The 72,089-nt window shown below is 35.6% G+C and overlaps 1 protein-coding gene across 1 annotated transcript; it reads left to right on the forward strand.

Annotated features, from left to right (window-relative positions):
* Window positions 1-421: 421 nt before the first annotated feature.
* Window positions 422-27,475, forward strand: LOC150093432 (uncharacterized). Its single transcript, XM_090413764.1, has 3 exons — window positions 422-492; window positions 3,335-3,449; window positions 24,267-27,475. The coding sequence occupies exon 3, from the start codon at window positions 25,648-25,650 to the stop codon at window positions 26,593-26,595; it is 948 nt and encodes a 315-aa protein (XP_090269890.1). The 5' UTR covers window positions 422-492; window positions 3,335-3,449; window positions 24,267-25,647; the 3' UTR covers window positions 26,596-27,475.
* The last annotated feature ends 44,614 nt before the right edge of the window (window positions 27,476-72,089 follow it).

The following is a 72,089-nucleotide window of genomic DNA, read 5'->3' on the forward strand; positions in this document are numbered from 1 at the left end:
TCATTATGTAAGAGTTATTTATGTAAAGAATTTGCATAATCAACTCACAATTGGGGGATTTTGGTTCAGTGAGTTTTGACGAATTTTGATTGTTAGTTCCGCTATGGTTCGCATAATGTTGGAAACTCATTCTTGTTCTGTCGCCTACCCACTGGTAAATCACGGAGTTTCAGACCATCCTGAGACACTGAAAATGAAAGTGCAATTATTATTTTCGTCACCAGTTTCTTCAAGTGCTTCCACTTCGAATATCAAACTTCGAAGACCGAGAAATTAATCACTTCATTATACATAAAACGTATATTATATATGACATTTCTGTTCTAGTTCCGATTGAATTTAACTCCGATAGGTGTCGCGCATAGCACAGGAATACACAGGACGAAGTCATTTTTTGCTGTAGAACAATAAATGCCAAATGGCGAAGTATTTGAAAGAAGCTGCGAGATTGGTTCCCGATTTAAACATTTTAAGGTGGTTAATTGGGAATTAGTAAGTAAATTTTAATTGTTTCATTTACCTTATCAACTAACTTACAAGGTGATATAAGTGATAATTGCGTGCCTCTTACAGTATCCTTTCAGTGTATAACAAATATCTTGAGGAGTACCAACAGTTGCCATAACTTTCTGACCTACGTACATGGCGAGTAATAGCACAAGGAGCTAAAGTATTAACGTACTACTAATCTTAGGAAATGGCGATACCCTGCAAAATCTGCGAGGAAATAGCTGTTGATAACAAGACTATTATAAGGTGCGTAAACTTTCATTTTTACCTCACAGGACTGAGTGAAATTCAGCTCAAAAAAAAAAAAAAATCAAACCACAGAAAGCGGACCTGTCAATGTATTACATGAAAATTTAGAGTAACAAGCACATCAGTCAAGTCCTTTGGTCGAAAACGGGATGCATTCCACTGCTGAACAGCGGGCGCAGGCATGTCGCTTAGCCCCGACACCAGTGCAGCTACGGAGTCGTATTAACTTGAAAATTTGCATTTCACGCAGTGTTTTAACTCTTAGTTATGATAGTGCAACCAAAGAAGGTTAGGACTCAGCAGTACGTTTTGAATTATTCCATTTCAAAAATCAGACTCTTTCCCTTCAAACGGTCATTTCGTTAACATGGACGTTTACTTCAAATCACAGCGGACGCATAACTACTTGAGTGGCCACGACGCTCCCTTCTAAACCGGATGTGATGTTCCGGAGGTGGTGGCGGGGGGGAACGAATGGAAGTTTCGCATTCAGGGACCATGTGACACAAAATTCTGCCAGAGGAGTAGGAGGATAACGGCTTGCTATTAAATAATGCTGCCGTTCAAACAGTTAACTGTTTTTCCATTGAGGAATTATATTACCTGTTTCTTGATTATTTCAGTTGTTTGATTATGATTATAAGTTGTGAAGGCAATAATTAATCAAGCTGAAGTGGAGAGCTTGCAGGAGGATATAAATAAGCTGGCAATATATATTAAAATGATAAAGGATTTCAGTTCAATGCGGATAAGTGTCAAGTTATGTAATTTGGGATTAAAAGATTACAAGATCTCTACCACATTGAAAGTGTACTCCAAGAGATTGATGAGACCAGGGACTTTTTTTATTATTATTATTACTGGCAACTCCAAGGAGTCCTTAAACTCATCAAGGGAGGCCCTAAACATCATATCCATCACAACTATTTGACATTCATACAGTATCTGTCATACTTTGCCTTGAACTCATTCATTGTCATAGCACCACAACACACTCTGGCAGCTTATTCCACTCATTCACCACTCTAAAAGTAAAAAACCTAGCTCTAACACTCTTACTAACCACACTCTTGCCCAGCTTCTATGGATGTCCCCTAGTCCTCTCACCACTAGTCTTGTTCTCGAAAATATCCTCTGAATTAATCCTATAGAAACCTTTCAGTAATTCGAATGTCTCAATCATATCACCCCTTTCCTGCCTATCAACCAATTTCTGCAACCCACAAATCTTCAACCTGTTCTCATAAGGTTCATTCCATAGACCTGCTATCATCTTGGTCACTCACCTCTGGATCCTCTCAACCTCCTCCTCAAGAAGAAACCTAGGTGACCAAATCAGCACAGTAGTTGAGATGGGGTCTTATCAAGGCTCGATACAGAGGAACAATAACTTGCTTGTCTCTGCTCGTCAAAGTATTCTTCAGCATCCAAGTGATTTGATGAGCTGATTTAGCCGCTTTTGCAATGTGCCCCTTAAACTTCAACTCCCTATCCACCAATACTCCCAAGTTCCTGGCCTTATCAATCTCCTGGAGTACATTTCCACCACTGTGAAATACTGCTGCTAATCTTTTCATCCCAAAATGCATAGCCTTACATTTTGCCACATTAAATTGACATCCATTCTCCCTAGTGCAGACTTCCAATCTATCCGAATTATCCTGCAAACGTTTGACATCTTCTGCATGCTGCTTTGGGGGTGATAGTGGATAAAGTTGAAGTTCAGAGGGTGTATTGATAAGGTGTCCAAGCTAGCTCATAGCATTACTTTGTTATTGAAGAACACACTAACATGCAACGATAAAGAAGTTATTATTCCCCATTATAATGAGTTGATAACTCCACATTAGGATTACTGTGTTCTGGTAAGGTGGCCTGAATTACTTGGAGAGAGAAAGGGAAAGAAAAGATTCAGTGCAGAGTGAACAATTTGGTGAGTGGTATAAGGGATGCTATCTACATTGATAGATTAAGAGTTTGTGAAGTACAGAGGTTAGTTCTATATGTGGCGAAGAGGGGATATGATAGAAACATATCTCCTTAACATATATTATCTTCATCAATCCTATAAAAGTTTTTTATAAGACTCTGTTTCATCTCTGAATGAGTTCAAGAAGTATGATAGATGATGAGTGGATAGTTTGGGTGTCTCGCGATGAGTTTTCTTACTTCATGGAGATGCCCATAATAATCATATATTTTTTTATTGATCTCAAAAATATTTACATATATACAGTTATCATCTTAAGTGACATTCCAACATGTTATTTTACAAGGATCCACATTAGATTTTTATGAAAACAATCAATTTTTAGTAATAAAATTATGAGGATATGTTATGCGTTTAATATATAAAACATTTTGATTTTTTTTTACAATGATATTCATACAAGTTTTCCTTTTTTTGTTCAATATATTAATAATAGTTACCGTACTTCTTAATTTATAGTTGGATCATTACATTTTTACAGTATTATTGTAATAAATACTGAGACTTTTAATAACAATTAGCAAAAACTTCAAGTTCTTTTTCGTTATGGTTCTTACACTACTGAATTTCTTTTTATACATGCAGCTTGCCTTTGCTAGTTCGGACGTGAGGTGTGCACGTGGATCCAGCTCTATGTTTTTAAATAATCAAATTGTTGACTACTAAATACACCATGAATGTGTAGTTCTTTCTTATGGAGGTAAGAAATTTAACCCATGATTTCACAAATCAAAGAAAAATGTTTGAATTTTTTAAAGTCATTATTTTTTTATTTATATTTAATTTTTATATCTTACCAAATTTTTGGTTTAATAATTTTTTTATTTTATAATGTTACTCCTGGAAATTAATTATAAATAACTACTCTATCTAATTTTTTAATGGTTTGAATGTTTTCACAAACAGTATTCAATATCCATTACTTCATTTTAACGTTTGATAAAAGAAGTTAGTCAGTAATATTGTACCCGTCGAAGCAGATATTTCTAATTCCTGACTTTTTTTTTCTCACTCTACAATCATTTGTTCAGCTGTTTGTTGACATTATTCTAAGTTTTAGAAATTCTATTCTATATTTTCACCATTTAAAAACCATTTACATGTCGCCTCCGTAGCGCAATTGGAAGAACGACGGTACATTGCGCCCTTCGATTGGAATAGGCCTAAGTTCGATTCTCGTCGCGACGGGAGGAATCTTTATCTGGTCGATTTCAATCGAAGGCGAGTTAGCCGATCTCATACGGAGGTAGCAGGGTTTTTTCTCCCGGAAACTCGGGTTTTTCATCCGGCATACATACAAATCGGCCCTTCAGAACACACGCAATTTACAGACAAAAATTACTAGTTGTGGTGGTGTTGGAGGTGGTCGGCAGATGCCGTTGATAGAGATGATTCGTAGTAGAGGTTAGGTGCAGAGATAGTTGTAGATGTCCTCCCACGATGAGTCTTCGGACTCCTTGGAGGTATCAGGAATAATAATAATAATCTATGCAACAAAAAGAAAAATTCAGTAGTGTTAGTTTTTTTTTTTCCCCATTAATAATTTCCAAATATGATGATTTTTACTGCTGCTGGAAATAACTTTTGTGTTAACAATATTCTCCTCAGCTGGAGGTAAAGGCTAAAAGCTACTGCGAAAGAAAGACCACTTCTTTAGCAATGACACTAAAAAAGCCTCAAGCAGTGTTGCATAATACATCAGCAATCTTGTTTTGTTTTCAATTATATTCTAAATAGAAATTGCGAGATTTCTTTTACTGTCTGATACAATATTTTTTTAAATCTTCTGCAGTTTTTCCCACTTAAGTTATGTCACTGTTTGTGATGAGGCTCCTCCATAACCTCCTGTCTTGAGCTGTAGCTACATCCAAGTCCTTCATCCTCAAGTCCTCCACCATCTCCCTCCAGCTCTTCTTTTGCCGTCTGCACTTCCTCCTCCCCTGCACATCCATCTGCATGACCTTTCTTCCTACATACTATTCCTCTCTCCTCATCACATGACCAAACCATATCAACCTTGTCTCCTGTATCTTTGCTCCTAAGTTCGTAATTTTCACTGTTCCCCTTAGATAGGTTCATTTCTCAGATGATCCTTTCTGGTCACACTGCACATCCACCTAAGCATTCTCATCTCCATCCTGCTGATGTTATTTTTTCTCAGGGCTACAGTTTCCATAGCATATGTCATAGCTGGTGTCCTGTGGATTTTTCCTTTTAGATTGACAGGCACCATCTTATCGCATAGCTGCCATCCATTTTGCAACACATATACTCTGTCTTACTTCTGCTCAGTCTCATACCCCTCTTCCAGTACTTTTCTCCAACTTTCCAGTTTAGCTGCCACTTCTTGATTCTGCACACAGCACAATATCATCTGCATACAACATAATCCATGGCACGTCTTCTCTCACCACCTCCTTCACAATATTAAACAGGAACAGATTTAATGCCGACCCTTGATGCATGCCAAATGTCACTGGAAAACTTTGTCTCTCCCAGGCAGGGTCGAACTCTTCTCTTCACATTTCTGTACATCTTCTGCACCAACTTGACACATTTCTCCGGTACCTTCTTCTCCCTCAGACACCTCCAGACTTCTTGCCTTGGCACTCTATCATATGCTTTCTCCAATAAATACTAGATGTAGGTCCTGTTGCCTCTCTAAAAGGTTTCCATCTGTCATAACTCAAAGATAGCATCTGTCGTCGATTGACCAGGCATTAAGCCAAATTGTTCCTTTGCAATCTCCACCTCCTTCCTCAGTCTTCCATCAAGAACACTCTCTAGGATTTTCATTGTGTGGGACATCAACTTTATTCCTCTGTATTTCTTACAGTCGTGCATCCCCTTTACTTTAGATGGGGACAAGAGTACTTTCCCTCAATTCCTCAGGTATATTTTCCTGTTGACAAACTTTTATTAACAGGTTCCACAGTAGGTCAATTTCCCTCTTTTCCCTGTGCCTTCCATGCCTCCACTGGAATCCTGTCAGGGCTCACCGATTTTCCATTCTTCATCCTCTTTATGGCTTCCTTCAATTCCACTTTACTAATGTTCTGCACCATCCTCTCATAAGGCTCCCCATCTTCTTTGTGAGTCCTTGCATTTTCTTCATTCAAAAGCCCTTCAAAGTATATTCTCCATCTGTTTCTTATATCCATATCCCTCCTTAATACCCTTCCTCCAGAATCTTTGATCTGCCTCACATGTATGATGTCCTTTGATGACTTATTTCTACATTTTGCCAATCGATAAATCTTTCTCTGTCCTTCCTTTATTTCTAATTGATCATAAAGATCTTGATACGCCAAGGCCTGTGGAACAACTCTCTTGGTTTCTCGCTTTTTCTATCTGTACTCTTCTCTGTCCTCTTCCACTCTTGACTCGTCCCACTTCTGCTTTGCCTTCCTCTTAGCCATCTTCTTCTTGAAGGCAAGAAGAAGAAGACGGCTTAATTTCTTTTTGGTAATAATCACAATTTAAGTTTTGTTATTGAAAACTTATAAATTACTTGATGCAGTTGTTTAAGAAAGAAAGAAATATTTGAATTAAAAATGCAAACAAACATTGCATGTGTTGCAGAAGCATGCAGATTTCCTTTTTGCTTGTAGGGGGAGGACCTGCCCTATTCCGTGCTTGCGTTAAACAATTATTTTAAAATATTCTGAAAAAAAATCAAAAAACAATCCTATGAAGCAAAATTTATTGCAATAAATCAGGATTGAACATTACTTTTTATTTTACCTTGCACTACTAGGATGCATGGAAATATGCATGCCACTCTGTTAACCTTTCGTGGGTGGAAGCAACATAAATAAATATATATTATTATTATTATTATTAAACAAGACCTCATGGAGTCAAAGACTCATCTAGGAGGTCCTTTTATCTCACACACATCTCATCATACAGGGTCTTAAACACATTCAAACTCCCTGCAGACACCACACTCTCAGGCAAGGCATTCCAATCATTCACAACTCTGCACGAAAAAAACCTGCCTCTCACTCCCCTACTCACACCCTCTTTATACAGTTTCCAGGGATGACCTCTGGTTCTCCCCTGTTCTCCCATTATTCTCTGTAGAACTTCTCCACCATTGATCCTATAACAACCCCTTACCAACTTGTAGGTCTCTATCATATCTCCCCTCTTCCTTCTCTCCACTAGACTCTGCAAATTACATCTTTTCAATCTTTCCTCATACTCGACATTCCAGAGGTCAGAAACTACCTTAGTCAGTCGCCTTTGGACCCTTTCCAACATCTCTTCATCCTTCTGAAAACCAGGTGACCAAATCTGGGCACAATAGTCCATGTGTGGCCTAATCAAAGCCTTATACAATGGAACAAGAATCTCCCTACTTCTACACATCAGTGTCCTCCTCATCATTCCCAGAAGTCTTTGTGTTGTCTTCACAATTTTGGCGATGTGTCCCCTAAATTTTAGATCCTTATCCACTATCACTCCCAGATCTCTTATTTCCTCTACTTCCAACAATATATTCTCACCAAGCATAAATTCTGCATCCCATCTTTGTTTTCCAAATTTTAAAACCTTACATTTTGCAACATTGAACTCACATTCCCATTTGCTTGCCCAATCACTCAATTTATTCAAGTCTTCTTGCAAGGCCACAACATCTTCACTACTCTTTATGGTTCGTCCCAACTTTGCATCATCTGCAAACAACTGAATATCTCCATCCAAATCTTCGCCAATATCATTAATATACAAGTTAAATAGTAATGGCCCTAAAACAGATCCCTGAGGCACTCCACTAGTGACTTTCCTTTTCCTGGATATTGCACCCCCATACACAACTTGTTGATACCTATCAGATAGCCAGTCTCCAATCCAATGCACTAATCTAATATCCAACCCCATCTGCTCTAGTTTGACTGTCAACTTATCATGAGGTACTCTATATATATATATATATATATATATATATATATATATATATATATATATATATATAAAATAAAAATTGGAAGTATTCTAACCACCACCTCTACTGCTGCCAGCACTTATAGTAATCTGGATTATAAATATCTACTTTTTTCTAATTTCACACTTTTCACGGAATGTACACTTCACATTTGAAATGATTAAAGATTTTCATATTATTATCTATAAAGCAAGGTTGTCAAAGCGCTTTCTTCAATCTGTGAAGTATTCTACGAAATTTGATTTTGAACAAAAATAAAAATAACAATCTGGGACATCAACTGTCTACTTTTTTTTCCCTTCAAAATATTTTGAATAATTTTCTTGAATTAAGTTCCTCGAGAATAAATAAAATGTATTGTCGTGAAGTAATTAGACAAAATTAGAAGAAATACCGGTAATTAAAAATGACATTGGTTCTCCAAGGTGGTGCAGTATTTTAGTGAAAGTATGCAAGATTTTTGTTCTGGCTTTAAAAATTGTACAATAAAAGGAGAAAACAAAAATAAAAATTTCTATATTTTTAGTCTATACACTAATGGCCAAAATTGTGGAAACCTTTTGGAAAAAGTGTATTTCTGAGGTTTGATGGCTCATAACACCACTTTTTTTTTTGAGTAAGACCATAAAATTATATATCGATGGAAAGATAATTTTAATCAAGAATGTAATGCAATAACTTTTATGAAGGATTTTTTATTAGAACAGCAATTATAAAGAAGAAAAGTCCTTCACAGAAAAAATGAGATATACAAAAATTCTCACAATGTGAGTTAATACTTAGTAGGTTAACCTTTAGCATTAATTACAGCCTTACAACTCCTTACCATGGAGTGAACTAAGTTTTTTAGTTTTATAGCTGTTATAATGTGAAACCCAGATTTAATTATTGCTTCTATTAATTGGGTTTTATTGGTGGGGTGCTTCTGACTAACAAGTTTCTCTAGTCGGCTCCATAGATTTTTGATTGGGTTAAGGTCTGTGCTATTCCCAGGCCATTCCAGCAGTGGAATATGATTATCCTGAAATCACTTTTTGCACACAGCAGCAGCATGACATGGAGCTGAATCCTGTTGAAATATAAATGCTTCATTATATTGGAAAAGATCATGTGGGGAAGGCTTCAGTTTGGGATCAGGTACTTAATTTGTGTATTTTTGGGCATTTATATTCCCATTAATCATGCCAATTCTTCCCACACCTTTTTATGTCATATAACCCCAGGTCATAACACTAAGTGGGTGTTTCACGGTAGGTGTAATGCAATCAGGATGCAAGTCTTCTCCGATTCTTCTTACTATTTTATGCCATCACTACCAAACAGGGAGATTTTGGTCTCATCACTTCAAATAACACTGTCCCATTGTTCGCGGAACAATGGGACAGTGTTATTTGTCCAGTTAACATGGGTTTTAGTCCAGTTTAATCTTTTCAACCTTTGTTTGAGAGATAAAAATGGCTTTTTTCATGGAATTCTAGCATTTAGACCAAATTCCTGCAGTCTGCGCCAAACAGTCGTTGTACACAACTTCACATTGTATTGCGCCATTTCATCTTGTATATCCCCAGATGATTTTCTTCTGTCACGTAGGCACAGTCTCTCAATTCTTTTATCATCACTTGCTGTTGTGCACCTTTTCCTGCCTTTACCAGTCTGGTTTTGTAGTGACTGAGTCTCCTTATACCTCTCCAAAAATTTAGAAATGCCACCTTTGGTTAAGTTTCCAGCAATTTTTCTTCTAATTTCTTTGTAACTGTAGCCTTGTTCACTTAATACTACTGTTTTACATCGCTTTCTGGGTGACCAGTCAACTCTTTGCACCATTTCTTTAATTTTATTACGTTTTACAAGCTCACTAAATGAAAGAACACAAAAAAAAAAACCAACCAACTTGATAGCAATCACATAACACACTGACAAATGTCCTCCTGTCAGCTCCAATACATGACATCAATAGCTGAATCATACTGTGACTTTATTGGCTCATTGCTAAAACAAGATGACACCTGATTGGCTCTCTAAACACTCATTCTCATTGGCTACATTCAAATGAAGGAAAGCTACTTCATATCAACCTAAGCAAGTTATGCTGCTTTTTTCTGGTTATTTGGCTATAACTTTTCATAGAATACAGATAATTAAAAAACTTTGTTGCATTACATTCTTGATTAAATTATCTTTCCATTGATATATAATTTTATGGTGTTACACCAAAAAAAGTGGTGTTATGAGCCATCAAACCTCAAAACTACACTTTTTCCAAAAGGGTTTCACAATTTTGGCCACTAGTGTAACAAAGCCCAGTTACCCAGCATGGAACAAAGAACTGCGTTTCTTGTTATAGGCAACTGAGATGCAGCTATGATCATGAGATAATCTGGTTTAGTGTTCTCTTCAGTGTGAAGGATTATCTCACCTTCTAATGCAGCGCTTCCCAAACTTGGGCAGTGGCCCCCTTGGGGGCCGTAGGTTTTGTTGAGGGGGACCGTGAAATAATGAAAACAAATTTAAAATGCTTTAAGACTGAGATTTTTTTTTATTTTAAAAGAAACGTATTTAACTTTTATTATTTCTTTTTTTTATTTTTTATATTTGAATGGAAAAATTCACACATTGGTGTTGGTTCACAAACTTTGCTTCCTGCGTATTTCGTCGCTTAATGAATATTAGTAAATATTGATTATTCATATGTTTCATTTCAAAGCAGTGGTTAATTGTATTTATTTCGAATGCTCTCCAGAGAAGCTCCAAATCTTCCGGTCCCTTTCATCACGCGTTCGTAATTAGGGACTGTTCATATTGACTTTATATACATATCAAAACTCGTTTTATATTATTACTGTCATCCGGGCTAGTTTTCTGTTACCAATAAAAGTTTCACATATACTTCACACATGAAAAAAGCTTAAACAAGTTCATGTGGGGAGATAGTAACTTGCTTGCAGTGGTAAACAACATCCTCCCTAACAGCCACTATACTGCAGAGGCAATAAAAACAAGTACTTTTATTATGCCAGTGAATAAGGTATGAGGAGTCTGTGTAATATATTTCTCAACAAATAGTACAATTAGAGACAAGTGGGATAAAAACACTAATTAATGAATCACATGTCCCCTCATAGAAACTATGCTGTATAGACTGAAACAAATCCATATGTTGCATGGGCAAACACAGTATCTAACTAAAAACTATTGTTATTAATTAGATGCGTGTGAGTTTGATTTCCCAAGGCAGCAATAAAATTCAATTTCAATTCAATAAAATTCGTAAAAGTGTTAAAACTAAGTAATATATATATATATATATATAATGAATGTTATGGCAGTTTCACATATGGAATTCGGTTGAAGAGAGTTAGCATTTCAACTCAATTGTCAGCTATGCTTTTATCTTTCGGTTGCGCGATCTTTTGTTAATACCGCACCAATCATATGGAGTTTTAATAACCTGCCTTTGCTGTCTGTTTCGCGTTAGGCTTATTTACCGTAAAGGGAGAAAAGCCACAAAAGGGAAAAATGTTCCTCGTCCGGGGATCCCTTATTCAGGTAATATTCACTAATTTCATGTTATCAGTCTGTGGTGTGCCAGTATTAGTAAGTGGTGATATTATTTGATCTATTCTACGTTAAAAAATTTAACCCTGAGATGGATAAGTGGCTGATAAAAATATAAAAAAAATCCCCACGAACAATCAGAAGAAAGGACAGTATTTCATATTTTACCAGAACAGCCCGCATCGTCTTCAGAACCAAACGGTAAGAAGCAAAAAATGTAATATATGCATTTGATTTTTGCAATATTCGCTGTGTATGCTTTGTATTGATAAATACAATAAATATTATTATAACATATCTCTCTATTACGATTTTTTTTCGAGGGGGACCGTGAAATATTTTAATTTTTGCAAAGGGGGCCCTGACATCCAGAAGTTTGGGAAGCACTGTTCTAATGGACACAAAGGCCAAATTTTACCATGTTCTTTCAAAAAATAGCAAGCTTGGAGTCTAAATTTTGCTTTACCTATATAGACATCCTAGCCAGGTTAATATATGTTTTTCAAAGTACACAATTTAAACAAAATATACGTCTGGATTTTTTAACCGTTAAATTTCAGTACATTAAAAAATCATAATGGGTGCACAACTTAAAATTACATCGGGGCACCAGAAACCCTAGCCCAGAAATGACGACATTGAAAGATTCTAATAGAGTAGGGTTTTCTTGACCTTTTTTGGAGGTGTTCTCCAGATAGTCGACCTTCATCTCAGGCAAGTAGGATTTTTTTCCTTCGAGGAAATTCTGGAAGAAAAATTGACCATACAACTTGCACTATTTCAGATAACACTACAAATGTTTACAATGACCTCTGAACTTCAATTTCCTCTCCACCAACACCCTCAATTCCCTAGCCTCATCAACCTCTCGGGGTACAGTTCCGTCAGTTACATTGCTTGTAATTTTTTAATTCCAAAATGCATAACTTTACACTTTTCCACGTCGAACTGCCACCCATTATCTTTCGCCCTTATTGCCAGCTTATTTAACTCATCCTCTCGAGCTGTCTACATCAGCTTGGTTAATTATTGAGCTACTCAACTTTGCGTCATCAGCAAGCAACTAATATCTTTCTTCTAGTCAATTCCTATGTCATTTATGTACAAATGAAACAATAATGGTCCATGCACGGACCTTTGAGACACACCACTGTTCACCTGCTTTATCTTGGATTCTGCTTCTACATACACTACTTTTTTGGTATCTGCCCATGATCCATTCTCTTATCCACATCACCAGATTAATGCCTATCCCATTTGTTCTAATTTGCATAACAGTATTCTATGGTGTATCCTGTCAAAACTGTTAGCAAAATCTAGCAGTGTCACGATGTAGAAATAATAAGGTGACTGCCAAATATTACTACATGGTGTTATTGCTTTGGGTATTTTCTCTGTTCATCCACTTCACACTGAGTCTTGTTTTATAGATATCTTTTGCTGTCGCAATCAAATATTCACCACTATCTTTTGATCTCTACTATTCAAGTTTTTTTTTTAATCATAATACTCCAAGTTGATTTTCAAGTATTTTATAGCCTTCTGTCTGAAGGATGGACACATTTCCTCTTTTCTTAGATGTTTTTCCTGCAATCAGAAAGCTGGTATATTTTCTACCCTCTCATCCAACATGGTTACCAAATTTACGATCCTTTCCACAGCATTACCTACATCACTAACTGCATTAAACGGTTATATCTCGAGAAATGCTGTTGATTCATTCTATCCTGCTGTATCCTCCTTCCATTTCTTGATTTCCTGCTTTTAAAATATTCACAATTTTTTTTTTATACATCTTCCACTGCATGAAAGGTTTTGCAAACCTGCAGTAGTTAAGTACCTTGCGTTGATTAATTACATTTTCCTATTGTTTATTAATATTATAATTCTGTTGTGTTTTGATTGATTTCTATAGTCCTGAAACAGTGTTCTAGATAGCGGAGATGGAAATTTTTGAAACTACATCAGGCCACCCCAGTTAGCTTTCCCGAGGTCTTGTATCGGCAACTGAAATTCATCTCCCAAATGTTTGTGTTAAACATATGTTCTCTTTCCCTTTCCCCATAGGACTGCCACTAATCTAATGAAAGATTCTAGCATAATGCAACATCTGAAAAATACGAGGGTAAAGATCTGAATTCCATACTGTGAGAAAAGACTGAGAATTTATTAATCACTACCATCTGAAATGGTCAAATGAATGTTGTGTACGTTTCCATTTAAGATGGCTAATGGATTGGAGAGGTATTTCTGAGGAACTTGATGAATTTTCTTTCTTTCACCAATATCTGACTCATTTGAAAGAAGTAGGCATTTAAGTGCGATTGAATTCTCCGAATAGTACATCACAGCAGATGAGGGATGGGAAGTTTCAAATAGTTGTATACGCTGATAAATGATGATTGAACTATGCTATTGCTGAGTAAAACGGATGTCATATGGGCATGATTAGATGAATTGCATTCATTTGGATATTCCTACTTCAAATTTCTTTTTATCAACAACTATAACACTAGCAGTTTGAAAAAATGACAGAGAGAGGTGAAATGTTTTAAAATTCATTATGAACAAGAACTTTATACAAAGGAAATATTTGCATATACAATTTCTCAACATTGCTTCATTTTTGCTCCATAATTTTTAAAGAATTTTCCTCCTCTGTATCACAATGGATGGTGAAATGTGATCAAAACTTTCTTGTGCTGCCATCTGCTGTTTATTTCATGGAGTGACTAGCAGGGCTGATTTGCTCCTGAAGAGAGTAAAACTGGAAGTGCAACTATTTTTGCCATCAGTGTCTTCCAGATCATCTACTTGAAATGACAAAAATTTCGAATATCGAGGACATTTAATCATTTCATTCATTTACTTGAGCAGTGATTCTTGATTCTTTGAGAAATGAATAGTTTTAGGAAAAGTTGAATACTCAAAAACAAGCAGAACTAAAGAGAAAAACAAAGTGACACATGTATTGGCATTGAACGAATCTGCAGTATGTTTGAAAGCAGAGAAATGCTTTTCTTTCATTTACACAACAGGAATGGAGCATCATAACAGAACACAAGTCAAGAATAACAATTAGCAGAATAATTTAAAGCAATTCTATGAAAAGTACAAATGGTTTTAAATGATGCTATTTAAAATGGTTCCTAATCCTTTTTGATGATATTTGACCTGTTTCCCTTAATATTATATGACACCTCCTTTTTTTAAAAATATCATGAAAATAACATCTATTTTTGCATTTTAAAATATGAGTAAGGTTTACTGTACTGAATTTATTATTCAATAGTAAATGTTTCCCCATTCTTGCGATTTAATATAACAGTAGCCCTTCAAACTCACTGGAAAGTCATTGTTTGGAGGAACTCATCTGTCTCCAAATCCTTGTTCAGGAAAGCCTCTGCAGCGAAGCTGATGGACAAATCACTGGTAGTAGCTGTTCTCCACTCATGAGTAGAGTGCCTGCGTATCATCTGATTGGATAATGCAGTACTTATCTGTATATTTCCAAACAAAAACAAAAAAAGAAAAAAAAATCCGAAAAGCATTGTTTTTTCTTTAAATGTCTGTTTTGATGAAAAATTCAGTTCTCAGAGGAACAAAAGATCAGACATTATTATTATAAATAAGAAATATATCCTGTATACCCCTTGAGGGTACATGTCAGGAATTTGACGATGAAGAAATTGTTCTTATTATTATACACTAATATCGAATAACAGCGCTACCATATTCTTAAATCAACAGATAAATCAGTATCTGGTTTAGGTCCCTATTAAACAAGAACTGAACATTTTCATTGGAAATATCAAATTGCTTTTTATAATATGAAGTAATATATTCATTTCTAGGGAGATTTTCTTGGAAGGGAGCATAAAGTATTGATTTTAAACCATTGCATAAACTCCATTTTGCCTAAAGAATGGGTGTAGTTGGGTATACCAATCTAAGAACGCAATGATTGCTGGCAGAGGGCACGCAGAAAGTAAAAGTGAAGGTGGGTAATAGAGCAGTTAGGATGTCATCATCTGCGTGAATAAATTTATTAATTGTTTCCTTTTTAATTATGCCGCTCTTCTATTAATGATTGGATCTGTGTTTGGAAAATTTTTGTCATACCTTTGGGTCTGAACGACTTTTTCAGCGATTCTTATTTCTCTGGGTATTCTTATGTCTGTGGTTTTATATTATATGCATTTTATTTAGCAATTGTTTTTAGACATTTAGAGGTGTGTTTGCATTTTTGGTTCACACCAGGGGTGAATTTATTACTTTCTAATATATCAAGAGGAAATAACCATTTGGATACTGTATTTTTCAGGAGCACTGGGATTTAAAAATGCCATGGGAAAGGCTCAGCTCCTCAAAGTATCTATTCTACATCATACTCAGATAAGGTGAACACGAACGTGTTCAGTAATATCAGACTGGAACAACATAAATCACAGCAATGCAAAGGAAAATTGCCTAACTAGTACAGCAATCCCTTGATTAGTGCACTTAATGCGTTCCTTAAAATAGGCGCATTAATCGAAAATGCACTAATAGACTACAATAACCTATGGGAAAATGTATAATTCGTTCCGGAGATTTTTTTTTTTTTGACCTTTAATTTTTTTAATAAAATAATTAAGGTATATCTCAAGGTCTAGTTAAAGGAAAACCATGAAGCTAAAAGACAATAAAACATGTTCAGAATATAACTATTATTCTACTTCTTAACAAAGAATTGAGCTAATGTAGGTTTGGCAGGCATTTTGTTTCTTTTTTCATACAACCGACAGTATGGCCCTATTGTCTGTTATGCAAATTTTTGCTGCTTCTCTCTTCATCAGGGTCAGCCCTTAAGTATTGCTTCTTAAAAACTTCAATTGTATGAAAAATATTTTCTGTGAAATCTCTTTTGGCTGATTATAATCAGCCAAAAGAGATTTCACAGAAAATATTTTAAAAATTTAAAAAATAATATTTTTAAATATTTGTAAAATTTTTCACAGAAAATTTAACCAGTGATAATTATCACTGGTTAAATTTTCTTCGGGAAACTTCCTGCTGTACATCTAAATTTAGCAGGTTGGAATCACTCAATTCTTCAGAATGAGATTTAATTAACTCTTGGACGTTATCATTGAAGGGGAAAAAGAAATGAACGACATACGAATTGGTCGCCAACACGCGAAAGCACGTGCTTTATAGATAAAATTTCCCAACAGTTATACAAGCAAAATAGTTACCACTTTAAAAACTACAATGATCAAAAGAGAAGTTAATTTTGAGATGTGTAATAATAAACAACTCATCCCAGAAGACGGATTGATTACCCTATCATTGGAATGGATCATCCTTTTTGTGACATGCACAGAAGTGTCGAAGGGTTTCGAATCAGTGGGCAAACTATAGCAGATGACATAAATTTTGTCAGTAAAAATTTGTAACATGGTATACATGAAAGTAGTGTAGTATGTCATTAAAAATAATTTTGTAAAATGTTTTAAATCAGTAACTAAATTATTTCATCTGTTGAGTGATTTTTTAAAATAGTTAGCCTTAAAAATGTATAGATAGAAAATTTTTAAAATCTGTAACATTTATTTTTAAGATGTATGTAGGTTAAAAAACTTTCTAATCAAGTTTTAGAGGCACACTAACCAAATTTCGGTATCAATAAAAAATGATGCACTAATCGAAAATGCATCAGGGGCGCACTAATCAAGGGATTACTGTATTCTCTTTGTAGCATCAATTCAATAATTCTGGTATCCTGACTACTGCCCATGTACAGATATTGATGCGGAAAGATTAACTTTTTTTTTTATGTTTCTCATTATTTCTTATTTTGATTTAAATTCTGATGATATATTAGATTAAATTTTCCTAATTAACTACTATTGAAATTGAATAAACCATAACACTGAATAAATAATAGACAGAAAATAATCAAGTTAGAGAGACAGCTACTAAGGTTTGGATTTTCAATTCTTTGACTAATACTTATAGTTAATAAAGAAGTACATGAAGAATGATTACCAACCTGGTCAGGAATACAAGAGAAATTATCAGGTAAAATTAGCTGTGCATGTCAAAGAGAATCCCAAATATCTTTCTCTTTCTTCTGGGTAAGAGGAAAAGTGATTATGTAAAGATATCTTTAAGTAATGCTGCCGGTATGAGGGTAACCGAATGCAAAGAAATAATTGCATTCAGGAGTGAATATTTTGCAAAGGTTTTTCATCAGGTTGCAGCTAATTCAGTTCCCCATTTGACACACAATGATGTGAGCTTGGAGAAACTGTGAGCTAGAGAGAGACGAACTGGAGGTGCATGCAATATTGCAAAATCTCAAGTGGAATTCTACCACTTGAGATTTTGCAACTGGTGATATCGGCGCATGTTTCCTTTGCCTATGATGTGCAATTCACGTGTTAGTTTCAGGAGAGTGGAAGGAAGGCAAGGTATTGCCATTAAAAGGCAAATCTATGCAGATGTTGAAAATTCGCCTTTTTAGTGGACATTATGTCTGTGTACAGGGGAGGATTGGGTGTCTGGTAAAATAGATAGGATGATGGTTTTCAGAGAGAAATCAGAGTAATGTATGGTGGTGGTGTGTAGCCAAAGATTAAGTTGGTGACCAGTGATGTGTCGCAATGCTCTATTCTTCCACATTCCATAGAACAGTCCATTCCTGTTTAATTTCTCCATTAACGATACTGAAGGTAATTTAATGAGGGATATTAAGTTGTTTGTTGATAATAGTAATTTGAGGATGACGAGTAAATAAAATAGACATAAAGATCCTTCAAGATGACTTGAATAAGCCGAACATCGTGTAAACATTAACATTACAATGGCTGTTCTATCATAGTGGAATTGTGCGCTTACGGTTGAAAAGAGTTCAACCTGTATGTTGTATTAATGAAATTTCACTTCTAGATATTGATCAGACTAAAGACATGTGGTTCATGGCTGAGAGGAAAAAAGAATTTCAGAGACGCCTATTACAAAATTAGCAAAATAGTATAAAAGGTTATTTGGATGCTTCCAAATGTGCTGACTTGCAGAAATAAAGTAGTCTTTATTATTCTTTAGATAAGTTTGACACCCACATCAGGTGAAATGTTTTATTATTGTTAGATATACCAAAAAAAATCAGCTGACTTCGAAGCTGTGAGTAAAGTGTGAAGATTATCAAATCACCACCGTCAGAAACAGGCGAAAAGTAGTACTGTATAATTTCTCTTTAAGAGTTGCTATAGGATCTGACTCAGTAGGATAACTTAACTCACTAAACGTTTCTTTTAATCCACTAATATTTGAAATTCACTATTACACTGATAACTGTAATTTGTGGATTTCTCCAATGATTACATAACTCTTGAAATGGGATATTTTTCACATACTCTGAAATATGCAGTAAGCGTACAACTTCCAAATTTGCAATTATATTTTATTATATAAAAATTTTATTATACAGTAATCTGTTATAATATTATATAACTAACTAGAGTATGCGGCATTACTCTTTACAATTCTAAACTTCGATTGTGACATTCAGATTTATATATACCTTTATATGCAAACAACAAAATCTTATAATAGCATTCATATCAAAAGATAAACATAATTCTCAAGATGTGTTGGTTGTCTTTTCCAATCCTTCAAAGTAAAAAACTTTCATTTTTATTTTTTTTTTATCGTATTTCATACGAATAAATAATAAAAAAGTTGATATTAAAAGTATTGTGCCTAAGTAAAAAAAAAAACGACCATTACTAATCAATTGAGTTTCTAAATACTCTCTTGGTGTCCTTCAATCTCATCTGTTCAGGATATCTTCTGGTCCAATACTTTTTGGGTGTTGATTCTGTGAAAGACTTGACTACTCTTTCACAGAAATATTTCACGAAAAGTCCAACTTACAGCAATCATTCATTAGTTGAAATTATGAACTTCCTGTATATCTTTAGAATTTAAGTTGTTGAATCCTGTAATATCTTTAGATGGTAAAAGTTTGCAGACGTCAATTAAATCCCATTTCACTTTATCTATTTAGCTACCGTCCTTTGTTCTTTTGACATTGCCACCATATATTAATTTTTTTGTATTTATGTTATTTCCATAAACAGAGAACATCATTCATCTTAAGGAACATCAGTTTCTAATCTGTCAATTCACAGCTAACACAGCTATGACATGTAGAGCGTTTCATATGTATATTTACTGTCATCAGTTCAATTCTATCTGGTGACTGGATTCAAACTTTTTTCCCCCTTGAATGCATTCAGTGTGCAAGGCACATTGAATGCAAATACTGTTTCGCAGACCTGCCATTGTTGCTGTGGTTCTAATGAATACCTGAATATCAGGCACTACTCTTCTTCACTAGTAAACAATCTAACTGCACTATGGAAGGTGTTAGGCAATTCAAACCACAATCGAGTTTTGATTCTTCTCCCATTGAGCAATATTCACAGAGATTCTCATTCACTTGTAATGCTAAATGGAGCACCTTCATGGTGTGTAGACTTCATGTCTCTGGTTGGATTCAAGCATTCGAACATTTGTTATTCGTATACAAGCATTTATTTCTGTTCCATTTTAAATTGTCTTCTCTTATCACTAAGAGTGTGTCCATCAGGCAAAACGATTGCCAGTAAACAATCAAGCATATCGCAATTTTCTCTTCTTGAAATTCCATTTCGTTTTCTGTTTCCACTCAACTTGAAATATTTCCAACAAAATGATCAACCTATCTAAAAATTGATTTCAAAAAGCCAAAAGTGGGACTTGCAGTGTGTCCAGATAGCAGTTTTGCTTTGCTGTCAAGGAAAAACTGGCCTACAATTTTGATCAACGTTCCATATGCCTGTTTTGCACTCGAATGATCTCTTGTATTTTTACCTCAAAAGGCAAACATCTGTCTTTTTACTTTGGGTATAGTTGCTGAATTAACAATCTTGTAATGTCCTGCTAACATTCGAACAATTTCAACCTTTGATTTATTAGTTTCAAATGTTAGGTGGAAGATGAATTTCATCACCCCCATGTGGGTCCACCGCCCCATTTATTGGCAGCCTGAAGTGGCTTCAGAAAGATTCATCTTTCATCTCTAGAGTGAAGTTTCGGACGTTAAAAAGCGAAATAAAAAATATAAAATTGATAAAAAGAAAGAAAAGATATCCTCTTAGCTAACCCATGGTACAAAATGTAATATGTATTTAGTAATAGCTTTTCGTAGTTGTGAGCAACATGAAAAACTGCATTGTTGGAGGGGAATATAATCGAAGTACTACATTCTGCCCACTGATAATAAACAGAGATTCGCTTTTAAGGTAAAATTCTTTATATTATAAATGTTCACAACCCCCAGAACATGTATTCGAGACCTGTGCGAGAGGTCTTCAAGACCTCTTTCCAAGAAAATTTGTATTTTATTGCAGTAAACATGAATTACCAGCTGGTAAATAAACAAAACGCATTTCATTACTCTTAACGTATAAAGGTTTCTAACGAAACTCGTTGTTAGAGATACACTTTTCGGTCAATTTGAGATGATTCATATTAGATCTTTGAACCTCAGAATACTTGACCATTTTACAGATTGTAAGTGGTCCTCGTTACATGCTTATTTATACCTCAGTACACTGCAATTGTTTGGTTGTAGTGACCTTCCTGCAGTTGTGGGAGGACAGTGAATATGAAATAATTTCTAGATTTGGAAGAATACAGGAGGAGAACAACTTTTACATTTATATAAATATTATGACCTTATATTTGGCAATACGCTTTTTGAAGTAGAAAATGAAGATGGCTTGCATGGAAATTGCCAAGAGATGTTCCACGAAAACAGATTAATTACATACTAGCCAAGAAGAAATACAAAAACCACTCAAATCACACTACAGTCACCCCAGAGCTGAAATAGAGAATGACAAAACATTCATTATTACAAATTATAAAGAAAATACATTGATTAAAATAGAATATTTAAGTGCTGAAACTCTCAGATATAAAAAATGAATTTTAAAAAGAAAGAGATTGGATGCATGCGTAACAGTGGACAAGAGTGGATGTTATCAAGGAAATAAATAAAATTAAGTTATGAAATGTTTAATAGAGACATACATGTTAGATATACTATATTGTTTTTAATACTGGCTTCTCCCATGTAGGAGAAAACATTTTAATTTATTACTCCTATATGTCTCGCTCAATATATCATGAGCTTCTTTCAAGGAAAAGACAGAAAAATCTACCAACATTTAAATGTTGGTACGAGTCGTGCTGGATGCATATAATATAACGTGTTGATCCCATAGGATGAAAGACTATTGCTTAATAGATACAGCGAGCCCTTGATAAAGAAATTATTTGATAATTCTCATCCCTCTTTCAGCTTGCAAACTGATGTTAAAAGGATCAACAAACCCTTCCTTATAGGAACATCTGAACAAATAACAAGGACCCTTCACAGATATAATTTGTGCCCCACCTTTAAACTAGCCAGACCTCAAATTGTCATCTTTCGTACCACCTATCAAAGATACATTATCAACTTATCCTTTCTGGTGTTTATCACTTATCCTTTCTGGTGTTCTTGTCATATTTGCGGCTATGGACAGATTGGCCATTTTGCTTCTCTTAGAATCGAAGTACATCAAGACTATATGTTTTGATTATGGAGGTTAAGGCCTTGTTTCTCATGCAATACACATCAGATATATAGTAAACTGGAACTCCGTACTAAGTTGCTATACTATAGAAGGTTCAAATTTGACTGTCTATTTTTTGAATCGTGAAGCTCTATGCCGACATCCTATTCTTAATAGAAAAGTCTATATGCCTAAGTTGCCAGAAGTGGTTCTTGTTAATTGGTTGTAATTTTAAATGTTTTATGTATTCATTATTTCTAAATGAATTTATTAATTATTTCTTAATAATATATCTATTCCTATGTCTCATAACACTAATAGTGTTTCTTCTACTGAATAGCTGTGACGAAGACACTGATACTATACACATGCTGTATGAATCGTTCTTGTATTCAGAATTTAAATGTTTCCAGTTTTTCTGTCTTCTGCCTTAACCAAGCTATTGACATATTGAGTGAAATATATAGGAGTAATAAAATATATTAGTTTTCTCTTACAAGGGTGAAGCTGTTATTCAAAACCTACACAAATAAATAAAAGATCACCACACAAATTAAGAATTACAAATTACCACTGCGAAAGCCTTGTATTACTGCAAATGAGTTACTTCAGTTAATAGAAGAACGAAAAAGAGGCGAGTAAAAGAAAATGTGAAAGAGAAGGAACAGTACCAAAGACTATGAAGCTAGATTAAAGAAGATTTAAAAAAAAAAAAAGAGAGAGAGAGAATTGGATAAAGTAACATAAAGAAGTTAAATATAAAATAAAATGTAAAAAGGAATGATAAGGAATATTGAATAGTTGCTGCCCACACCTGCATTCCTTCCCGAAACAAAGTAAACAATGTGGGAAAAAAAAAAAAAAAAAAAAAAAGAGGAAAGTTAACTGTAACAGACAGAGAGATGGAAGGAATAACTTGAACACTGATGACATGGAGAAAACATGACCAGAAATTTAAAGAACTATCAATGAATTTCCTATCAGTAAAACTTATCTGCAACAGACATTAGCAAGTATTTAATTTCTAGGAAAGTTGTCTGTATTAGCTGAGTTCAACTTAGCATTAATTACTTTAGTTATTTTTATATGTAGTTAGCATTATATTAATGCTAATTACATTAATTAGCATTAATATACGAAAACTGTTATTAAACTATGGGAAATTGCTCTTAAATGAGTTATTAAATAGAATGGATGAGGTTTTATCTGATCATTGACTAATAAATGAAAAAAAAAAAAAAACTAAAATAACAGTGATAGTGTTATTAAAAGGAAAAAAAAAGAAAAGAAAGCAGGAAAATAAAATTGCAATTAGAAGTAAAAATATTGAACAAGTAAATTAAGTTATTATTATATATCTTGGAGGAATTATCCAAAATGGAAGATGTATCGTGAAAACACGAAGAAGAATTGCTATGGCTAAAGAAGTATGAAAAAAAAAAGATGTTTTAATAAAAGTAAGATTAGTAAAGTCATGGTGAAAAAAAAAAAATACGAATAAGTCTTGTAAGAAATAAAAGATTCGAGAATTAATGATAGTCATCTCCTGGCATACATGAGGAGATAATGAATGGATTATAAATGTGTTAGAAGAGGAAAAACCAGAGAAAGAAAGAAGAGGTCAGCCAAAATATACATTCCTAGAGGAAGTTCACATTAATTGGATGATGTTATAAAACTCTTAAAGAGAAAAGCCAGAAATAGGGTGATCTGGAAGAGGGAACTCTGCATATCCACATGGATTATCCCTTAGAATGACGAAGAGAAGTAAATCAAAAGAAATAAGAACAGAGAATAATATCAACCAAAGTATGGCTGTTCATGCTACCTACGACTGAAAATCACAATTGCTCGTCTAGTGATAACTGACGCCAACCAACTGAATAAAGTGGTATTTCTTAAGAAATTCACTCCCAGATTGAAAGAGCACCTTTAAACTTTGACCGATATTTTGCAGTTTCCATGTGTACAAGAAATATGTTCATATTCAACGTCATCCTTAGTGTTATTCCTGAGGATATATCAACTTCCGATTATAATACGACCCCATATATCTCTCATCATAGCTCATTGTATTGTCATGCATTTGGGAAACAAAATCAGGTTTTGTTTAGCACAATCATCACTTTAAACAGCGATAATATTCACTGTTATTGTCCATTGAAAGTTTTAGCGTTATTTTTGTTTCCACTATTCATTAAAATATTACATTTCTAGATTAAAATGCATATATTAATTGCTATTAAATAATAGTTAATATTGAGAATATTAACTTTTATTGAGAATAATAGTTAAGATGTTGAATATTTTGTTTACTAAATGGAGTTTAATTTAGCATTAATTACTTCGTTTTTTACAGATTATGAATAGGGTTACTGCCATGAGATATTTTGCCTATTGCTGCATTAAAACCAACAGACAAGCAGCAATATATGAAAAGTGTTAAACTGTGGGAAACATTTCATGCTGGATTTGCGAGATAAAAATCAAGTAATTTGAAAAAGGTTGCACTTCTATGCCTTAAGGGAAAATCATCAAAATGACAATGGAATTGACGACCCAAATTCAAAAAGTATGACTAATTCCCCTCCAGCAACAGTGAACAGGGCTCAATCATATTTCCTAGTGAAATATCTTAATTGAGATGAAAATATGATCTCTGTATAATGTCACAAAGTATTACGGATGTGAGTCATGCAAAACGCAGTTTGTATATCAGAGTAATTTATACCGACATCGGAACACGCACAATAATTAGTGGGATAAAAAAAATTTATGTGCAAAGTATGCCTCAAATCCTTTAAGCGATCAGATCAACTTAAAACGTACGACAATTCATAGCAGTCAAACAACAACAGACTCCAGTGGTAAACCGTCATCGCGAAAATGAGAGGAAAACATTCATTGCCGTAACAGCCTAAAAAAACACCAGAAACTGCACTTGGAAGAAGAAATCTTTTCCTCTGTAGGACAAGCCAGAATATATTCTTTGATTCAGCAAATCTTTGATAGCATCTGAAAACGCTGAGAAGCTATTTCCTTGTGAAAATTGCAATAAGACCTTTTTTACTCGCTTACACAATAAAGCGACACAAGGCTACAGTTCACTGCAATGAAAACCCTTGACATGTGAAATATGCGACAGGCGGTTTTCCAGTTTATATTATTCGAAGATTCACAAACGTTTCCCTCACGCATCGGAAATCAAGTGTGAAAAATGGAAGAAAACATCGCTTACAGTCATGTCTTCAAAGTCATAAAACTGGCTGATACTGGTTAATTCTTTTGTGCTACATTTGAGAAATTGTGAACAGAATTTTTCAAATGTAACACAATTTCCTAATTAAATGACCAGGAATGCAGAGAGTTCCTAGTGGTGAAAGGCGTTATTCTGGTGAAGTGTGTGCCAAGTAATTTTCCTCAATGGCATTTGCTAAATCACATTCCATCGTTAACACGCATGAGAGGACTTTGCAATTCTAAATATGACAAAAGAAATTGTCTGTGTCTCTCAAACACTAAAACGCCACTTAGCATGCACTTGTAGAAAACTTTCACATGTGAAATATATGATGAAGCCTTTTTCTCTGAAAGAAAGTCTTTTCACATTGGAGCGGTTCACGAAAAAAGAGAAGCCGTATAAGTGTGAAGTTTGTAGGAAATCATATGGCTATAGAAAACGCCTTAAGTTACATCTCATATCTCACACATAAACCTTTCACTTGTCAGGTGTGTGGTCTATGTTTTCACGTGTACAGTCCCTTCAAAATCACCAAAAACGGCACCAACCGATGGAAGAAAAACATTTTTCGTGTGAAATATGTGGCAAACAATTTTTTGAATCAGGATCTCTTAAAAATCACATGAAACGGCACACCACAGATTACTCCTTTGCATGCGAAATCTGTCCGAAGAAATTTTTCACTTCGTCTGAGCTGAAAAGACACGAAAGAGTTCACACCAGAGAGAAACCTTTTTCATGCGAAATTTGCAACAAGAGGTTTTCAGAGAGTTCCAGTTTGAAAAGACATCTCAGAATGCATACTGGTGAGAAACCTTTCGCTTGTGACGTGTGTAGCTGTACTTTTTCTACTCTAAGCTCCCTTAAAAGGCACCAAAAACGCCATCATCTAATTGAAGAGAAACTTTTTTCGTGTAAAGTATGTGAGAAAGAATTTTCGGAATTAGGATATCTTAAAGAACACATGAAAAGACACACCACAGATTGCTCCTTTTCATGCAAAATTTGTCAGAAGAAATTCTTCTACTCGTCTCACCTGAGAAGACACGAAAGAGTTCACACCAAAGAGAAACCTTTTCCTTGTGAAATTTGTAACAAGAGGTTTTCAACAAGCTCAAGTCTGAGAACACATCTCAGAACACATAGTGATGAGAAACCTTTCACTTGTCACATGTGTGGCTCTACGTTTTCCACTCCAAGCTCCCTTAAACGGCACCGAAAACATCACCATCTAACTGAAGAGAAACTTTTTTCGTGTAAAGTATGTGATAAACAATTTTGTGAATCACGATATCTTAAAGAACACGTGAAAAGGCACACCACAGATTACTCATTTGAATGCGAAATCTGTCACAAATTCTTCGAATCGTCTCACCTTACAAGACACGAAAGCGTTCACTCCGCAGACAAACCGTTTCCATGTGAAATTTGCAACAAGAATGTTTGAGACACTTCGACTCTGAAAAAGCATCAAGAGTACATACTGTTCAGAAACCTTTCATTTATCCAACGTGCGGAAAACATTCTTCCGAAAGGAACACCTGATCGATACTCAAGAATTCAACACAGCTAATGCGTGGTGGATGGACATGTGTGTATCTTTGTCAAATATGTACAATTATATTTTAATTTAAGCAAATGAATGGGCTTTATTTTTTTTCAAAAGTAAGTAATACATTAGTGAGAAACACTGCTTTTCCAAGTGTTACTTGAGTTTAAAAATATCATGCTTAAGTGGACTGAAGGAGAAGTCATAAATTTATCAGAACAGTGCGAACAGAATTGATTTTAATGTCACGCAAAAGTTGAACTCTTGTAGACAACGTTTAGTGCTTATCGGACACCTGCTGACACTCAGCAGGCATTTTCCGAAGTCACTTGAAGGGTTCCATTTTTTTTTTTTCTTAATTTTTGCTGCCACCTTCAAAATAAGATCCTCTTGAAGCCTTGAAAGGATGCGTTGTTTCACTGACAGACTACTGGCGGTTTTCTTTTTTGAATGGTATCAGTCGGTTCAGTAATTTAGACAGGGTGTAGCTTAGTAAGGGCGCTCATTCAGCCATATTGCAGTAGGCGCCGTCGCTACGCTAACAGAAATTGTTAGCTTAGAATGTACAGAAAGCAGTTTTTCCAAACTTAAACTATCAAAAATTATTTGCAAACAGCAACGACCCAAGGAAGATTGGTTTGTCTAGCAACTATATCGATATAAACGGACATAGCTTATAATTTAAATTTAGAAGAGTTTTAATACCCCATTTTATTGTACGATATTCTCGAATTGCAAACGTTTCATTAATATGTAATCGTTTTGCATTAATGTTTCTCTTCTAATAAAAACAAAATAGCAATTGGAGATTTTCTTATATTTTTGTGTTATAATCCATCAGGAGAGATATTTAATTGTTTGCCTCAGGGCGCCATCTAATCTAGCGATCCCTGGGTCAGTTCCTGTCTTCTTTTAATCAGGAATACATATCCACAAGAAAAATATAGAAAAAGTCATCAAAAGCCTGAAATGTGGAAAGCTGGAGTAGATGATATTCGACCAGAAATGTCTAAGTATGGAGGTATAAATGGCTGCTCTGCATAATGCAGAAGGTCTGGACAGAAGGACGAATTCCAGATTATTGCAGTAGAGCTCTCATAGTACACATATATATATAAAGGGAAATAAGAGTGAATGTGGGAAATATAGAGGTATTTCCCTACTGAGTGTTCCTGGTAAGATTTATTCAAGTATACGTGAGAAACTATTGAGAAGGATTGTGGAAGAGAAGCTTGGTGAAAAACAAGTTCGATTCAGGCAAATAGTGGCTCTCAGGATCAGATTTTCACTTTACCGCAAATTGTTGAGAAATCATGGGAAAATAACAAAGATCTCTATTTAATTTTTCTATATCTGGAAAAGGCATATCACAAAGTGCCAAGAGAGAAGCTATTCAAAACGCTACAGTTCGATGGTGTCAGTGGGGCATTATATCCATCATTACATTGTATTTGAATTGTAAGTCAGCATTTGGAAGGAAGATGATTTAATGTTAAATGTAGTGTTTGAGAAGGATGTACATTATCCCCTCTGTTATTCATTATCTATATTTGTCACATTACAAAGGAAATTTTGATATCAGGTATTAAACCAGATATCAAAATTGGATATGTTAATATCCGCTCTTTCCTTTATGCAGAACGATGTTATACTTCAAAATAAATCCGATACAAATCTGTAAGATTCCCTGACTAAACTGAATAACTTTTGTAATAGATATGGTACAAAGGTCAGCAATAACAAGACAAAGAGAATGAAAATACGCAGAAGCATGGAAAATATTAACTGCATTGTGAATGAAGAACCTATAGAACAAAGTGAAGATGGTAAATTAAATATGGAAATGACAACAGAATCATCAAAGCCAGAATGGTAGGAAGTTAAATGGAATAAGAGAGAAATGACTCAAAACACTAGATTAGCTGTATACAAAAAAGACAGTGTTCAAATCAGTTTTAACTTATGGATCTGATAGGTGGGTTAGAAGTAAAACACTTGACCAACGATTGGAGAAACGATTGGAGATATAAGAGTCCTGAGAAAGATTGGGAGCAAGAACAGATAGCATTAATGGTCTCACATTAAAAACGAGGATATTAGGAAAGAACTTGACATTGCTAGCATTCTGGAATATGTTAGCAAAGCTAATTTCAGATAGTATCGTCACTTAAAGAGAAAGGGAAAGGAAAGATTAGCAATACAAGTATTCTTTGCCAGGTTGCAGGAAAAAGATTCAGAGGAAGACCAAGATTTAGGTGGATTGATACGGTAAAAAGTGTCTTAGAAGACACTTTTTATAGAAGACACTTTTTATAAGATCTGATAATATCGGAGTCTTGACAGGTAACAGATTGATGTGGAGGAAAATTGTAGAGAGGAAGTTAGTAATGGTGTATTTCATGTAGTAATATCATATCCTGTACATCCCTTCAGAGTAAATGTCACGAATTTGATCATTATGATGTAGACACATAAAAATATAATATAAATAAAAAAAAAACTTATTTGAAAACATCCACAAAATTAAAATAATGTTTAACATCGCACAAAATATTAGAATATTGCAAATTTTTCTGATCGGTTTTGAGGAGAGCATAGGAATAGCATATATATCAATAGCTGCGAGACACTTCCGTGTTGAGGATTCATTTGCACGTGAATGGAGACGAAAAATAAAATTATACGGAGCTTTAAAAAAATGAAAAGTGGAAAAAGAACTTGAGAAAGTGGCGGGACTAAATAAATTTCTCAAAAATTCTGAAGATTTATCTTCGTACCACTTGGATAGATTAAAAGATTTAAATTAAGTTATTAAAAATTTGCAGAGACAACGATACGATAACGAGACGAACATGCTAGGAAAACTCAGCGGCTTTCAGATACATCGAATATTAATCCTCGAACACTGTCTCGTGAGCAACACACACACATTAAATTTGGTGATTGCAGATGCTACTCAACTTAATATACTGAATCAGTAAGGTTTTATAGCACCATAAAACCTTTGCCGGCAAAGGTTGGTCGATTGGTAGAGCCTCTGCTACTAATGGCTCAGTTAAGTAAGTTTGAACGCGGTTAGTAGTTGGAAGGGGACCAATCGTTCGATGCTGTTGGGACACTCTCCCTCAATGAGTTTGGACTCCCTGGAGGTGTCAAATAATAATAAATTCGAACGTCCATTTAAAGAAACTGCTGAGGCCTTACTTCACTGCACCCTAGCTTGAATCGGAATGACTGTCTATCCTTGTCAAAAAATGTGGGAAACTTTGATTAGTTAACACTTTCTTGTTTCAAGGCCAATACTGATATTTACGAAGGCATAAGTCATCTGGATACTACAGTTGTCAAATGATCTGTTTAGTGTAACATATATTTCTATACGCAACTTATTTTACAATGTTAAGATTAAACTTTTCTTCAGTTAGCGATCTAACTTCACTCGGCTCTTACTATTTCGAATAAATCAATGGTTTGCATTCTGCCTTGTAAAAACTGTTCTTTAAGTCAGTAACGATAGGTTGTTAATTTCAGACTGAAGTATTTGGCAGTATATTTAATAAATAATTATTTTCCTTGTGTTTTCGTGGAGATAATTTATAGATGATGACATCTTAAACTATTTATTCAGTAGGTGGTTGAACAGGAAAGATCCATCTCCTGCAACTAGTCATCCGTTTGTGTTGCTTGTGTTTAACAGCAGCGAATATTCCAGATGTGCTAAGTGTGCGGTGCACATCCACAGGATAGCAATGCTACGGATATTTTATTTTTGCCTTTTCTTTGTACGATATTCGCGTTCATAGCCCGGATGTGCGGTCACAAATAACACTTCGAGCAGCTTGACCAGACATACAGATGGAACAGCAGGTCAAATTAGCGTTCCAGTGATTTTAAACCACCCAGAGCGCGAGGCAGGGTGAGCGTTGAGACAATAGCACCTAGAAATCAGTGGCTGTGATTGGTTATTGTGTCATGCGATCCGAAGCAACGTCATTTGTGATGAGTTGTGGTTTTTGTTTTCTAAGTTTTATCTGTTTTACGTGCGTGAATTGTGAACTGACATGTTTAGAACACCGACATAGAGAAGTAATTTTATATAAATAATTTATAACTTGTTTGCATATATTTAAAATTGGAAAGTGTTGACAATCTTCCGAATGTCATATTTTCTCCAAGTGCTTTCGCAGATTGTATGATAGATTCAGTCGAAGGAGATTGAAACTTGTGAATAAATAAATGAAACGACCCATTTCAGCCTTTCTTTAGTTCAATCCCGAAGAATAATAATTTCCGAAGTGATTACTTTTTCCGATTTCTATTCGTATTACATGGCTATATTTAAAAATTGTATCAAAATTCAAATTATCCTTGTCTCACTCTAGTATTTGCCAATGATAATCTGCTGGATTTTGGTAATGTTTTTGATAGGACACCCCGTGGAATACTGTCACCAAATTAGAACAATTTGAAATGTACATTAAACTGGTGATGTCGATACGAGAATGTCTCATCTACAGAGACGAAAAAGTACTGTATGGACAAGCAGAATACACGATGAAGAAGGTAACCAGCAGTGTGCTTCAAACCTCTGTGGGGAAATATTATTGTTCCATTTGTACATAAATGATAGAGCAAATGATTTGAAGAAAGATATTCTGTTGAGTGATTATGATTACAAGTTGGGGAAGGCATTAATCAAGCTGACGTGTAGAGCTTACAGGAGGATTTAAATAAGCTGCTTGCACTGCGAAAAAGATAAAGGATATCAATTCAATACGAAAAAAGTGTTAAGTTGTGCATTTTCGGATTAAAAGATTACAAGCTGTGTCCACATTGATGGACGTGTACTCCAAGAGATTGATGATACCAGTAACTTTGGGGGTTTTAGTAGATAGGGAATTGAAGTTCAGACGACATACTGCTGAGGTGTCCAAACTATCTCATAGCATTACTTGGTTATTGAAGAACACACTTCCTCTTGATAAGGAGTTGATAACTCCACATCCGGATTACTGTGCTCAGGTACGGTAGACTGGGTTACTCGGTGAGAGGAAGGGAAAGAAAAGATTCCGAAGCGAGTGACGAAATTGGTGAGTGGTATTAGTCTTATACCACTCATATCCTTATATACTATAAGGAATGCTCCCAACATTGATAGTTTGCAGAGTATAGGGGTTGGTTCGATATGCAGAGAAGAGGGGTTATGATAGAAGCGTATCTCCTTGACATATATTATCTTCATCAATCTTATAAAAGTTTTTCATGAGACTGATGGAGGGAAGTATTTCACCAGTGGCTGAAATACTTCTCTCCATCAGGGTTAGTGGTGGTAGAACCAGATGTTATCCCTGGAATTTAAGCATTCAGCACGCTCTTCTCTTGGAGAGCGCTGAATGAATGGAGTGCTTTCCCTGAGTTAATTGCTAGTACTTCGTCTCTCAATGTGTTCAAGAAAAGGTATGATAGATATTATGTGGATAGTTTGTAACTCCTGCGATGAGGCTTCTGATTTCATGGAGATGCCGTATAATAATGAAAATAATATAATTTTTTATTGATCTTAAAAATATTTCATACATAAAATAATCTTAAGTAAAATTCCAACACGTCATATTACAAGGATCCACATTTGATTTCTGTAAAAATAATCAATAATTTTATTACTAAATTTATGAGGATATATTATTGGTTTACAAAACATATTGATATGTTTTTTGTTTTTTTTTTACAATGATATTCATACAATTTTCCATTTTTTTTGTATAATATATTAATGAGAGTTACTGTAGTTCGTAATTTATAATTGCGGTTGAATAAGATTATATTTTAATACTATTTATACAAAAACAATAAATTTTATATATATATATATATATATATATATATTGTTTAAATCTAAGTCAATTGAAAGAAAAATTCATTCTCTCTCTCTCTCTCACACACACACACACACACACGGATGGACGCGCGCACAGACAAAATAATTTGGAATGTCATGACGGGCCACTGAACTGGAAAGCCCAGAGTGTATATTGCGTTTCATTAAGTTTAAAAGGAGTTTAGCGTGCGTATTTCTTGTTCATATGATGTCCTTAGTGCTCTTTTTAGGCTATTGTATTTTGTAAGGTTCCTCTGTCTCAAAAAGTCGTTTATTTAGCTTCTCTGGGAAGTAGAAGTTTAGAGTGCCCTTTCCGTTGTGATTATTATATTTATATGAGATATAATTAGTTGTCTGATCTTCTTATACAGTATGTATTTCTGGCTGTCCTGTAGTTGGCGCCTAAAAAACATTTTAGCATAGCTGCATAGTGTTATAAGTGTTTTGCTGTTAGTATTCTATGTTCTGACATTGTAGTAGTGCATGTTATAAGACCAATACAACCAAAAGAAAATCTGATCCAGAAAATAATCAAAAGGAAACTGTCTATTTGGCCATATATGCAGAATGAATGATGAGAGAAAATTAAAAGCGTTGCTGTTTGGAATGATTGAAGGAAAGAACAAAAGAGGAAGACCAAAAAGAATGGGGCGATGACATCGTCAAATGGTGTGGAAACTATACACAAATTGAGTCAACTTACACAAAACAATGCAATGGAAGAATCATATCAAGATGGCAGCAGATACCTACGGGCATTGGACCCGTGGTTGTTGATGATGATGATGTTATAAGAATTATAATTAAATTACATTTAATTATAAGAAGAGGCTAGCTGGTAATAATTTATTAAGTCTATACACAAATGCCAGGGGTATTAGAAACAAAGGGGTCGAGTTTGTTGCTTTATTGAACACGATGTGGCCTAAAATTGTTGGCATTAGTGAAACCTGGCTATCAGAATCGGATATGGTAAGTGGGATCGAGTGTAACGGATATACTATTTTTAGGAATCATAGGAGAGGAGGAGGAGTGATAAAATGTGGCTATTTTATCACCAATTGGTGACAGTGATCATATTGTTCTCTCTTGGAAAGTATTTACTTGTATTGAAGCTCCGATTAAATCAGGCTACATGCTGAATTACAAAGCTGGCAATTATGATCAACTTGAGAGAATACTATCTTTGGTCCCATGGTATCAGTTACTAAACGATAAAAATGTGAATCTTTGAAAAGGTGCTTGAATGTGGCGGTATCTGAATGTATCGTGAGAGGAGTTATGAAATATATAAAGCTCTGGGCAGAAAATTCACGAGTATTGTAAGAAAAGCTAAAATGGAGTATGAAAAGAAATTCTTTTGGAAGCTAAAGACTATCCAAAAGAATTTTATCGTTATGTCGCAAGCAAAAGAAAGAATGAATGTGGAAGAATATCTTTCTGAAATGCAGATGGTAAACGAGTGTCGGAAGCTAAGGAGATTGTTCAGTTAATGAGTGCTCACTTTGCTAAGATATATCAACCAGGTGTATGTAGCATGGTGCTACTGATACGTTGGATGAACAGTTAGAGGTTCATGAAAACGAGGTTGAAGAGCTCTTGCTTAACGAGGATAAGAATTTGTCAATAGGGACAGTTGGAATATCTGCCCGTTTCTTAAAGTAATGTTCAGCTGAATTGGCTAGGCCTTGCACACATTTGTATAACTTGAGTCTCAGTTCAGGAATGATACCACAGGATTGGAAGGAATGTATGATTATTCCATTGCACAAGTGTGGTGCAAAAACTGATGTGTGTAACTGCCAACATATTAGTATCTCTGGTGTAGTAGTGAAGATTTTAGAGAAGTTGGTAAGAATTCGCATACAGAAATTGGTAGACAAGCATTCTATACTTTTCAGGTTACAGCGTGGGTTTACTAAAGGAAGGTCACGTTTTAGCAATTTGCTCATGTTTTATAACAATGTTACGGCCGAGTTGAATAAAGGGAATGGATACACTGTGATAATGTTGAATTTTTCTAAGGTATTTGATAGGACACCACACGATAGTGTGTTGTGTAAACTGGAGAATATGGGATTGGAACATAATTTATTGACTTCGATCAGGGAATGATTGAGAGACAGATATCTAAATGTAGTATACAGTGGGTGTGAATCTGCCAGATTTGAGGTAAGCAGTAGTGTACCTCAGGGTTCAGTCCTTGAACCATTATTGTTCAATCTATACATTAATGACATCAAGCAGGGTCTATCATCAGATTTGCAATTGTTTGCTGATGATGCGAAGATAGGCAGGGCAATGAGGGATGCTACTGATATTCAGCAATTACAAAATGATTTGAATAGACTGGAAATCTAGGTAAAAGAAAATGGCTGTCAGTTTAATGTTAGTAACTATTAAGTTATGCACTTTGGCATGATTAGAATTCCAGCGGCATATTATATTAGCAGGGTTATGCTACAAGAAACTGAAGAGGCAAGGCATCTTGGTGTATTGGTGGATAAGAATATGAAGTTCAAAGGTTGCATAGCAAAAGTTGCAAATACAACTCAGAGGATAATTGCTATGTTGAAGCGAACCTTGACATGTAAGGATACGGAAGTAATTTTGTCTCTTTATAAGGCTTTTATAAGCACACACTTGGATTACTGTGCGCAGATGTGGTCTTCCGTAGTTCCAAGGGAATAAGGAAGGTGTGGAAAGGGTGCAAAGAAGAGTTACAAAGATTTTACCGGATTATGGGATTTAATTTATGAGGACAGATTGGAAGTATGTGGATGACAGACTCTGGTTAACAGGAGAAAGAGGGGTGATATGATAGAGGTCTATAAACTTTTGAATGTTTGTTATTGCATTTTAAATTATGAAATTTTTCGTTATATGGACGGTGGGGAGAGATCACGGGGCATCTACGGAAGTTAAGATTATTCTCAGTCATCAGTTAAGAAAGGGTTAAGAGCTAGGTTTTTCTTCCAGAGAGATGAGTGAGTAGAATAATTTGTCCTTACAGATAGTGAGTGCATCGAGTGGAAATGATTTTAAGGGAAGGTATGATAGCTGGGTTGGGTAATTTACAGCCTCTCCCGACGAGTCCTAGAATGCCTGGAGGTGTCAGATAATTTTTTAAATAATAATATTTTTTATTGATCTCTCAAATATTTACATCATCATGAGTAATATTCAGTATATTATTTTACAAGATTTTAGTACTAAATGTTACATATAATGAGATTTCAATAACATTGATTATAATATATTGTTTTGCTATTTTTTAAAATAATCACTAATAATTTACAATTATATAATTCAGAGTTACACAAGTTAAATAATATTACATGTTGTAGTTTACTTCTTTTTTTTTTTTTTTCAAGGATTCAGAAGTGTGATTATACACAGTATTTACACATGCAATTAAAATATATTTCCTAATTCTCACTAACGTATAATGTAAACTTATTATTTACATAATTTTTTAATAATAATGTTTTATTACATTATTTTTTTGTTACATAGTAATATCATATTAATGATATTATACATGTTTGTACATTCTTTGATATTATACATTCTTTGTACATGTTTGGAAGGCTTCAACTGCTATTTCGCAGTTTAACTTTTTTTTGCAAGTAGGGTTGGATTTGGACGTGGTGTTTTTTGAATTGGGTTTGTCATTGGTTTTGTGTGTGTGCGTGTGTGTCTGAGAGAGAGAGAGTAACAGGAATTTCTTTAATTTTCATTCTCGCTATAATATTTATATGTTAAATAAATATATTTATTTATTTAATAAATAAATATATCTGCGCAGAGGGCGTATGATGCGATTGCATATCTTAAAATGTTTTCACATAATGCTTTATAGATTAGTATTTTTATGTGGGTTGGGGGGCAATGTCTTTTAATCTGTATAGTTTGCTTGCTATTATCCTGAGCTTGGTGTATAGGTAGTTTGTATGGCTATTCCAACTTTGATCAGCATCGAAGGGAAGTTAGAGACAGCGTGTTGTTTTCAACTGTGTGATGGTTGTGGTTTTAGGTTCAGCACTTTGTGTATAGGAGGAAGAATGTCTGATAGCGAGGTATTTAGTTACTATGGGCAGAGTTTGGGAGTTTTGAATATCATTAGATTTGTTTTTCCAGGGTTTATATGTATGCCGTTTTTGGTTAACCAGTTAGTGATTTGATTTATGTCGTCTTGCATATTTGTGTAAGCGATATTTGCATTGTAATAATAATATATAAAGCCATTATCGTCTCTTAAATATGCGCTTTCTTTCTTGAAAGAATTAGGGCTAATTTCCTGTGTTGTGTTTCAGTCAGTAAAATAAATAACTTGATTCGGTAAGTTTAAATTCGGGAATGTTCTCTTCATCTGCTAAAATACATGTGAAGAAGAGTTAACACTTCATTGCATGTTCCCAGGCACTTCTGCGATGGTACTGTGAATCCGATTGCTCTTAAAAAATAAAGATGTCTCATTATTATTGAATAACTAACAAGTCTAGCAATAAAATTATAAGATTACCATTTTTTACATTAGAAGACTATTGCTAATAATAATAATGAACATTTTTTTCATATGTCAGGAGAAACGAACAATAGAGAAAGATGTTTGGTGGATAAAAATAAATCATAGGCAGTTACGATCGCCATAATTTCATCCAATTGATGAGGATATGGAGATCATGGATGACATGGTTCCGAATTTCAGAGATTCCCATACAGAAATTGGCAAAATCGCAGAGCACATCAATTTGGGGCTTAAACGCATGCTGACTGGTATTGAATCTGTACTTATTGTCCCCTTTATAAAGATTTGATGCATCTAAATCTGTAATTTTGTGCTCAGATTTAGTCAATTGGTTTCTTTAGGATGTAGAAGTAGTCGAGAACATTCGATGGCAGTTCCTCTCAAGGTGCTTTCAGGTTTGTAGAAGAAATTCTTAAGAGAGAAGCAAGATATCCTCGTTGGAAATTGAGTAACAGTGTAGTTAGTAGGAATGTAAGGTTCAGATTGTTTGCTACGAGAGGAGAATAAGTGGATTCATACGCTTGAAGTTGTTGCCAGTGAGAACTGCCAATTAAATTTAGATCCGATAGAATTTTTATATCTGATCCTGAAACGACTGGCCGCAGGACATTAGCACCATGTGCGGGCGAGAGGAATAGAAGAAAGAAAGAATCTGTTTACATGTTGCTTGAACAGCTGAGGTTTTAATCTTTGCAGAAGTCATAGTGGACGAGATTGTTCCAAAGGACAAGCAGGTGCAATAAAAGAGGAGGCAGTGAAGTTGGTTTGGTGAGTGTCAAGGTGGACTGTAAATGAATATTGATTAGCAGTGGCTGTTGTTCTAATGATTTTGAAGTAGACTGGAGGATCAACAGTGTCAATTCAGCATGACACTGTGAAAGTATCTGTAGAAGAGCACAAGGCAGAAACTGAATATCTATGAGAGAGGGATTGAAGTGGATATGCGAGAGAGAGGGATCATTAAATAGGCAGATTGCAATCTTCCGGATAGAATCGAGGAATGTTAGAGAGGAGATTGATGCACCACTGCAGATATAGGAGCAGTATTCTATGGCTAACCAGATTTACGATTTTTATAGAGCGAGGATTTGTGGATGTCAGAAGTACTTTGGAGGAGTAGAAGCCTCAGTTTAAATGTGGTTGTGCCAGGAAAAATCGTAGGTACAGTTCAGTGCAAGGAGAGAAATCGGATCATCATTGGATATCTCAATATTAATGAAGGTAAGGGGAAGTGATGCAAGCGAAATCCTACACAAGATCACACAGAACTGAATATTGGTGGCTTTGAAATCTACCAGTTTTGTCCTTGCAACATTGGAGCATAGCTAGCAGATCTGAGTTCAGGTCCCTAGTCGTGGTAGATATTGAGGATTCTAATAATTGAGCATTACAATTACAAGGTTTGTCGAATGAAAAAGAGGAATGGAGTGTATTGTCATCTGCAGAGCTATTTATGGGATTGGAAAAGATCAGATTATTTATATAGAGGGGAAGAGAATGATTGAAAGAACATAATCCTGTGGTACTCCTACATTGTTGAGTAAATCTAATGAGCGTAAACCATCCACCATGATAAGCATTGAATAACCAGTGAGAAAGTTGGTGATTCAGTGAGTAAGGAATACCTTAGGATGGCAGTCTGTTAAGGAGGCTCCTTAACACACTGCCATTCCAAGCAGCCTACTTAAGAAACTGCTACTCTAAGGTGTTAAATAGGTTCCTTAGCCAAACCTGATCACATTGCTTTGTACTGTCGAGAGCAACCAAGTGAGTTTGTACAAATTTTTTTATGGCTTGAGTAAGAGGTGAGTGGTGAAAGAAACAAGTTCAGCTCTAGATTGTAGAGTAGTGGAATCCACACTGTTGGTTAGGATTAGTTGATAAATCTCCTTTTTCCATGTTGTAAAGTAGATGGCAGCAAAATATAATAGATTCAAGTACAACCAGGAGAGGTCTTCTTTCTGAGTCATGATTTTTAACACAATAGGTGCGATACTATCATAACCAGATGCCTTATTTTTGTTCAGGTTAGTAAGGATTGTTCGAATTTCTTTTTATCAGAAGACCATGGCCGCCATGAATAGTGTCTTTGTTAGTGGAGGTGAGCGACCTTACTCCAGATCATCAATGGAGGAATTGGAAGAGAAGAGTGATGCGAGTAAGTCGGTCTTGTCTTTAGGTGAAGTAACTACTGTACCATCAGGATGTGAGAGTGATGGGAACCTGGTGGAAAGAAGTTGTTCCCAATGGCAACGGACAGAAAGACCAGCTTCCATTTGAACAGGAGGCGATTTTGCAACATTTGGCCCTTTCAAAGTCTGACGTTGTGAGAATCATTTTGTGATGATCCTTTTATGATTGTTGCGAGCTGTATTACACACAGAATGGGAAACAGAAGATTTCGCCTTGAGCCATTTTTTCTTTTACAGAATTGATTCATTTTTTTTTTTTTTTGGAGCACCAGGCCTTTGATGGTGGCTTAGAATTTTGTGTGGAATAAGAGACGAAAGCCTTCATTCATGTGAGGATTATTTCTGTCATTTGGTCAGAGCAGGTGTTTTGATTGAAAGAACTGAAGCAATAGACGGACCATGGGACAGAGGAATATAATTCACGGAGATCCTCCCAGGTTGCACCGTTGTAGTGCCGAGTTACCAAGAAGAGAACCGTATACCTGGATGGGGAGCTTTTTAGGAAGAGGTCAAGTATGTTGGCAAATTGAAGGAGGTTGTGAGGTATTCTAGAAGGAAAATTGATCGGAGATAGGCCATTGCTGATTACAAACTCCTTAACATCCCTTCCTGATTGATCGATGAAACTGGAGAAGCAGAACCAATAAGAATTTTGGACTTTGAAGTCCACAAGCAGGACGACCTCACTATTGCAGTATTTCGACTTCAGAAAGTTCATGCTTAGAGAGATGGATAGTTGAAGAGGTTAGAGTGATTGGAGAGAATTAAAAGAGCATATGAAAAGGGCAGGTTGATTTGGTAAAGAAATTTTGAGCCAAGGAAGATCAATTATTTGATGTTTAAGGATTTTTAGTCTGGCATTGTATGTTGGTTCTGGTGAATGCAAAAGTGTCGCCCTTGTGGCGAAATAACCTGTGTAATGAGTAGCTTGCCATTTGGGGATCTCATAGGAATAGTGATTGTGATTTCCATGACCATAGGTAGTCATGCACATATTTTATACTGTTTTTAGCCCATGGATATCTGATGAAGTTGATGTGGAAACTGTTTTGATAAGAATTAGTGTTGGATTATATGGGTGGGTTTTTGATGTTTTATATGTTTGGATTTTTTGATAGGTTTTGGAGCTTTTTTTTTGAAAAAATTTTTGAGATTGCATTAAAATCACATTTCTTTGGGTTGTGGATCATTGTATAGATGTCGCGCATAAGAATGCAATAAACAAGTAGATGTCATTTCTTGCTTGTAAGTATGAAGTCTCAAATTTCGCGCTCATTTCAGTTTATAATCACAAATTTAAATTCATTATGAACAAGAAATTATATAAGGGTTATTTATGTAAAGAATTTGCATAAACAACTCACAATTGGGTGATTTTGGTTCCATGAGTTTTGATGAATTTTGATCGTCGTTCGCGGAAACTATTTCTTGTTCTGCCGCCTACCCACTATTAAATGACGGAGTTTCAGACCATCCGGAGAGGCAGAAAATGAAAGTGCAATTATTTTCGTCAGCAGTTTCTTCAAGACTAGGCTTACCATACATCCCAGTTTGACCGGGAGTGTCCCGGTTTGAAGGTATGGTTCTGGGGTTATGGCGCCCGTTTGTCATTTTATCCCGGTTATTTGGTAAAAATTTAAAAGTGCGGAATATACACGCAGTTCAAAAAGAAAGTGCAGCCTCGAAAAATGGCGATTAAGCAACACGAATACCCCACTTTGACTCTGGTCTGTACGCTGCTTCGCATGTTATTGTTGAGCATGCGCGCAATCTTAGTTGAGTTTAGATTTCGAGTCAGTGTTTCTTTTCGGCATGTTGTTTGTTAAATTAATTTAACAATCAACACTTCATTAAATTAATTTAACCCCAAAATCCAAAAAAGAAACTGTATTTACGAATGAATTAAAAAATAATTATGCGTTTTTGAGAAATGTTTGTGGTCATATTGACAAAATGAAATGTGAACAGTGCTCTTCAGAATTTTCTGTGGCTCATGGTGGGCGTTCGGACATAATAAATCACTTGACATGTGCGAAACATAAGGCTAGTCTAGCAGCGGCAGGAATTTCCTCAAAGATATTGTCATATTTTAAAGGTGCCAATTCAAGTGACAAAGAATTGTTAATAGCTGCTAAAGAATCAACTTTTGCACATTGTTCCTATTCACAATCTCAGCTTTAAGTCTGCCGATTGTTCATCTAAATTGGTATCAGACCTTTTTGATACAACGTTTAGTCTGGGAAGAACAAAATATGAAGCTGTCATTGTTAATGTGATTGAACCACTGTTGTTTTAGCAACTTTGTGAAGATTTAAACAAAACAAATTTTGTCACGATATCAATTGATTCTTCCAATAGGAAAGAAATTAAAACTATGTCATGTGTTGTGCAGTATTTTGCACCAGATTATGAAGTAAAAGTTAAACTTTTAGACTTTCAATCAGTTCCCGGTGACACTGCAGAAATACTGACAAACCAATTAGTGTCAGTTATGAAAACTCATAATATAACAAAAAAATTAATGGATTTTGTGGAGATAACTGCAATATCAATTTTGGGGGTGTAAAACGGAGAGGAGAAAACAATATTTACATCGATTGAAGAAGGAACTGCGAAGAAATACTGGGCATCGGTTGTGGTGCTCATTGTTCACAACTGTCTTCAAACTGCAGTTGATGTTCTATCTATTGAAATACAGGGTATCCCAAAATTCACGCACGAAGTAATTTTGATAGAAAACACAGGTTTTTAATTAAAAATTGTAATTTCTTATTGATTCATAAAGTATACAGTATAGGGTTATGCATGGAATAGCATATCGGGTAAATGGCCTCCACGGCTTTGCTGGCACATACGCACTCTTTTGTCGAAATTTTCCGTGACCGTTTTGCATAAATGGCTGAATTTCGTTGATACAGCGCTCAATTTCCTCCTTCAAGGCGTGGGTGGTTGTGGGCTTGTTGGCATAAACCTTAGACTTCCAAAAACCCCAAAGAAAAAAGTCCAACGGCGTTAAGTCACATCATCTGGGAGGCCAATTCTGATCACCAAAAAGGGAAATTACACGACCAGGAAATGACTCATGCAGTAATTGAATTGTTTCTTGGGCTGTATGGCATGTGGCACCGTCTTGTTGAAACCACATGTCGTACACATCCATATCTTGCAATTTAGGCACAAAAAACACTGGATTATCATGTCGCGATAGCGAGCACAATTCTTCTTCGAAAATACCTTACTAGCCGCATTTTCGAAGAAGAATGGACCGATGATGCCTCCAGCCCAATATCCGCGCCAAACAGTGACACGTTGTGGATGCATTTTTTTCTCAACAATCACTCGTGGATTTTCTGAACCCCAAATGCTACAATTTTGTCGATTAACGAAGCCATCAAGATGAAAATGAGCCTCATCGCTGAAGATGATTTTGTTCGAAAAATAAGCATCCACTTGTTGTTGTTCCATAAACCATTCAACGAACTCTCTTCGCTGTGTGTGGTCATTTTTAATAACCCTGAGCTGTCAGCTGTCACGCTGTCTTTTTTTCTCGTTGGCAAAACTTTACCGCAGAAATGGCGCTAAATTTAAATCTTGCGTGAATTTTAGGACGCAAGTCTGTAGAAGCTTTAGTAGTCTAAATTTATAAATATTTCCACATTTATACGGTTCGAGTCACTCAAATAAAAGCGTTCTGTGAATTTGTAGATGTAGAGTATAAAAAGTTCTTCAACATGGCAACACCCGTTTTCTTTCGCTACTTCCAGCTATTGACAGAATGGTTGAAATCTATGAGGGACTGAAATGTTTTATTTCACAAGAACACTGTCCGGTGATGATAAAACAGTTCTTTCATAATGATTGTGGTGAAATGTATTTGTGGTATGTGCACGGCCAGCTCAAATTGTTTAACAAATCTATCTTGATTATGGAAAGTACAAAAGCGAGTGCAACAGATATTGTCATTGAACTTAGAAAATTAAAAACAAATCTTGAGGAAAGGCGTGATAATAAATTTTTACCTCAAGAAGCAAAAAAGCTTTTTAGAATACTGGAAAATAATGGAAGTATTAATATTAATACAATACTACAAGAGTTTAAAAATTTTATGACCGATGTCTTTCTTACATTGAGCTTGGGAAAACAGTTTTGGTGGAGCAGAATCTTTTACTTGGATAAACAACAATGAATTAACTTGGTCGGAAATTCAAGCTTCAGGTGAAAAAATTAATGAAACTCTTGCAAATAATGCAATAAACATGGATGAACTGTTTGATGAAGTGGTGATTGCAAAAGCTTTTTGGTCGGCAAACTATGACATTTTGAAAAATACAATTGATGATAAAAAATGATATAACTTTTTAGTCATTCAGTCATTTCAAAGAAAAGAACATTTCATTGCCCAATCTTGTTCAGCCTGCCAGGTGCATCTTCACCTGTTGAAAGGATATTCTCAATAATGAATAACATATGGTCTGAAGAAAGAGGTAGAATGGCTCAATCAACACTAAAAGCTGTATTGCAATGCAAACTTAATAGTGAACTAAATTGTAGTGAATTTTTCGACGCGATTAAAAATAAAGAATTTTTAAAGAAAGTTCACGCTAATGATAAATATTAATAACTTTTTAATAATAAGTTATGTTCAGTTAAGAGTAATTAAAACTTATTACTACGAAATGTTTTTTGTTAACCACTCCGTTATTTAGCCTTTTGAATCATAAGTACTTAGTGCAGAAAGCGTTATTTTCTGTTTTGAGCAAATTCTCAAAAATGTCCCGGTTGGATGAAAACAATTTTATGGTAAATCTATTTAAAACCTTTCCCCTTAAATATTAAACTTCGAAGAGCGAGGAATTAATCACTTCGTCATTATACATTATATATATTTTATATTAGATTACTGTTCTGCCTCCGATTGCATTTAACTCCGATAGGTGTCGCGCATATAAACAGGTCGATGTCATTTTTTTTTTTTTTTTTGCTGTGGCGCAATGAACACTAGATGGCGAAGTATCAGAAAGCAGCTGTGGGATAGGTTTCCGATTTAAACATTTTTGAGGTGGTTAATTGGGAATTAGTAAGTATATGGTTGTTTCATTTACCTTATCAACTACCCTACAAGGTGATATAAGTAATAATTGCGTGCCCCTTACAGTGTATGACAAATATCTCGAGGACTACCAACAGTTGCCACAACCTTCTGACCTACGTACATGGCGTGTAGTAGCACAAGGAGCTCTAGGATTAACTTACAGCTAACCTTAGGAAATAGCGATACGCTGCAAAGTCTGCGAGAAAACAGATCGTTGATAACAAGACTATTTTAAGGTGCGTAAACTCTAATTGTAACAAAAACTCATTTTTACTGCACAGGACTGAGTGAAAGTCGGCTCAAGCACATAGGTGAAGTCCTTTGTCCGATAACGGAAGGCATTCCACTGCGGATGTCGGCATGTCACTCAGCCCTGATACTAGTGCAGCTACGGAGTATTAACTTTAAAATTTACATATCGCGCAGTCTTTTAACTCTCAGTTATGACAGTGAAACCAAAGAAAGTTAGGACTCAGCAGTATGTTTTGAATTATTCCATTTCAAAAATCAGACTCTTTCCCTTCAAACGGTCGTTTCGTTAACATGGGCGTTTACTGGAAATCACAGCGGACGCATAACTGCGTGTGTGGGCACCTCGTCTCCGTTCGCAACCGGATGTGACGTTACGGGATGGGAATGAATGGAAGTTTCGCATTCAAGGATTAGGTGACGCAAAGTTCTGCCAGAGGAGAAGGATAACGGCTGTCTAGTCGAATAATGATGACTTTCAAACAGTTAACTGTTTTTCCATTGAGGAATTTTACTACTCCTGTTTCTTTATTATTTCAGTTGTTTGATTATGATTATATTTTGGGGAAGGCAATAATTAATCAAACTAAAGTAGAGAGCTTGCAGGAGGATTTAAATAAGCTGGCAATACATGAAAATGATAAAGGATTTCAGTTCAATGCGGATAAGTGTCAAGTTATGCAATTTGGGATTAAAAGATTAGCTCTCTACCACATTGATGAAAGTGTACTCCAAGAGATTGATGAGGCCATGGTCTTTTGGGGTTGATAGTGGATAGAGAGTTGAAGTTCAGAGGGCGTATTGATAAGGTGTCCAAGCTAGCTCAGAGCATTACTTGGTTATCGAAAACACACTAACATTCAGAGATAAAGAAGATATTATTCCCTTTTATAAGGAGTTGATAACTCCACATTAGGATTACTGTGCTCAGGTCTGGCAGCCTGGAATTCTTGAAAATGAGGAAGTGGAAGAAAAGATTCAGAGTCGGAGTGAGCAATTTGATGAGTGCTGTAAGGGATGTTCCCTACATTAATAGATTGAGGATTTGTGGAGTACAGAGTTTGGTTCGATATGCGGAGAAGAGGAGTTATATAGAAACGTATCTCCTTGACATATATTATCTTCATCAATTCATAAAAGGTTCTTTTAAGACTGTTGGAGGGAAGTATTTCACCACTAGGATAGTGTTGGAAAAACAAGAGGTCATCCCTGGAAATTAAGTAAGAGAGCGGATAACAATGTGAGGGAAGTATTCCTCTCTTGGAGAGTGCTTTCTCTGACTTCGTTTTCAGTGCTTCTTCATTGAATGAGTTCAAGAAGAAGTATGACAGATGTTGTGTGGAAGAGTTTTCTTACTTCATGGAGATGCCCATAATAATCATTTTTTTATTGATCTCAAAAACATTTACATATATATAATAATCATCTTAAGTGACATTCCAACATGTTATTTTACAAGGATCCATATTAGATTACTATATAAAAAAATAATTTTTAGTACTAAAATTTTGAGGATATATTATGCGTTTAATATACAAAACATTTATCTGTTTTTGTTTTTTTTACCAAGATAATCATAAAATATCATTACATTTTTACAGTATTATTGTTCTAAATACTGCGACTTTTAATAACAATTTGCAAAAACTGCAAGTTGTTTTTCGTTATGAGTTTAGGGATTCGAGAGTTCTTGACCTCGTAATCGCATCTGAGAATTTGACTGTAATGAATATGACCACTTTACCCCCAATTGATGAGAGTGACCATAAGGTTTTGACCTGAGAGGTGGCCAAATATGTGGAATTTTCAATTAAGAAAGGGTACATGTGGAAGTACCAGGCTGGTGAGTATGACAAGCTCAGGAGATTGCTTGGTTCAGTGCAATTTGCATGTAAAACTGCAAGGGCTTGAGGTTGATAGTGCATGGGAAGTGATAAAGTAGTGTTTGAAGGAGGTAATGGCTGACTGTATATCTAGATCCCGGATAGTAGATCAAGTACGGGTTAAATGGATGAATAACACCATTAAGCTTGAGGTACAAAAAAAAGAAACAACCGTGGAGGGAATTTAAGGAGAAAGGTGACATGCAGGCACACAAACATAAAGCACAGGCCAGAAATGCAACAAGTGTGGTAAGGAAAGCAAAAGCTGATTATGAAAGGAAATTAGCCACACAAGCTAAAGAGACTCCCTAAAAGTTTTTTCGATATGCTGCAAGTAAAAGGGGAAAAAATGTGTAAGAAAAAATGATTTTAAGGAATGCCGATGGTAGGAAGGTAACTGAATTAGTTGATATAGTAGAATTACTGAGCGAGTACTTTGCAAGAGTATATCATTCAGGTGGTGATATTGCAGGAATGAAAGATCAAACAGGTTATACAGGAATTGAGGTAAATGAAATGGAGGTGAATAGTATATTACAAAACCTCAATGTCAATACATCTGTGGGATTGGATGGTATTCCAGCTCGTGTCGTACGTGAAGCTGCTAAAGAATTGTCAGTGGCCTTGACCATTTTGTTTAATTTGGGTCTCGGGTCTGGGTTAGTCCCGAGGGGGTGGAAAGAGGGGAAAATACAGTAGTTCCACTGCATAAAGGAGGTTCCAAGACTGCTAAATTACCGACCGATCAGCATATCAGGAGTCATCATCAAGGTTTTGGAGAAAGTAGTCAAGAGAAAAATACAGGAATGGATAGATGAAAATGGGATACTGTATGGGGGACAGCATGGTTTTGTGAAGGGTAGATCATACTTCACTAACTTGCTCACGTTTTATAACACAGTGATGGCTGAACTGGATAAGGGTAATGGGTTTACAGTGATTCTACTGGACCTTGATAAGGCCTTTGACAGGATACCACATGGAATTCTAATCAGCAAGCTGCAGCATATGGGGATGGATATAGGGTTGGTGAGATGGATAGGAGGGTGGTTGATGGAGTGATATCAGAGAGTAGTTTATTCAGGAGTTCAGTCCAAAAGATGGCCTGTGACTAGTGGTGTGCTTCAGGGTTCCGTTCTTGGATCACTACTATTTAATTTGTTCATTAATGATATCGGAACGGCTCTGAGAGGAACTATTCATTTATTTGCTGATGATGCAAAGTTGGGTAGAGCAATAGTGAATTCATACGATGTCAAAATTTTGCAAGATAATTTGGATAGATTGGGGGACTAGGCTAAGGAGAATGGATGTCAATTTAATGTGGCAAAGTGTAAGATTATGCATTTTGGGGTGAAAAGATTAGCAGCAGTATACCACACTGATGGAACTGTACTCCAGGAGATTGAGGAAACCAGGGATTTGGGGGTGTTGGTGGATAGTTGTTGAAGTTTAGTGGGCATTGCAAATGTGGCTAAATCAGCTCATCAAATCACTTACTGAAGAATACTTTGAAAAGCAGAGACAAGCCAGTTACTGTTCCTCTGTATCGAGCCTTGATAAGACCCCATCTTGACTACTGTGCCCATATCTGGGACCCTGTGTTTCTTCTTGATGGGGAGGAGGTAGAGAGGATCCAGAGGCGAGTGACCAAGATGATGCTAGCAGGTCTATAGAATGAACCTTATGAGAACAACTTGAAGATTTGTGGGTTGCAGACATTGGGTGATAGGTGGAAGAGGGGTGATATGATTGAGACATTCAAATTACTGAAGGGTATCTATAAGATTAATTCAGAGGATATTTTTCAGAACAGGTTTGGTGGTGGGAGGACTAGGGGCCATCCATGGAAACTGGACAAGAGTGTGGTTAGCAAAGGTGTTAGAACTAGGTTTTGACATGGAGAGTGGTGAATGAGTGGAATAAGTTGCCAGAGTCTGTTGTGGGTGCCATGACTGTGAGTGGGTTCAAGGCAAGGTATGATAGATACTGTGTGAATAGAAGCTGAATAGTTGTTGACATGATGTTTAGGGCCTCCCTCGATGAATCTAAGGACTCCTTGGAGTTGCCCGTAATAATAATAATAATAATGGGTAGTATTGGGCTGGCAGGATGCAGGACGCAGGATATTAATGGTGCAGAGGGTGAAGCTTGACGCTTTTTATATTCCCTGTTGTCTGTTTTCTAATTTTGCATTTCACGCTATTCACAGAATGTAACACTTCACATCTGAAAGATTTTCATATTATCTATAAAGGAAGGTCGTCAAAGCGCGTTCTTCAATCTGTGATGCATTCTACGAAATTTGATATTGAACAAAAATAAAAGCAACAAAATCCGGAACGTCAACAGCCCGTTTTTTTTTTTTTTTCCCTTAAAAATATTTCGAATAATTATTTTCAATTAAGTTCTTCGAGAACAAATAAAATGTGTTGCCGACTAAGTGACTAGGCAAAATTAAAAGAAATTATTAAAAATGAGATTGGCTCTCCAAGGTGATGCAGTACTTAAGTGAAGAAAGTATGCAAGGATCTCTGATTTTGTTCTGGCATTAAAAATTGCGCAATAAAAGGAGAAAACAAATATAAAAATTTCTATATTTTTAGTGTATCCAATATAACAAATCCCAGTTACCCAGCATCGAACAAAGAACCTGGTTCTTGTTATAGGCAACTGAGACGCAGCTATGATCGTGAGATAATTTGGTTTAGTGTTCTCTTCAGTGTGAAGGATTATCGCACCTTCTAATGGATATGAAGGCCAAATTTATCCATTATTTTAAAAGATGGCATGCGTCGTGTCTAGATTTTGCTTTATGTATATATACATCCTGGCCAGGTGGGAAGTGAATATATGTATTTTTCAAAGTACACAATTTTACACAAAATGTACGTCTGGATGTTTTAACCGTTAAATTTCAAGTACATTAAAAAAACGTAACAGGCGCACAACTTAAAATTACTTCACGGCTCCAGAACCCCTAGCACCGGCAGTGACTACATTTTAAGATTCTAAGAGCTGAGTAGGGTTTTCTAGACCTTTTTTGAAGGTGTTCTCCAGATGGTCGACCAGCACAGGCAAGTAGGATATTTTTCCTCCTAGGAAATTCTGGAAGGAAAACTGACCGTACAACTTGAACTATTTCAGATAACACTACAAGGGTTTACGATGACCTCTGAACTTCAACTCCCTCTCCACCAACATCCCAAAATCCCTAGCCTCATCAATCTCTTGGGGTACAGTTCCGTCAATTACAAGCGATACATTGCTTGTAATTTTTTAATTCCAAAATGCATAACTTTACACTTTTCCACGTTGAACTGACGCCCATTATCTTTTGCCTTTATTGTCAGCTTATTAATTCATCCTCTCGAGCTGTCTACATCAGCTTGGTTAATTATTGTGCTACCAAGCTTTGCGTCATCAGCAAGCAACTGAATATCTTTCTTCTATTCAATTCCTATGTCATTTATGTACAAATTAAGCAATAATGATCCAAACACAGCGCCTTGAGACACACCACTGGTCAACTGCTCCATACACTACTTTTTTGGTATCTGTCCATGAGCCATTCTCTTATCCACGTCACCAGTTTAATATGCATCCCCATTTGTTCTGATTTGCATAAGAGTATTCCATGGTGTATCCTCTCAAAACCGTTAGCAAAATCTAGCAGTATCACGATGTAGAAATAATAAGGTAACCGCCAAATAGTGGCCGTTATACCCAATGCTTTGGGTATTTTCTGTGTTCATCCACTTCACATCGTCTCCTGTTTTGCAAAGAGCTCTTGCCGTCTGAACCAAATATTCTCCGCTATCTTTTGATCTCTTTCATTCAATTTTTTTTTTTTACTCATAATACTCCTTCAGGGTGATTTTCAAGTATTTTATAGTCTTCTGTCCGAAGGGTGGACACAGCTCCTGTTATCTCAGATGTTTCTTGCAATCGCTCCGAAAGCTGATATATCGTATACCTCTCGTTATCCAACGTGGTTACCAAATTTATGACCCTTTTCACAGCATTACCTTCATCACTGACTGCATGAAACGGTTATATCTTGAAAACTCGAGAAATGCTGTGGATTCATTCTATCCTGCTGTTTCCTCCTTCCAATTCTTGATTCTTTTAAAGTACGTGTATTCAGACATTTTTTTTTTTTTTTTTTATTTTGCTCCCACTGCACGAAAGGTTTTGTAAACTTGTAGTAGTTTAGTACTTTGCGTTGCCTAATTATCTTTTCCTATTGTTTATTAATATTATAATTCTGTTGGGTTTTGACTGATTTTTATAGTCCTGAAACGGTGTTCTAGATAGCGGAGATGGAAATTTTTGAAGCTACATCACGCCCCCAGTTAGCTCTGCCGAGGTCTTGTATCGGCAAATGAAATTCATCCCCCACACGTTCAGGTTCAAACCCATGTTCTCTGCAAGATTCGAACTCATTTCTCTTTTCCTTTCCCCGTAGGACTGCCACTAATCTATTGAAAGGTTCCTGCATAATACGACATATGAAAATAAGATGGTAAAGATCTGAATTACAAACCTTGAGAAAAGATTGAGAATTCACCATTCATCACCATTTGATATGGTCAAACGGAATAAATATTGTGTACGTCTCCATTTAAGACGGTTAATGGATTGAAGACAGGTATTTCTCTGCAACTTGATGAATTTCTTTCTTTCGCCAATGTCTGCAACGTTGAAAGCTGTAGGTTTTTAAGCGCGATTAAATTCTCCGAATAGCATCACAGCAGATGAGGACCGGGAAGTTTCGAAAAGTTGCATATGCTAATAAATGCTGATTGAACTATGATATTGCTGATTGAAACGGATGCCATGTGGACATGATTAGCTGTATTGCATTCATTTGGATATTCCTACTTCAGATACCTTTTTATCAACAACTGTAACACCAGCAGTTTGAAAAAATGATGGAGAGAAGTGAAATGGTTTAAGAACTTGATACAAAGGAAATATTTGCATAAACAATTTCTCAAATTTGCTTCATTTTTGATCCATTATTTTTAACGAAGTGTCCTCCTCAGTGTCACAAACGGATGGCGAAATGTGATCAAGATTATCTTGTGCTGCCATCTGCTGTTTATTTCATGGAGCGACTAGCGCAGGGTGATTTGTTCTTGAAGAGAGTAAAGTGGAAGTGCAAATATTTTCACGATCAGTGTCTTCCAGATCATCTACTTGAAATGACAAGAATTAACAAGATCGAGGATATTTAATCATTTCATTCATTTACTTGAGGAGTGTTTCTTGATTCTTTTGTGAAATGAATAGTTTAAGGAAAAGTAGAATATGCAAGAACAAGCAGAACTAAACAGAAAAAAAAGTGGCACATGTATTGGCATTGAACGAATCCTCAGCATGTTTGAAAGTAGAGAAAGGCTTTTATTTCATTTGCACGACAGAAATGGAGCATCATAACAGAACACAAAGCTAGAAAAACAGTCAGCAGAATATTTTTAAGGAATTCTGTAAATTACGAATGGTTTTAAATGATGCTATTTAAAATGGTTCCCAATACTTTATGAGGATATTTGACCCGTTCCCCTTAATATTATATGGCATCTTATTTTTTTAAAATATCAAATCATATGCAAATCACATATATTTTGGCATTTTAAATTTTGAATAAGTTTTATTGTACTGAATTTATTATTCAATAATAATCCTTATCCCCTTCTTGTGGCTTAAAAATATCCCTTCAACAACTCTCTAAAAGTCAGTTTTAATCGAAAACAGATTAATTACATACTAGCCAAGAAGGGATTCAAAAAGCACCTCATATCATACTACAGTCACCCCGGAGCTGAAATAGAGAGTGACCAAACATTCGAATAAACAGAGAATAAAATAGAATATTGAAATGCTGAAACCTTCAGATATAAAACATGAATTTTAAAAAGAAACAGATTGGATGCGTGCATAACAGTGGACAAGACTGGACATCATCAAGGAAGTAAATAAAATTAAGTTACGAATTGTTCAACAGACACATACGTGTTAGATATACTATATTTTATTTAATACCTGCTTCTCCTATGTAAGAGAAAACAAATTTTAATTTATTACTCCTATATGTCTCGCTCAATATGTCTGCGCGGTTAGCCTAGTGGCTATGCCTTTGGAAGGAGTGTCCCAGGTTCGATTCCCGTCGAAGACATGAGGAACTTGAGGATCTTCCTCTGGCATAGCCAAGTTAGTCGGTCTTGTTCGCGGGCAGTAGGTTTTTTTCGCAAGTTTATCTGGCGTTTTTCATCCAGCAAGCAGGCAAACCGGCCCCGTGAACATAAGCCTCTACAGGCAAAAACACATACCCCCCCCCCCCCCCCCAGCGGCAGACTAGGCGACAGGTCGGCTGGGAGTGGTACTAACAAGTACCACTCCCAGCCAGGTACTGTCTATTTTTTTTTAATCGGCTGGGAGTGGTACTAACAAGTTGCATCTAAGTAGCACGCGGAATGACGCGTAGTAAAAGAAGAATATGTCTCGCTCAATATATCATGAGCTTCTTTCAGAGAAAAACTAGAAACACTTAAATGTTGGTACGAGGCATACAGCATGCGTATAATATCACGTGTGTCGATCGCATCTCTCCAGTAGGAGGAAACACTATTACTTAATAAATACAGCGTGCCCTTGATAGAGAAATTATTTGATAATTCTTATCCCTCTTCCAGCTTACAAACTGACGTTAAAAGGATCAACCATCCCTTCCTTATAGGAACATCTGAACAAATAGGAAGGACCGCTCGCAGTTCGGGTTTGGCTATTTTGATGGTGGGGGCATCAAAATAGCCAAACCCGAAGTTGTCTTCTTTCGTACCACCTATCAAAGATACAATATCAACTTTATCCATTCTTGGTGTTTATCAAACATCCTATTCTTGTCATATTTGCTGCTGTGGATAGATTGGACGTTTTGCTTTATTATAATCGAAGAACATCAAGATTATATAACATGTTTAGATTATGAACGTTAAGACCATGCTTTTCATGCCATTCACATCCGACATATAGTAAACTGGAACTCCGTACTAAGGTGCTACACTTCAGTAAGTTGAAATTTGATGGTCTATTTTTTTTTAAAATCTTGTGAAGTTCCGTGCCACCATCCTAATCTCAACAGAAAAGACTGCATACCTTCTAAGTTGCCAGAAGTGCTTCCTGTTAATTGCTTGTAATTTTTAATGTTTTATATATTCATTGTTTCTAAATGAATTTCTTAATTATTTATTTCTTAATTAATAATATACCTATTTTTACTTCTCTTAACTCTAATAGTGTTCCCTTGTACTGGATAGCTGCAATGAAGACAATGATATTATACGCATGCTATATGAATCGTTCTTTTACTCAGAATTTAAATGTTTCCAGGTTTTCTGTCTTCTTCCTGAACCAAGCTATTGACATATTGAGTGACAATATATAGGAGTAATAAAAGAAAAAGAAAAGTATTAAAGAAAAAAAAAAGATGATTTCATAAAAGTAAGATTTGTAAACACACGAAGACAAGAACCTAATGAATAAGACTTATAAGATATAAAAGATTCGAGAATTGAAAATAGTCATCTCCTAGCATACATGAGGAGACAATGAATGGATTATAAACGTGTTAGAAGGGGGGAAACCAGAGAAAGAAAGAAGAGGACAGCCGAAATATTCGTTCTTAGAGGAAGTGTTCACTTAATCGAATGATGTTATAAAACTGTTAAAGATAAAAGCCAAAAATAGGGTGATCTGGAAGAGGGAACTCTGCATATCCACATGGATTATCTCTTAGAATGAAATGCAAAGAAATATGAACAGAGAATATCAACCAAAGTATGGCTGTTCGTGCTATCTACAGCTGTAAATCAGAATTGCTCGTCTGCTAATAACTGGCATACAACCAACTGAATAAAGTGGTATTTCTTAAGAAATTAATTCTCAGATTGAAAGGTCATCTTTATACTTTAACCGTTATTTTGCCTTTTCCATGTGTGCAATAAATGTTCACATCTAACGTCATCCTTAGTGTTATTCCTGAGGATATCAACTTCCGATTATAATACGACCCCATATCTCTCCTCTCAGCTCATTGTCATGATGCCTTTGGCAAACGAAATCAGGTTTGTTAGCACACTCATCACTTTAAACAGAGATAATATTCACTGTCATTTCAATTGAAAGTTTTAACGTTATTTTTGTTTCCACTGTTCATTACAAATATTAAATTTTTAGATTAAAATATATTAATTGCTATTAAATAATCGTTAATACGTTGAGAATATTTTATTTACTAAATGGAGTTTTAATTTAGCATTAATTACTTCGTTTTTTTACAGATTGTGAGTAGGGTTACTGCCGTGAGACATTTTGCCTACTAATGCATTAAAACTAACAGACAAGCAGCAAAATATGAAAACTGTTCAACTGTGGGAAACATTTCATGCTGGATTAGCGAGAAAAAAATCCAATAATTCCTAGAAGGTTGTACTTTTATTGGCATAACGGAAAATCATCAAAATGATAATGGAATTGACGACCCAAATTCAAAAAAACGATGACTAATTCCCCTCCAGCAACAGTGAACAGGGCTCAATCACATTTCCTAGTGAAATATCTTAATTGAGATGAAAATAGGAAAAAGTATTTCACATGTGAGTGATGCAAGACTCAGTTTGTATATCAGAGTAATCTAAACCGACATCGGAACACGCACAATAATTAGTGGGATAAAAAAAATATTTATGTGCAAAGTATTCCTCAAATCCTTTAAGCGATCAGATCAACTTAAAACGTACGACAATTCATAGCAGTCAAACAACAACAGACTCCAATGGTAAACCGTCATTGCGAAAGATGAGGGGGGAAAAACTTTCATACATGTAACAGCAGCCTAAAAAGTACCAGAAACTGCACTTGGAAGTTTCTTCTGTAGGACATGCCAGAATATATTCTTTGATTCAGCAAATCTTCGACAGCATCTGAAAACACTCAAACTAGAAGCTGTTTCCTTGTGAAAATTGCAATCAGACCTTTCTTACTCGCTTACACACTAAAGAGGCACAAGGCTACAGTTCACTGCAATGAAAACCTGTTGACATGTGAAATATGCGACAGGCGGTTTTCCATTTTTTTTTCGAAGATACACAAACGTTTCCTTCACACATCGGAAATCAAGTGTGAAAAATGGAAGAAAACATATCGCTTACAGTCATGTCTTCAAAGATATAAAACTGGCTGATACTGATTAATTCTTTTGTGCTACATTTAAAAAGTTGTGATAATTTCCCAATTAAATGACCAGGAATGCAGAGAGTTCCTAGTGGTGAAAGGCGTTATTCTGGTGAAGTGTGTGCCAAGTAATTTTCCTCAATGGCATTTGTTCAAACACAGTCCATCGTTAACACGCATGAGAGGGTTTTTTAATTACAAATATGCCAAAAGACATTGTCTGTGTCTCTCAGCCACTAAAATGCCACTTAGCATGCACTTGAAAAAAACTCACATGTGAAATATGTGACGAAGCCTTTTTCTCTGAAAGAAAGTCTTTTCTTCACATTGGAGCGGTTCACGAAAAAAGAGAAGCCGTATAAGTGTGAAATTTGTAGGAAATCAGATGGCTATAGAAAACGCTTTAAGTTACATCTCAGATCTCACACATAAACCTTTCACTTGTCAGGTGTGTAGGTCTATGTTTTCACGTCTGCAGTCCCTTCAAAATCACCAAAAACGGCACCAACCGACTGAAGAAAAGCGATTTTCGTGTAAAATATGTGGGAAAGAATTTTTTGAATCAGGCTATCTTAAAAAACACATGAAACGGCACACCACAGATAACTCCTTTGCATGTGAAGTCTGTCCGAAGAAATTCTTCTATTCGTATGAGCTTAAAAGGCACGAAAGAGTTCACACCAGAGAGAAACCTTTTTCATGCGAAATTTGCAACAAGAGGTTTTCAGAGAGTTCCAGTTTGAAAAGACATCTAAGGATGCATACTGGTGAGAAGCCTTTCACTTGTGACGTGTGCACCTGTACTTTTTCTACTCTAAGCTCCCTTAAAAGGCACCAAAAACGCCATCATCTAACTGAAGAGAAAGTGTTTTCGTGTGAAGTATGTGACAAACAATTTTCTGAATCAGGATATCTTAAACAACACATGAAAAGACACACCACAGATTGCTCCTTTTCATGCAAAATTTGTCACAAGAACTTCTTCGACTCGTCTCACCTGCGAAGACACGAAAGAGTCCACACCAAAGAGAAACCTTTTCCATGTGAAATTTGTAACAAGAGGTTTTCAGCCAGTTCGAGTTTGAAAACGCATCTAAGAACACATAGTGATGAAAAGCCTTTCACTTGTCACATATGCGGCTGTACGTTTTGCACTCTGTGCTCCCTGAAATGGCACCAAAAACGCCATCATCTAACTGAAGAGAAACGTTTTTCGTGTAAAGTATGTGACAAACAATTTTGTGAATCACGATATCTTAAAGAACACATGAAAAGGCACGCCACAGATTACTCCTTTGAATGCGAAATCTGTCACAAGAAATTCTTCGAATCGTCTCATCTGACAAGACACAAAAGAATTCACTCCGGAGATAAACCGTTTAAATGTGAAATTTGCAACAAGAGGTTTTCACAAAGGTCGAACCTGAATCGACATGTAAGAGTACATACTTATGAGAAACCCTTCAATTTTGATGTGGCTCGTTCTATGTTTTCAACTCTAAGCTCCCTTACAAAGCTCCAAAAACGCCACAGTCTGACTGAAGAAAAGCTTTTTTCATGTGAAATATGTGACAAACAATTTTCTGAATCACGTTATCTTAAAAATCACATGAAAAGGCACACTACGGATTATTCATTTGCATGTGAAATCTGTCACAAGAAATTCTTCTCCTCAGGTGAGCTTAAAAGACACGAAAGAGTTCACACCGGAGAGAAGCCTTTTCCATGTGAAATTTGCAACAAGAGGTTTTCAGACAGTTCGACTCTGAAAAAACATCTGAGAGTACATACTAATGAGAAACCTTTCACTTGTCACGTCTGCAGCTCTTTGTTTTCAACTCTAAGCTCCCTTAAAACGCACCAAAAACGCCACAGTCTCACTGACTGACGGAAAGTTGTTTCGTGTAAAATATGTGGCAAACAATTTTCTAAAGAAGGATATCTTAAAAAAATACACGATAAGGGACACCACAGATTTCTGCTTTGCATGCGAAATCTGTCACAAGAAATTCTTCGATCGTCAAATCTGAAAAGACACGAAAGAGTTCACATCAGAGAGAAACCATTTCCACGCTAAATTAGCAACAAGTTGTTTTCAGCTAGTTCAAGTTAGAAAAGTCATCTAAGAGTTCATACTTATGAGAAACCTTTCCTTTGAGACGTGTGTAGCTCTAGTTTTAGGCTCTACAGTTCTTTAAATGCACTAAAAATGCCACAGTCTCGCTGAAGAAAAGCTTTTTTCGTGTAAAATATGTGGCAAACAATTTTATCAATCAGGCTATCATAAAAGCACATGAAAAGGCACTCCACAGATTACTCCTTTGCATGCAAAATCTGTCACAAGATATTCTTCGATTCTGACTTGAAAATACACGAAAGAGTTCACATCGTAGAGAAATCTTTTTCGTGCGAAATTTGCAACAAGAGGTTTTCTGACAGTTCGAGTCTGACAAGACATCTAAGAGTGCGTACTGTTCAGTTCAGAAACGTTTCACTTGTCCAACGTGCGGGGAAACATTCTCACGAAAGGAATACCTGATGACCCACTCAAGAATACAACACAGCTAATAAGTCGTGGGTGGACGTGTGTGTATCCTTGTTAAATATGTAAAATTATTTTTGAATTTATGCAAGTCCTTTAAGCACGACTAAAAAGTATTCCTGGGAATGGGCTTTATTTATTTTTTCGAAAGTAAGTAGTACATTAGTGAGAAGCATTTCTTTTCCAAGTCTCACTTAAGTTTCAAAAATATCATACTTACGTGGAGTGAAGGAAACGTCATCATAAATTTATCAAAACAGTGAGAATTTGAATGGGTTTTAATGTGAAGCAAAAATTGAACTCTTGTCGACCCGTTTAGTGCTATGCATTGAAGAAAGATGCGGTATCGGGAACCTGCTGACACCCAACAGCCATTTTCCGAAGTCACTTGAAGGGTTCCATTTTTTTTGCTTAATTTTTGCTGCCACCTTAGAAATAACATCCTCTTGAAGGAAAGGGTGCATTGTTTCACTGACCGACTACCGGCGATTTTCTTTTTTGAATGGTATCGGTCGGTTCCTGGCTTGTTGTTTAAATTAAATCGAAAGCTTCGCACTCCATGCTCAAAAGAGAACAAAAATCTGTCCTAAAGAAATTTTCGAAGACTTGGTGTTTCTCATACGAGTCACTAGGCAGATGAAAAATATTTCAGACCACTGATTTTTTTTTCTGTTCTTCTGTGAGAACACTCGTAAATTTTGTATGGCTGCGGCATCCTCAATTCGTCTTTTAATATCTAGTTCTACGACACGTTTCCGTCCAACCTTTTCAATGTGTACCCATCCAACCCCTCCTTTGAAGTTCACATCTTTAAAGACACTCAGACTAGGTAAGAACACGAAAGTAATGAAAGTGGGCAGACAGCAGCAGCTAATTTAGGGAAGTGCACAACTTCTCTCTGCGCATTTTAGAATTTTTCATCATAAATATCAAAGAGGACTTTTTCGGTGAATTTTTGGATAAATAAAATTTTAGTTAATTAGTTTTATTATTTTCATTATTTGGTTTATTTTATTTTTGTTTTCACTACCATTTCATATGTTCCACGCTTTTTTAATTTAGCGTGAAATGAAAATTGCATTCATCTACTTTGCAGACAATTTATTACGCTTAAAATGTAAATCGCAAATTGTAATTGCTTAGCAATTTCGGCTGAGGAGCTTCACTTTCAGAAATTTAATAATAAGATGCAGTTGTTTTTTTTTGTAAAGCTGTTAGAATATTTTAGTAACATAACTGCTTCTAACCAATACTCGTTTTAATGTATAATCTTTTGAAAAAATATAATAAAGAGGTTTCGGATTTCGCAATGTGCGTCCGTGGGTATAATTGAAATTCAATTCCAAAAAAAGCACATGAGATCAAAGTAATCACGAGCACACAGTCGTTTCTCTACTTCAAAATAAGACTTATACTACTACTTGACGTTTTGTTCATAGAAATTTTAACGACAACTTCATTGAGGAATCTTCTCCCAATGAACCGATCCGCGTATTCTCTTATATTGATGACAGCGATTGCCTAATTTCTAATCCCATTTATAATCACTTTAAATTCCAATTTCTCATTCATTTCCCTCATGATGCTCTTTCTCCCTCCCGCATGGTTTACTTTTATTTCAGATGATACCGAACCAACAAGATTTTGTACATCATCCCACCTATTTACAGAAGTGCAGGAGAACCATTCGAAGAAGTGTTGGCCTTTATTATAACTTTCCTCGGCAAAACGCATCTGATGAGATTCACTAAGTCCATATTGTTTTGTATTCTGGAAAAATTTAGAGTCCGCTGTAATTGCCAAGTTTTTTACGCTCAATTATTAAAATTTCTGGCATTATTCATTTAATAAGATATTTTAATCACTGCTTGAAAGTAATAAAACTGCTATTATCGGAACGAAATGAAAATGCCACTATCATTTTCATTTCAAAATACAAAGTTATATCTCCAGTTGCACAGGGATGTTAAAACACTACTTCAATCATAAACGAATGACCATATCACATAACTAAACTGCATTCACCTAACTACGTCATATATAAATATATCAATCACTGCTTGAAAGCAGTCCGTAGATTCTACACCTCCCTAACAAACAATTAGAATAATCAAAGAAAATGTATAGAATGATTTGGAATTGTAATTTATTGCATAGAAAATGAGTTCTACTAAATATGAATTAGCATCATCTAAATCTACGTACTTTGTAGATTATATCCATGTAGACACATAAACATTCCATAAATCGCTGCATGAAACAATCAATAACAGCACACTGATAAAAAGCACTGACCAGGCATGCAATCAGGAATACATATCCGTACTTTATGTAGAAAAAGTCATCAAAAGCCTGAAATGTGAAAAGCTGGAGAAAATGATATTCGACCAGAAATGTCCAAGTATGGACGTATAAAAGTCTTACAGTGGCTGCACTGCATAGTTCAAAAGGCCTGGACAGAGGGACGAATTCCAGATTATTGCGGAAGAGCTCTTTCAGTACCCATATATAAAAAGGGAAATAAAACTGGATGTGGGAATTACAAAGATTTTTCTCTGCTGATGTTCCTGGTAAGATTTATTCAAGTATACTTGAGAAATGGTTGAGAAGGATCATGAAAGAGAAGATTAGTGAAGAACAAGCTGAATTCAGGCCAAATAAAGGCTGCCAGGATTTTCACTTTACAATAAATAGTTGAGAAATCACGGGGATTTAACAAAGATCTGTATTCAAGTTTTGTAGACCTGCAAAAGTCATATCACAAGGTGTCAAGAGGAAAGCTATTCAAAATGCTACAGTTGTATAGTGTCAGTAGGGCATTATATCAAGCTATACTTAGTCTTTATTTGAGTTGTAAGTCAGCAGTTAGAATTGAAGGAAGTACAGGAAGATGGTTTAATCTTAAATCTGGTGTGAGACAAGGATGTACATTATCCCCTCTGTTATTCATTATCTATATGGATCACATTATGAAGGAAATGTGGTATTAAACACGATATCAGAATTGGAGATGTTAATGTCAGCTCTTTGCTTTATGCAGACGATGTTATACTTCTAAATAAATCCACTACAAGTCTGCAAGATTCCTTGAATAAGCTGATTAACTTTTGTAATAGATATGGTACAAAGGTCAATAATAACAAGGCAAAGACAGTGATAATAGGCATAAGTATTAATAATATCAATTGCATTCTGAATGGAGAACCTATAGAACAAGAAAAACATTTCAGCTACTTAATCACGATTTTTTGTGAAGATGGTGAATTAAAAATGAAAATGACACCAGAATCATCAAAGCAAGAATGGTAGGAAATCAACTGAATAAATATATGGAATAAGAGAGAAATTATTGAGAACACTTAAATCTCTTGCGCTTATCTATTGATTATTTGCATCTTTTTGAAAATTATCTCTCTGGTAAACTGTTCTCATAATTTATGTTTCAGTTAAAACCTCACTTCCCCTTTTCGTCATTATCTTAATGCCGGCGTTTTACATTTCTGTCATTTATCTTTGCTGAATTAGACTAACTCATATCTTTAAATGCAACCCCGTGACCAGTCTATTTAAATCGTTCTGATTGGTACGGTGTCAATATATATATCTTTATATAGTTTTCCCCAAATTCAACACCAACTGCATATTTTAGAAAATTTGCATATAAACCATACACTGTGCTATAATTAATGTTGAACTACTGTAGATTTAGGACAAAGACCAGTAGAAACCCTTTGATAAACTGTCCGTAGAGAAACAGCATCTCTGAACACCTCAGTCCCCTTTATACCAAAGGACTTGAATTTGAATCTGATTTCTTCTCCATTCAAGAAAATTATTATCCAAAAACATGTGCCACAACTTATGTACCAACTAACCGAGTGGAAGAAATTCCTTTATTTACACTGCAGTCATCTTATCCTGAAATGTAACTACATTAAGCCCCCTCCGTAGCGAAAAGGGAACGACGACGGTACGATGCGCCCGTCGATTTGAAAAGAACTAAGCTAGTTGCTCATCGTGACGAGAGGAATGTTTAGCTTGATTATCTGCAATTGAAGGTGGAGTAGCCGACCTGATGAGGGGGTATCAGGGTTTCTTCTCCCTGAAACTCAAGTTTTCATCCCGCGTACACGCAAATCGGCGATGAGAACACCCGCAGATTACAGACAAAAAAAAATACTGGTGGTGGTCGTGCGCAGAGGATGGTGTGTGGACAGGGATGATAGTATTAGCCGTTCTGTGTACTGGGAGATTGAATGGTGGAGATGGAGAGTTGTAGAGTAGAGTACTCTCCCCTTGATAAGTCCAAAGACTGGTTAGATGTGTCACGTGCTGCTGCTACTGCTAATAATAAAGAAATCAGTCTTCTTCTACTTGGAGACGGCTTGTTTCGTTAATGTACAGAGAATATTTTCGCCACGTATCCAACTTCTATCTTCCTTCTAAATCAATCTCTCTCCAAAACTTTAACGACCAGTTCAAACCTGGTCGTTAAAATGTCTAAGGACAAGAAATTAAAATGGAAATGCCAGAATTGTATTAATATTTCTCCCAAAAACGACATTAAAACTAAAATTGAGCTAAATAGAAGCAGCGACGGTTTGGATTTAACTAAAGCAGTAAACAAAGACGATGGAGAAGCTGATGTGAGGGTTTTCCTAAGAAACTTCAGGGATCTGATCTTAGAAGACTTAGATGCCATCAAAGTAGAAATTAAAGACGATAACTTTGCGATAAGAAGGGAATTGGAAGTATTATTTAAAGCCGAAATAAATGAACTGAAGACTTAGCTGGAGTACAGTTTTGCATGCATTCAAGATATAAATAAAAAAGCCGATTGCAGTGAGAAACTAATTAAGGATCTGAGCACTAAAAACACTGAACTAACAAACGAAAATAAATAAGGAGAGCTCAAACGAACGAACTGAAATGGGAAGTTAATGAAATTCAGCAGAGCTTGAGGTTGACCAATATCGAATTGAAAGGTCTACCCAAAGTTCAGAATGAAACTTGCATTTTATAACTGAAAAACTGGTGAATCTACTTAGAGTAAAAAGAGAAAATATCGTGCACGCCCAGAGCGAACCCACCTGCAGAAAAACAGACATCAAGCCAGTTGTTATCCAACCACAAAGCAAGTATAATAAATCTAGTTTAATCCTTTATCCAAGTATGAGCAAACAAAGTTTGCGCCTGAAAGTATCTTCAGGACTGGGATAAGGTGGTATAACATTATACATATCCGCAAGGAGATGTGTTTTGCATTATGGGAGATACTAAGATAGGAGTGATGTTAGCTTGCTCCACCTTTGCAACGAGTTTCCCGGTGTTGTATCACCTTACCCCAGTCCTGAAGATACTTTCAGGTGCACACTTTGTTTGCTCGCACTTGGATAAAGGATTAAACTAAATTTATTATAGTCTAACCCAGTGAAAAATAAACTAGAAAGCAAGTATATTAAAAATAAATGGATGACGGAGGCAAGGAAACTCAAGATTACAGCTCAACAATTTGATGAACAGTTAAAACTGGTGCTCGTCCATATAAAACGAAAACCTGACTAAACTAAATAAGCAACTTTTTTATGAAGCAAAACAAAAGAAAGCAAGTAGTGCAATCAAGTATGTATGGGTAAGAGATGGTAAATTATTCATGAGAAACACAAAAATGATACGGATAAAAACACCGGACGACCTCCACTAACACAGTCAAAGAAGGTCGTAAATCTAAATGTTACCTATGAAGAACTGGAACAATGGAGACTTAAATGGATTTCAGATTCCACATGAATAGCTTAGATTCTGATGCAACTGTAAAAATCTATATAATCTAATCTTTGTAAAAAAGGTTTTGACACTATTACAAACTCATCCAAGAATTTCAACATATATAATGTCAATATTACGTCGACAAGGTCATATTTTGATAATTTAATGTTACTTTTCACAGAAATGGAATCATATATAGATGTACTAGTCTTAAGTGAAATATCGATCAAACAACTTGAGGTTGATCGTTATTCTCTTGCAAATTACGACACGTATTATGATCAAAAAATCAACTAACGCCTTTTATTCCCTAATAGGGAGTTGGCGAGGCCTTTATACCCTATCCAGCTTTTGGAGACTGAGTGGGCAGTTCAATCTCCACCAGTAGCCAATCAGAGATAGCTGGCCCATGTCTATCACTAATTATAGCAGCCACCGATGAAGAGGCTGGCAAACAAGTGCTGCCATCTCTTGGTACCTAACCCTAACAAGATATGTCACTGTCTGAAATAATGTGGGTACTACGGTCGATTTTCTTGAGTTTACGGGACGAAAAATCAGAGTTTCCGGGAGGAAAAACCCGCTTGCCTGTGCCAGAGATCGACTAACTCGGGAACCGGTCGAAGATAGGTTTAGAAAAAGTTCCTCTAGTCAGTGACTAAACTAGAACCTAAGTCTAACTTCAAGCGTATTACCATTATTGCCACTATAATCGTTCAGACGGATTAATTTTATACGCTAAGAAAAATATTTATAAATTTCACAGACTGGAATCAAAAATGCAAAGCGCTGAAACTGTAATGATTTACGACATAGCAATGAACATAGATTTGCTATATACCTTGCACACGATGTCCCAGTTGATGTCTTTCTATCAGAGCTAAATAATGTCCTAAAAACATTAACACATGACAATGTCATAACAGTGGGAGATATAAATTTGGACCTTTATAAGAGTAACAGTAAAACTGAAGAATATAGAAATATATTATCTACTCATGGGTTTCTTGCTTACATCGATGGCAATGGGAGAGAAGCGAACAACTCTGCAAGTTGTATTGATCACACATTCATAAGAAACAGAATGGCCTATGAGGTATCCTCTGTAATCTTTTTGTTCTTCTTCCCTTCACGTATTAGGCCTAGTGGCCTATTACGGGGCTATCCTTAGTCCTTCTAAGCTGACCCTTCTCGAGGATAAGGGGCTAGCCCTATGCCTCCCGGTGTGCCCTATGTCTTTAGATGAGTGAGTTCACGGGGCTAACTTGGCTATGTCTGAGAAAGATCCTTAAGCTCCTCATGTAGGCGATGGGAATCGAACCAGGGACACTCCCTTCCCAGGCATATGGTTGCGAAGCGCATAGCCACTCGGCTAACCGCCCGGACTCTGCATTCTACTCTAGCAAAATAACAGATCACCATTCGATACTCTTGAATCTATTATTTTGCTGTCTATCTATCATTCATATGACTACTTGCCCAGCTCATGTAAAATCTATCATTTTACGTGAGCTGTGCAGGTAGTCAAAAAAAATTGAAAACTGGCCCCAATTGTAATAAATTTGAGAACTACATAAAACATCATCAACTGCCTCAACATAGGGCATCTTCAGTACAGTTGACTCAAACAATACTAGGAATCACATAGAGTTAGGGCACATGCTTACAATGGAATCCCTCTATGCGTGCAGTAGCGTGTTATCGAATTAAATTAAAATATATCTGAAAAACAAAAAAGTTTTACATTAAATTGAGATAACATATATAAAATTATTTTACACAGTTTAGGATGACAATTTCTCAGACTTTCGGGATAGTAAGAACGTCATTATGATTCAAATTGGGTCTGTGACGTAGGTCTGGCCTCGCACAACACAAAATTGAGAACCCAAACCATAGGATCCATGGGAAAAGACCAAACTTCTACACAGATCTTTATATAAACATGAACGTCTATATAAAGAAAGTGTTGAAGCCCTACGTCACAGACCCTATTTGAATCGTAAGATTCAAATTGACAGTGAAACCAAATTTGAATCGCAAGTTTGAAAGTTCCTCCTTGAGAGTTTTCTCTTTTGTTGCGATGGTACCTCTATTCTTGAGCATCTGTATGATACTCAACTTTTCAGATATATGGTGTGAAGAAGAAAAGTGCAGATACCGGCAAGTGTTGAGTCGATTTGTGGTAAACTGTTAGGTTAATATGTCCATCTACTTGTTTTGTAATAAAGGTATCTAAAAGCGGTAATTATCGCTCTCAATTTCTAAGGTGAAATTTACTTTTTTGATGGAAAGAATTTATCTTAGTTAAGAAATCAAAAAGTGCTGCTTCTGTGTTTCTCCATATGAAGAAAATATCTTCGACATATCTCCACCAAACAACTGGTTTTGGATCTAATTATGAAAGAATGTCTTTTTCTAGTTTCTACATAAATAGGTCTGCACAAGGGAGGGATAGGGGGATAGCCCAACAGCAACCCAAGGAAAGTCGATACAAATCTTCCATTGCCATTAGTCATGTTGGGATAGTCTCACAGAAGATTGCAACGCTTCTCAAACCATTTGAAATGAGAGCAACTTTCAAACCTATTAAGACAGTCCGCAACTTGTTAAGATCACCAAAGGATAACAATGCTGTCCTCAAACATCCTGGCTTTGCAACATCCCTTGTTCATGTGGTTTAAATTACGTAGGACAAATATCCAGAAGTTTGGAAATAAGAGAAAAAGAACACATCGAAAAGTTCTATGCCATATCTAGAGGAAGACTTTCGTAACCCAAACTTCAAAAAAGCTACTGTGGTAATCCATTCAAAAGACAGCCTCAATAGGAACCAAGGGATAATTCTTGCTGACATGCTGAAGATCCTCATGAGATCACTTTGCACACCAGAATTCTACTTCGCTGCAAATTACAAAACGCACTTCCACAACAATGTCTGATATCACACACGCTCCACGCGTTTGATGTAAAGCGTCTTTTGAATTTGCAATAACGTTTAGTACTCGTTCATGTTTCTTGATTGACTGCTTTTTATGATCTTATTTATGCACAGACGAAACCAACAGTCAAGTTGGTGAAACTAGTCGGCTTAATTTGTTATTAAAATCTTCGGCCAATATATTCCACTTTAATTTTATTATTGAATTAAAGTCGGTGGTCGAGAAAATAGAATTACAATAGGTATTATTGATATATGTAAAAGAATAACAATTTCTAATGACAATATCAATAATAATCTTATTGGTCCTTCAGAATAGTTACACGTTTTTAAAATACCTTGTTAAAAAGTTTCATTGCTGAGCACTTTTCTTTTACAGTAAGTAAGATGAATACGTTTTTAGACCACAATATCCTTTTAATTTGGATAACTTCAATCATCCATGTATTGCTATTATTAATAATAACCAGTGATAATTTACCGTATATAATTCACAGTTACATAAGTTAATTAATAATATACGCTGCGTTCACATATTTTTTCTTCAAACTTTGAGAAAGTGTGATTTTCATTTACAATTAAAATTTTCTATTTCCTACTATTTCTTACAATCATACATGTTTGAATATCAAATGTTTAAATTCATTATTTAAACATTTTTAGTAATATTAATGTTTTATTACATTCTATTTACAAATATTAAATAGGAATATTATTACATTATGCATAGTAATATTGATATATTATACAATAAGATTATTAAACTGTATATAGTAATATTTTGCATATTATTACATTTCATTTAGTAATTTTAATATTAGTATTAATTTAGTATTAATTAATCATATTTTATTCAATGAATACTTCGTTTTTTGGTTCATTTCGAATAAGGTTTATAAAAGACTAAGACCATTATTTGAGTGTGTGTGTGTGTGTGTGTGTGTGTGTGTGTGTGTGTGTATTTTACATAAAGGAATAGAAATGATATATTAATGAATATAAGTTCCCTTCACTTTGCTCTAATAATAATAATTTTAGATCAGATTACATACGTAATAGGGTAATGTGGTTTATGGAACAGAAATGACATATTTGTGAAAATCAGTTCGGTGCTAATATTCGCAGTAAATGGGTGTTAGGACCATTACCAATAAAAGCGGGGTAATGCTTCAAATAAGCCTGTAACAATTGCCAATGATTTCGAGTGCGTCTGATTTTAATATGCAAGATGCAGAGTCCTCTCGTTTGATCTGTGTGTTTGCTTCAATGCGTCGAGTGAATGAAAAGTGCAATTGCTGGTACATTCTGGCATTATTACATCTGTTTGATGGTTCACATTCATTTTTTATTGTGTTGAAGTCTTCTTTTTGATGTAATTAAGTCTTTTGTTTTCACTGTGGCAGCCTATTTATGTCTTCTGAGCTTATAATTTGTATTAACTTTGAAGACTGACTTCTTCAAGAATAATCTCAGCATCTGAGATCCAGAAAAATTAGTAATTGTTCACTGTTTTCGCTTTTCTTGCTTGGTGAAACAGCTTCTGGTACAGCGGTGTTAAGTACTCATATAGGAAGTGTGGTGTCTTGTCTTGCAACGCGTTCAAGTCCTTGGTATCTGCTGTTTTCAGTCTGGGGGATTTTATGAGATAATCTTCCGTGGACTGTTTCTAACACGAACTACGATTGAAGCGGATCGTGGTAAGTTTTGCGTTTTACTTTCCTGGGGATTTCAATTTGCGGTCTGAATGTCTTTAAGAAGTAGCATGACCTAACTTTAGAACTATTTCTCTGAGATTTTCTGTACGCGAATTTATATGTGCAATAATAAAAGTAATAATAACAACGATAAATGTTCTTGGTTTGAGACAAACGCGATATTGTTATCCATATTTCCATGGCAACAGGAGGTTCCGCTTGTCCCCAGGAATTAGTAGATGTTTCTGCTGCTGTCATCAGAAAGTACCAGCAATAAGGTCGAATTTGCACGATTCTCACATTTTAGCGAGATTCATAATTATTTGTTTTTTCCACTTTTTCCCTTTTAAACCCATTTCTATAAATTGTATCCCTTGTTTTTAAAATAGGTGTGTTTAAATGCTGACACTTTTGTTCAGTGCCTATCTTAATGTAAAATAGTGGAAATCAGGTTCTTCCGCCATTACTGATTATTTTTCGTGTACCCCTGAACTGCCTAGCACGTACCTCCGGGGTACGCGTACCACCGGCTGGGAACCGATGTATTAGAAGCAGGCAATCGTGTTACTCGTATATAATAATCCAGCACCGTCTACAATCAACACTCTTTGAGTGTTGATTGTAGACGGTGCTTAATTAAACGTCGCCTAAATGACGTTTTAATTTACTTGTTTGGCACTAAAAGCTTGCGTAATTCAAGCCAATCAAGTATCAAATACTCGATTAAAATTAAGTAATCTGTAGCTTTGTATTTAATGTTAGAAGATAGCGTGACGCTTTTTTTAGTTTTGGCGACACCCATCTGTAATAATTAAAGCCCCAACAACAGGAATAAGTTGGCTCTCCTATTGAATAATAAGCAGCGCCATAACGAGGCGTGGCGAAAGAGGCATTCGCCATGGGCGCAACTAGGTTTGGGGCGCAAAACGTAAAAAATGTAAAACATAAAAATGAATAAATAGATATAAAAGTCCGCTATTTTATATTGCATTTTTAAATTTCTGCAATACGCCGCTTTAGACGCACAAATTCTGCAACTCATTTTGATGGGGTTAATAGTAAGTATTTAACACATTGCAATTAGTAAAATTTAACTTGTTGCATTTAAATTTTTCAAAATTTTTGTCATTTTTGGGTTAGAGGGCGCAAGTTAGACACTTGCGTTTGGTTAGGGGGGCGCAATTTACACACATGTCACAGGCGCTTCATACCCTCGTTTCTGTACTGATAATAAATTCAGTACAATAAGTTTTATTCAAAGTTTGAAAGGGAAAACTCTACATCCTCTTATTCAATCTCCACATGGCTGAGGATTTGTGACCGATGCAGAAGTCTTCTCCATTCGTCTCTGTCTTCTGCTATTCTAAGCGCTTCCTCCGACCTTAGTCCAGCAAGAGCAGAAATTTGATCTAGTCATCCATGGGGCCTGTCTCTTTGTTGCTGCTGGCATGTTGCCTTCCATGAAGAGTTGTTCAATCTTTTCGTCTTTCTTTCTTGAGATGTGTTTAAAATATTTGGAGATTCCTATCTTCACAGCGTTTCAGAGGTACATTTCAAGATTGAAGTCATCTCTGATGCTCAGGTTGGTTTTTTAGTTTGTCCACGGAATGCGAAGTATCCTTGCAGGTCCATATTTCAACACGGTTGATCTTCTGATCTTTTTAATTGCCCTGTTAATTGTCCTGCTGGCATGTTGCCTTCCATGAAGAGTTGTTCAATCTTTTCGTCTTTCTTTCTTGAGATGTGTTTAAAATATTTGGAGATTCCTATCTTCACAGCGTTTCAGAGGTACATTTCAAGATTGAAGTCATCTCTGATGCTCAGGTTGGTTTTTTAGTTTGTCCACGGAATGCGAAGTATCCTTGCAGGTCCATATTTCAACACGGTTGATCTTCTGATCTTTTTAATTGCCCTGTTCAGCGTACAAGACTGTGAACCAGAGAGAACCTCAGGGATCTGCCAACCCAGATCTTTTGTGTTGATAGATTTAGTGAGCAGAAATCAGATCTTCCCATTGTAATCCGTCTTTGAACTTCCTCCACTTGACTTCCATTGTCAGATGGCAATGGAAGTCAAGTGGAGATGGCAATGAGCCCAAGGGAACGTTTCGTGTTAAATATCACGAAAGGAATGGTGATATCCCCCCTCATATTGCGGAGAATCCAATTAATCTTGAAAGAGATTACAGAATATTGCATTGCTATAGAAAACCATAGTTTCCCAACTCTTCAAAACGAAAAAAAAAAAAAAAAAAGAGTGAACTGTTTATTGTCGTCTGTTCAAATAAAACTGGGATCTAGCGTTTATTAATTAAGTGTCCGTTTATACCTTTTGAGCTCCGGATATTCCGTAGAGATTCTGACCACGAAATTAGAAAACTGTCCATCTTTACTGTTCCTAAAATATTCCATCTTTCTGAACATAGAACTCTCATCCAGGAACCGTCTTCTTATGCGATTAATTTCTTTATAATGATAGCCTTACCTCGTTTATATTCTCATAATATATGAAGAAAGAAATTTAAAGCGTTAGCACGTCTCTCTCTCTCTCTCTCTCTCCATCATTAGCCTGATCTATCTATTTGATGACATATGTACAAAGCAGTGATGTAATCAATTAAAAATAATTACAATCTTGAGAAAGTTTGTTGATCAGTGAGTACAAGAAATTCAATGGAAATTCAAAATTCGATAAACACAATTAAAAAAGTTTTTTTTCGCTCACTTTCGCTGATATGGTTTATCAAATAATTATATATATTTTTTTTCTTAAGATCTCAGCCAGAAATGCAGAATACCAATATGTTCACGTAGTTCTCAACCGTGTGGAAAGGCTTATGTGTTTATCGTGCATGTTGATTGAATAATAATTGTATAGATGAGAACAGAGATTGATAAGAAAATAACTATTTATTAACTTATTGCTAATATTTCACTGGTATTCTATCCAGCATCTTCAGAGCAGACAAACACAGTTGGTTACATTAGCGAGACAACCAGAATTTGGTATAATAATGGGACTAGTATGAAGTATGAACAATCGTAACATCCAACATAAACACTAAAGTCCTAATCAGGCGCCATCTATGTTGAATAATAATAATAATAATAATAATAATAATAATAATAATAATAATAATAATAATAATAATAATAATAATTTTTTTTTTTTTTTTTTTTAAACATTTTATTATGTCTCAGTATAAATTACATACAATAATAATATTTACAATATTTAAAATAAGGTTTATACAGAATTTTTGAATTTAGAATATAATAATAATAATTTTTTTTTTTTTTTTTATAAACGACTTATTTGTTTTTGTTTTTACAATGAAAGTGATAAGGTTTACTATCACACAGAGTATCTGCACACACACAATGA

The sequence above is a fragment of the Typopeltis vanoorti genome, chromosome 24 (genome assembly GCF_054136105.1).
Source record: "Typopeltis vanoorti isolate ZY-2024b chromosome 24, IOZ_Tvanoo_1.0, whole genome shotgun sequence".
Lineage (NCBI taxonomy): Eukaryota > Metazoa > Arthropoda > Arachnida > Uropygi > Thelyphonidae > Typopeltis > Typopeltis vanoorti.

Excerpts from the sequence above, each read along its gene's own strand:
- LOC150093432 (XM_090413764.1), top strand. The coding sequence starts at position 25,648 with ATGTTTTCACGTGTACAGTCCCTTCAAAATCACCAAAAACGGCACCAA.